Source organism: Lygodium microphyllum, chromosome 26 (assembly GCF_053477565.2).
Source record: "Lygodium microphyllum isolate KBCC chromosome 26, Lygodium_microphyllum_v1.1.10, whole genome shotgun sequence".
In the NCBI taxonomy this organism is placed as follows: domain Eukaryota; kingdom Viridiplantae; phylum Streptophyta; class Polypodiopsida; order Schizaeales; family Lygodiaceae; genus Lygodium; species Lygodium microphyllum.
Window position 1 is genome coordinate 111,748,535 of NC_141160.1, and position 60,948 is coordinate 111,809,482.

The 60,948-nt window shown below is 41.6% G+C and overlaps 1 pseudogene; it reads left to right on the plus strand.

Moving 5' to 3' along the window:
- Positions 1-44,475: 44,475 nt before the first annotated feature.
- LOC148013683 (ras-related protein RABA1f pseudogene) lies at positions 44,476-60,565 on the plus strand (annotated as a pseudogene).
- The last annotated feature ends 383 nt before the right edge of the window (positions 60,566-60,948 follow it).

A 60,948-nucleotide genomic window follows, 5' to 3' on the forward strand; every position in this document is an offset into this window, starting at 1 on the left:
GATGTTTGATTTGTTAAAAAAATTTCAGTAAGTTATATTATGTGTATCATAAATTTATTTATGATTGAGATTTGATTTGCTAGATTTGCCATGTGTTCCGCTTCATAAAAGGAAGTGAATCACCAAAACAATCCTCATATTGTTTAACAAAATCATGTTTGACTTAATCAATTAAAGAAAGGGATTCTTTTAAAGTCTGAGGCTTAGAAGCATTAGTTGGTATTGTGTATTCATTAGAGGCATCAAGTGCCCTTGAATCATTAGCTTCTTTTGACTCTCTCACAAAAATCATGTACGCAGAAATAGCTTTCTTCATTTCTTTAGAAAAGGTAATATAACTAACCATTGGCACATGCCAATCTCCACAATCATCAATGCATACTATGTTCTGACCCTTGTATTGAAATGCAAGGGTCTTCTTAACAAAATCGGGTTGAGGTCTAATCTTGTAATGCCAAGGCATACCTAAGATAATATCACAGTTATCAATGGGTGCAATTAGAAAAGATTCTTGGTCGTAGTAATCCCCAATTCTAAGATTCAACTTTCCCTGGATAGAAGTAGAATTGGTTGTAAGTCCTTCATATGCCGAACCTGATCCAATTGGTATTCCCAATTGATCAGGTGTAATTTGTAGCCTTTCAACAATATCTGCTGACACAAAATTATCTGTGGACCCTGGATCAAAGAGTATCAAAACTCGTTGATTGTTGAGTGTCCCCCAACCCTTTAAGAGTTGTCTCTTCTTCTCATTTAAATAATTGTTAGCTTGCACATCCAGAATAGAATTTGAGGATGGAAGAGGAGGATCTTTAACCACATTTACTTCCTTCCTTTTGTGAGGACAATCAGGCTTCATATGCCCTAACTCACCACAAAGAAAGCACCTTCCTTCCTCTTTGTACTTTTGTATCTCAAAGGGTGAGAGATACTTGTACTTCTTCTTGTTACCCTTTGGCTTTGAATATTGGTCATGGGTAGAGGTAGGTCTTCTTCAATTAGTCTTGTCTCTGGGTTGATCATAGAGCTGCTCTTGTCTACCTTTATAAAAACTCATCTCCAACTTTCGAGATGTACCAAGTATATGCAAACTTTCAACTATGATGGCAGACTCTATCATGCGAGATAAGGTTTCATGTGGATACACCTTCATGGTTCTATGTAAATGAGAGAGTAGGCCAGCTTCAAACTTCCTTTTCTTCTCTTCATCACTCCATGAAAGGAGTAACTTTGAGAAGAGTATACTAAAACTTGTCCACATAACTAGTGACCTTCTCATGCTCTTTCTGGCGCCTAGCCAACCCCACTCCTTCTTGACATCATTCTCAAAATCAGGAGGTAAGAATTGAGCATAAAACTTCTTCTTGAACTTTTCCCAAGTTGTAGATTTTCTTCCCTCCAAAATGAGAGTCAACCACCAATTTTTAGCGGTGTCTTTCAAGTGCATGCCTACATGCCTGAGCTTGGACTTTTCTGAGAAATTACCATCAGAAAAAACAACTTCAAATTTCCTGACAAAGGCTAACGCCTTATAGGATCTCTCTTACCAGAGTAAGAGTCAAAATTTATGTCCTTATCCCCAAACTTGAAAGTCTTAGTCTTCTTAAGCTTGCTCCTCTTATAGTCCCTCTTTATCCATTTGCGAATTGCATGAGACTTAGAACCAAGAGAGTAGGAACTAGAATATGATGAGAAGGAGGAGGAACTTGAGTAATCAAGAGAGTAGTTGGTTGCTAAGGAAGATGACTCCCTCCTTGTCTGCCTCACTTGAGGTGAGGTCTTTTACTCTTCTTGACCTGAAAGTCCTTCTTTCTTCTAGGAAGCTTCTCACCAATTGGACGCTTTGCACCTTCACCATCAACTGGTGCAATGGTGTTTCCTCCAGTATCACCATCTTTTGGAGGATTCAGTCCTTCATAACTAGCTTCTTCCCTTGCCCTTAAGCTATCAATCAATTGACGTGCTTCAGGAATTTCCAACAAGCGACGATACTCTATCAATTGAGCTTGTAATTGCTCACTTGTAGGCACTTCATCAATTTCCATCTTTATCTTCTTCTTGCAAGGATCGCCTTTACTTTGAGAAAAGCAAAGAGACCTGCTTTGATACCATTGTTATTAGATCTAAGATGCACACTCAAATTTCTTATATACTTAAAAGATATATGGTGAATATTATGCTAGCATAGAGAGAGAACATATGAGAGAAAAGAAAGATGTAAAGAGAGAGAGAGAGAGAGAGATTGACAACACACTAAGGACTCGAAGATGGGCTAGTCCCCCTCCTTGTGGAGTTATATTATTGACAAGGAGAAAGCTCCTCTATTACACATTGACCAGTTCTTACTTGTAGATCTTGGGAACAAGATCACTGTTTCTTGCACAGTATACAACCAACTAACACTTGCACAACTTGGAAGTTGGCACCTTTTGATCCTTCTTGAGTCTCTGCTTCTCTCCTACACAATACAAGTAGGGGTCTCCTCTTGGAACTTGATTTCAGCAGAGCTTCCGCAGCACTTGCGCCTTCTCTCCTACACAATATGTGTAGGAATCTCCTCTTGGAACTTGATTTCAGTAGAGCTTCTACAGCACTTGCACCTTCTCTCCTACACAATATGTGTAGGGTTCTCCTCTTGGAACTTGATTTCAACAGAGCTTCTGCAGCACTTTGTGAGATTTGAACTGCCTTCTCTTGCATGCACACAAAATTATGCTTCCTTCACCTCTCCCACACCAAGGAGATCCTCCTCTTTTATAGGCTTCAAGAGCTTCTCTTCCTAGAGAGAGACGTGTGCCAAGATTGGAAAGGTTGATCTTCATGCAAGATGTGCCTATTCTAGGACCTACTCTGTAGCACCAATTTTGAAATATCTCTCTATGCATTGCTTGGATGGAAAAACGTCCAACACAAAAGTTGTAGATCTCATCGTTTTCAATGACCCATGAGGGTCATTTTTAGAGATCAGCTTTCTATCGCGAGATATTTTAAAAATGGATTCACCATGCCTATTTTAAGAAAAGTAGCTTTTTAAACTCTATTCTTAACTTATGGTCCATGCAACCACCTTGAGCCATAGATAAGGAGAGTTCATTAGATTTCCTTGGGCCTCAACCTTAAGATTGACTTCCACACAAAAGCTTGTGTCATTTTAGACCTTAGAAAGGAAAAAATCACTTCTCTCCTCACTTCCAGAGGATCATATCTCTTGTCTTTCTTAGTGAGAGAATTATCTCTCTTGTCTTTCTTAATGAAAGAAAAGACCTTAAACCTTGACTTGTAAGGTAGAGGATGACCCAAATGAATACATTGCTCATTACACACAAGTAAAAATTCCCAGACGTCCTCAGATGCACACATAAATACATATACACAATGATAATGCACTTCCTCTTCTTAGAACTCAATACATCTTCATTTATGTGTAACTCCTTGATTCTTGTGTACACTCTTAAACTTGGCAGACACTTCCTTCCCCCTTCATAACTTGTACTACATGTACTAGATATCTTCGTCACAGTGCTCTAATCACCCCATTAAGTGATGAACTAGGAATACTAGTCTCTAAATGGTCTCATGGCCATGCTAGATCATCATCAACACTTAAAGAAAAGTGAGTCATTAGTTTATTGACATAAATTTACTAAATAGAGAATGCATAATAAGCAATCAATTTAGTGATAGGCTGCCACTCCTTGAGGCTTGATGAATACAAGCATGTTAACGTCAAATGGTCTTATCAATTATTACAAGATGAATAAGAAACATGAACCTTCATTCCTAGAGACAGTATAGGAAAAAAACAAAGAAGTTTAAGGACAAGAGAGATGGAGATGCCTCTAGCCTTGGACAAAATACTAGAAAGTAAATGCAACCAAATTACACTAACAATTGCGTCTATGCAAAGGGAGATTAGAAGTATTGGGATCAAGGTGAAGCTCCTTCTGTATGAAAACATGTTGCACACACACTTCTTTGATTGTCCTCTTGGAGCAACGAAGCCTTAAATCCATTTCCTACCTTTTCAACATGATAACAAAAAGTTTGCTCTATCAAGTATCTCTTTCACTTTTTTGTTGCATGATTATTTGTTATGGTCAAGGGAACCTAGCTATCTTGCTCATCGAGTGTATTATAAGCCACTATGGGCTTAATGGAAGCACTAGGTTTCCAATACCGAGCATAAGCCTCCATGGAGTAGGAAGATGGAGAGTAGAAACATGCAGTGGAGTGGAGAGAAAACAAAGAGGAACTCCAAACGATCTCAAGGGCAGGGAAAAAAGAAGGAAATGAACATTGACAGATTTCAAAAAAGAGGATTTCACCACCTTTTTTGCCCTGATGAGAGAAATGGTTGAAATGTGACATCCAATATTATTATTGGAAAATCATATTCAGGCCAATCCATTTTAATGAAACTCACAAGTAATCCACATTACTGCTAGAAAGTGACAATTACTCGAGCCATTTCAATAAAACTAATAATTTCAAAAATATCAAAATTATTTTTTGAAAATTCCAAAATAATTTTTGAAAAAAATGTTACATAATGGAAGCCCTCTCCTCATTGGTGGAGTGCACTCTCCTTCCTCAGGCCAAAAAGTGACCTCAAACTCCTACTAATTCTAGTATGCTTAGATTGTCCATGGTACACAAATGCATTGCAAAAGGTGATGAAGGACCTTGCTTCGATAGGGCCTCATGCATGAGAGATTAAAAGGATGCATCAAAAGGCAACAATTGGTTGATGAAAGCCTATGTGCTCTCAACAATGTCATCACTAAACATTGAGCAATAGCTAATGTGGAAGTTGGAAATAATAACACCATATATGTGTTGGCTGAAGCAACACAATGGGTGGAAAAAAGACTTGGCAAGGGTAGATCTAAGATAAAGAATAATAAGGATTCCTTAGACTCTAATTTTGATTATTCCTATTCAAAGGGACAATAGTGATGAAGAGGATACCTCATCAAGCTGAGTAGGATACTAAATCAAACAGCTCAGATGATGACAAGAGTAGAAGGAGGCAGAAGCAGCATAAAAAGATATCTAGGAAGGATGAAAAGAAAAAGAGGAAAATACAGCCTTGGAAAAAAGGTCGGAGAAGAAAATAAAGAAACAGTTGTTGGACATGGGAGTTATAAATACTCCCAAGAAGGTGAAGTCATGCAACATATGTCAGAAGGTGGGCCATGAGACTAGAGAATGTTGGTATAACCCAATGAGGTAGAATGCAAGATAGCAAACAACACCGCCAGTGGTACCAATAAACCAAATTGCATCTGAGATGCCACAATAATTAGGAATCAGAGGTTTTGGTAGGAAGGGATAGCCACCTAAGCAATGGAGCAATGACCAACCAAGGCGGTGGAATAATGCCCAATAGAGGCAATGAGAGGCTTGTTACTACTATGGTAGGCAAGGATATATATTAGGATCTAACTGTAAATTATGCCTATGCCATAGGGTTGAAAGGGGAATGCAAACACTAGAGAGCAACAAAAAATGCAACATGTAGGACTGCCCCATGGACAGCAACCATTGACATCCACAGCAGTGGTCTCAATTGAGATACTTGTGAAAGTCACGAAGGACTAGGATATAGGCCAACAGCTGGAGCAAATTATCAAAGAAATTTTTCAGCAAGAGGACAAGGATATAGGACAACTTCTTTGATTGTGCTCTTGGAGCCATGAAGCTTAAAATCCATTACCCTACCTTTTCAACATGATAAGAAAAATTTCGCTCTATCGAGAATTTCTTTCACTTTTTTGTTTCATGATTATTCAACTTCTCTTTATCATGGTCAAGAGAACCTAGCTATCTTGCTCGTCAAGTGTATTATAAGCAACTATGGGCCTAATGGAAGCACTAGGTTTGCAACACTGAGCATACGCATCCATGGAGTAGGAAGATGGAGAGTAGAAATGTGCAATGGAGTGGAGAGAAAACAAAGAGGAACTCCAAACGATTTCAAGGGAAGGGAAAAGAGGAGGAAATGAACACTGAAAGAATTCAAAAAGAGGATTTCACCACCTTTTTTGTCTCGATGAGAGAAATGGTTGAAATGTGACAGCACAACATTACTATTGAAAAATGATATTCACTCCAATCCATTTTAATGAAATTCATAACTAATCCACTTTACTGCTAGAAAGTGACAATTACTTGAGCCATTTCAATAAAACTAATAATTTCACAAATATCAAAATTATTTTTCAAAATTTCCAAAATGATTTTTGGAAAAAAATTTACATAATGGAAGCCCTCTCCTCATTGGTTGGGTGCACTTGTAACTGCTTAGGTCACAACACGTTTTAGTAGTCCATCGGGAGTCTGATCTAAAAGATGTTGCCTAGCACTCCCACGGAATGTCACAGGGTTTTTCGATTAGTGACTCCCGAGTCTACTCTACAATGAAACTTATCAGCCAACCCTATTAGGATTGACTTGAGTCTTCTTGGGTTTCTAATGGTCAAGTCATTCTACAGCCTTCTAGCGTCGATCTTCACACACGATCTACTTTGCACAGAGTATCTAAATCGAGGTGGACTCATATTGCACTTGGTTCAAAGAGAATGGAAAATGAGAGGGATGTATTGCTCAACCTCTCTACCCATAGGGTGAAGTCCCATTCCAGTCCCCTAAAATTATATGAGCTAGGGTTCTACCCTACATTATCTAAGGTCAATACATCATCGCAATTTGAATGTTGAGAAGCCTCCCAATTCTCTGGGACTACCTGGACCCGTCAGGGGTTCCGCCGACCTACCTCCCTTGATAGCTTTAGTTTCCTACTTACCTAAGAGCACATTAGTGTGGTAACACATACAAGTAGCTTCCTTAATTAACCCATTAGTCACATGTTTCTTTACGTAATTTTATGCACTAACACAAAAACAAATCAAACAAATTCCTTAAAAGTAAAATTTATATTAAAATTTCAAGTGAGATACAAATCCTGTCCATGGGATGATTCTCGCAATCCATAAGGATGCGTCTTATTTTCCTACAAGTTTCTGGCCTTGCACTAGTAAGAAGGCCTCGAGATTCCTTGCCAAGTCATGTAGACCATCTTAGTAGGATTCGAGGGCAAAGGATTTACAACTAGAGCCCCCTGGCATCCGAGTACCCTCCTACAAATAGATGTTTCTACGGAGAGACCTCTCATGATGGGTTCAGTCCACATTCCCGACATGGTTATCAAAAAAACCCCCTTGGATAGGGTTGGCGGCTAGTTGGGGGTGCTCAACATGCCTTTCCCAAGTGTTTCAACCTAAATCCAATTTGAAATACTTCTTTCTTATCAATTCCTTTGTTAGATGACTCCTTTTCCAAACAAGTGTTCCTAAGTACAAGCACAAGAAAAAGTGCACAATATGTACTAGACAATTCTTTGTTCTCTCTATCGATTTGATGTGACAGCATCTAGTCTCGGTTTTATCCCCATTATCATCCTAGATTTCCAAAGATAACCTAATTTAATTTCCTCTTTCTTTTGAATGAAGGAGTATCCTTACAATATTGATTGCAATTTGGGACATTGGCTTCCCTACAACAAAACCCTACGTATTCATTTGAACTAGGGTTTGTTGTGTAATTCATATAGTTACTTAAGGACTTTGAATTCCTTTTAGCTTCAAGCAAGATGGGCCTTGAGAATATTCCTTCAACTCTTTAGGGTTTGAAATTATTTCAACTTCCTAGGAATCTGACGTATTCTATCACAAGTTCAATCTATATTTTGTGAGATGTAATAGGATTTCCTATTATTTCAACCAAGCAAAGGGATGCAGATGCATAAAATCTATCTGGCTTAATTGCAGTTTAATGTGTATTCTTGAAATTATTCATATATATTTTTTTAAATATTTATATTTATATATATATATATATCTCTCTCTTTATATATTTATATTAAATTTTCATGTAATTTATGTGCAATTTAACGGCTTCTAAGTGCAATTTTAAATGATCACCCAAGATGAATGCAATGAACAAAATTTTCCTAGTATACTCATTATCTTGAAACATGCTCAATTAAGTTGTGATAATTTTATGTAAATGTTCTTTTCTCCCAATTTCTTTTCCCTAATACAATGGGGTGCACCTCATTCATAAGAGATGTGCTTCCCATAGTTGAGGTCCCTTGGTTCACGGTCCCATTGGTTGTGGTGGGAGTTTCAGCATTTGGAGAGATCTTTCGCTTGGGGGCCATCGTCCACAAGTGTATTCGAAAGATAAAGAAGGAGGAATGGATTTGAGATGGGAGAGTGTAAGAGAAGATGGATTAGTCGAAGACCGAGATAGGGGGAATTGAGCTAAATCTTTCCCTCGCAGCCTCTCGAGGTACCCCTCTCTCTCTCTCTCTCTCTCTCTCTCTCTCTCTCTCTCTCTCTCTCTCTCTCTCTCTCTCTCTCTCTCTCTCTCTCTCTCTCTCTCTCTCTCTCTCTCTCTCTCCTGCAATCTCTTAGAGGGGCATCCTTCTATCTCCCTCTCTCTTATAGCCTCTCGAGGTCTCCTTGTGCTTTTCTAAATACTCCCCATGCCTCATATTTATAGCTAAACAAGAGAAGAATGGTTATGGCTGAGAATAAGAGCTCTTTATGGAGGGGATCTTCAAAAAATCAGCAATCTGATGCTCAAATCATAATTCTGATAGTTCTGTTGGCTCCGAAAGGGGGGTAAAACACCAAGACACATGGTTAGAAATCTTACAGATCACTCCTTCTTTTCTTCATGTTCGAAGTGTTGTTTACTGCCTGTAAACTGCAATCGTGATGTGCGTGATTTCACCAATCCTTCTTTTTTGTATTAAATCTCCAAAACAAGTTGAAAAAACCACTTGCTTTTTTTAATATAACATCCTGTTCTAGAAATCTCCATAGATTTTTAGGATATTTACAATAAGTAATATCTAAAATATGCTAGTTTTTTCTAAAATCTAATATTTTTGGACCATCCATACTATGCACATTAACACTAGTGATTAATATAGCTCATAACCCTTGTTCACATTGTAACTTCCATGAAGGGTGGCTACAGTCCTCTCAATCTGAAAAAAATGTCTACTTTACTTAGTCTTTCGTTAGTAACCTTACTAACTTTTTAATTGACTAACTAACTTTTGAACTAACCAACTAATTTTTAATTGTGTGGAAGTATTATATCCTCCTATCTGAGATGTCCTCATCTCGAGAGAAACCATGAGTATTATTGATGAAGAGCATTCTCATCTATCCATGTAGCATCTTCTTCAGGATAATCCTTCCACTCGACAAGGTATTCAAGGGTTCTACTCCTCAATTGTCTCCCCCTAGTATCTAGGATTTTATTTGGCTGCAACTCAAGGACTCCTTGGCTAGGCATTACAATTTTTTGATCACTCAGTACATGGCTAGGATTAGGCACATATTTCTTTAGTAGAATAACATGAAATACATTGTGAACTTTTATATTTTAAGGGAGTTGAAGTTTGTAAGCATTAGGTCCTAGGCTTTTGAGGATCGTGTAAGGCCTGCAATACCTTGGGCTAAGCTTTTTAAATTCTCCCAAGGATAAGGAACTCTTCTTGGGTCGTACACAAATGAAAACCATATCCCCCTCCTTGAAGAGCTGCTCTTGCCTATTCAAATCTGCATAAGCCTTCTACCTATCCTTGGCGGCTTTAATGTCTTGCCTAATGGCCTTAACCTGTTCATCCATTTCTTCTAGCATCTTCTTGGAAGCCTCTAACCCTAAAGTAGGGTCTGAGAAATTTAATAAAAAATATCAATCATGCCCATACAATGCTTGGAAAGAAGTCATTTGAATGCTTTGCTGGAAGGAAGCATTGTAGGCGAACTCCACTAAGGGTAGATATTGGATCCACTTCTTGGGTTCATGACAGCAATATGCTCTAAGCATATCTTCAATCACTTGATTGACCCTTTCTATTTGGCCAACAATTTGAGGATGATAGGCCATACTAAAACAGAGCTAAGTCCCAATAGCTTCAAATATCCCTCTCCAGAAATGAGATGTGAAAAGGGAGTCTCGATCATTGATGATCCTGGAGTCTGAATATCTCCTTAATGAACAGTTTGGCAATATCTAAAGCTTTATAATTTGTCTTTAAGGATGAGATGTGCATCCGTGAGCATATCTACTACAACCATAATTGAGTTGTACCCACCTGAAACTAGAGGTAACCCAACAACAGAGTCCATACTAATAAATTTCCACTTCATCTAAGGGATGTCGAGGGATTGTAGCTTTCTAGGCATCTTGACATGCTCTGCCTTGATGCATTGGCAAGACAAACATTCCGTGACATATTTGAGTACATCTCCCTTAAGTCTTTCCCAATGATAGCTCTTCCTGACCATGTTGAGGGTCTTGGCATGACCAAAGAAAGGGGAATCATGTGCTTCTTAGAGTATCTGTTGTTTAAGTCTTTGGCTCGAAGGAATACATAGTCTTGTCTTGAAGTAGACTAGGCCTTCATAGACAAAGTACTCTTGGTATTTAACTTTTACTTTAGGACTTTGGTCCTTTTCTAGGATCTCCTTTATCATTTTCTAATATTGTGGGTCATGTTTAGAGTCCTCCCTAGTGAATTCAAGGATGGGGTTGCCTAGCATTGACACCATGGTGGCTAGTGATGATGTCGAAGGTTCCTCCATAATGAGAGAGTTGAGGAACACTTTACAACTTAAGGCATCAGCAACCACATTTTCCTTGCCAATTCTATATCTGATTTCAAAGTCATACTCTTGTAGCACCTTGATCCAACGGCATTGCCTCATGTTGAGGTGAGCCTGGGAGAAGATCCATTTGAGGTTCTTGTGGTCCGTGACCAAGGAGAATTTGTTGCTGAGCAAGTAGTGCCTCCAGAGTTTGAGGCCATGAATGATAGCCAATAGTTCCAACTCATGATTAGCATAATTTTTCTCATGGGTTTTTAACTTCCTTGAGGAATATGCCATGGGATGGCCTTCTTGCATTAGTACACAGCCTAGTGCAAGTGAGTTGGCCTCTTTAACAACTTTGAACTCCTTGCTCAAGTCTAAAAGCTTCAAAATTGGTGATGTCACTAAGATATGCTTGAGTTGGTCGAAGCTTGCTTGTTCAGTGGATGCCCACACTATGGCAACCTAATTCTTTAGTATATCTGTGAGGGGTGCCGCAATTAACACTACAAGATACAGGCCTCATACCGATGTTCAAAGCAATGAAAATATTCATTAAAAAATTTGCCCCCATCATCGCTAAAAACATCGGTATTAGTGACACCATAAAAGCTTCACTATAAGTGTCGCTATGGGCATCGCTATTTGCGTCACTATCAGCGTTGCATTTTTTATAGCAACGCAAATAGTAACAGTTTGCGACGCAAACTACAATGCTAATAGCGACGCGTGCAGTAAATTTGCGGCGCTAATAATGATGGTTACAGAGAAAAAAAATTGGGCCATACAAAAGAGTTACAGTAAGTGTACAATGCTCGTCAAAATGAAGGCAAAGTGTACTTGAATCTATAACACTGATACATAAAATAAATACAAGATCGTGTAATGAAAGCAACAGTAGAATCATGGCAAGATACAAAAAATGATAATAACATAGTGCATAGAAAATGCCTACATAAATCACATGACCAAAAAGAAGAGGATGTGCGCTCCATGGATCCAAGGGCGAGCTACAGATCATCGCCATCTGAAAGCTCGTCCCGCAGCAAAGGATCATCGAACAAACTCTACAAAAAAAGAAACAACTACACATCAGTCCGCCATACAATAAAGCTCGTCCCATGATTGGCACACGATATGTCAGGTTTATCCTAGCCTTGATAGCAAGTACAATCATTATTTCACTATTTTGTGTCGATTCGATGTTTGTAATGCTTTAAATTTCTAGCACTCACACTACTTATTGCGATTGCGGGGTGTCTCACTCTAGAAATACATTTAGAAATGATGGGACCTCAAATGGGCCGGCACTGGCTATGGCACTAGCCAGACCTCATACTCATAACAAACAAACACACCCTCATGGCCTCGCGGGCCAGGAGCGTCTATCTGCTCTGCTAAAGGATGAGCTGTCCTAAAGCTTAATCTATGCGTTTATAGTTTTGTAGTCCAATGTTTCCCTTTCTATAAACTCCACAGAGGGAGAACCCTTACACATTGGCAATAAATGCCACAATAATCACATACATGGGAGGCAACCTCTCGGTGGAATCACCGTGGCCTCACTGCAGCTCTCTTACATCGCAGGGATTAGCCCCTTGATGCGCTGCTCAACATATAGAACAAAACGAACAAACTCCACTCTTTCATTTTGAACGTGTTCCAGGAGATACCATGTGTCCTTACCAAATAATTCCCCAAGAAACGAACGTCTATCCTACGGCTTAGGATGCCTTTCCACACTCAAGCGTGGGTCATTGTCATTGAAAACAGGTGCTATGCATCCATTCTTTGTATTTTGATACCATGGTCGACATCCACATGCAAAAGTAGATGATCCTAAAGTGCTCAAATATAATTTTAAATCAGAAACACGTGTTATGTACAACCAGGCTTTCCAATGCTCATTCACTAACTCGTTGCGGCGATGTAAGGATAGTATCGAGACAACACCCGTGCTACTATCCTCTTGATTAAAATCCAAAAACCTCTATGTCATGATATGCATCAGAAAATCAACAACAATCAGCACGCAAATCACACCATTCAAACATCCCAACCCCCTACATTTAGGTATTGCTTTCATTGCATAGGTGTAGAGGTTCATCTTGTCATGTTTTGATGTATAAAAAGCGATAAATCACAAACTTTGACAAGGAGGTAGGGCAAACTGAGGCTAAACCTCATGCTTTGCCACTACCATACATCCACAAACAATCATTATATTTTTTCTTATTTTTTTGAGCCATATTTTTATGTTTCCTATTTTCTTGATTTATTTGGCAATAAAATATGCTATTTTCTGATTTTTCTTGTTCCAATCATTTCAGCATACTAACATTCAATTTATTTTCCATTTTTCCCCCATGGGAACACCTTTCTCTCACCCGAAACGGAAAAACTACCATTTTACCGCTTAAAAACCGCATTTCGGGTTTACGGGAATTAAATAGAGCATGTAAATCATTGCAAAATCAAAACTTTCTCATACACAGCAATTTATCATGATGCAACCAGCACACAAACAAATTTTCATCCAATAAGAACATAATTATCATCATAAACTATCAAAAATCCTTCATTTCCTTCATAAAAATGGTCATACCGTGTTTTTACGTAACCTGAGATGCCTTAAATGACTGCAAAATCAGCAGACAAAGCCTCCATTGCTCTCAATCCAATGCTACACATCAATCTTCAGCGTCTCCTCCATCAATCTCCATCATTATTTCCTTCAACCCCCTTCCCGGTTCCTCCTTCAAGATAGTGCACATGAATAGCCCATAGAGAGGAGAGAGAGGGAGGAGAGAGAAATACTAGATTCTGATCTCTTCATCCAAACGGCCATATCTCACGCAAGGACCGGTGATAGAATTAGGAAAGAGGGAGAAGTTGATGGCCATTGTCGGTTGCATGGGTTCTTTGCAGCCCAGAATCATGATTTGTGAGGGGGGGTGAAATTTGTGCCGCCTTGCTCTTCACGCCATATCCACGCTATCTTCATGCCATTCGTGGGAAAATTTGAGAAGGGGGGGGGGGGGGGGGGGGGGGGGGTGTTAAAGTCCCAAAGGGCACCCCCCTTTGGTCCTAGGTTTTGTCCACCTTTTCAAATCTTGGACAATTTTTGGCTTCTTCCGCGTTCGGACTCTGTTTCAGCCTCTAAAAAATCCTACGCATCCGTCTCGGCATCCCGCACTGATTGGCAGCTCCCGGCAACCTGCATGTCAGTCGAAAAAATTATCAAAAATCCACAAGTGTCGCTCGGGTTCCTTTTAAAACCCGTCTTTCACTTGGGGCTTAAAATCGTCCTAGCTGCAGCCGCCGCCTACGATGTCGAATATTTTTTCCCTAAATTTTGGATTTTTTGGTAAATTTTAGGCACATCCCAGGCTCAAATCTCCGCTCTCATTGGCGACCACAGGATAGGGTGACTCAGCCCGTCGAATCCCACAACAGATCTGCACAAAACAACCAAAGGAAGCATCAAGCTAATACAAAATAGATACATATTAAACCACAGCACAATGCTCACCCTACCCCCTAACAAAACCAAGGCATGAAATCCACAAGGAGTAGGCCTAGCATAATCTGATCAAAAGTCCAAAGCTAGTCACGAACCGACTGCTCCATCACGGCCAAACTAAAAAGAACTATCAAAGAGGTCGCCCTAAGTGGTGGTCTGAACTACCCACCTAACTAAGGACAACACAACCAGGAGTTCCTACTAGGCGAGGACTCCTATAGCCTGATCAAGAAGTATTTTCTTTTAGCACATTTCGTCTTTTAGGTATTTATTTCCCCATAATCGGGCATGTAAAAAGGAGGGAGCTGAGCGTAGTGACCCAAGGAGAACAGAGCATCAGTCTCGGGTCCTGTCTCGATACCCAAGAACCCACCAAGCCCTCACAAGGTGACACTTAATCCTTTTCTGACGCTCACTTTTATTTTCGCTCCAACCTTCCTTACTTTCTTCTTTTCCAGTGAGACGCCACCCCTAGGAAGACAAGGCATCGGCCTCGGGTCTGATTTGTCCCCAGGAACCTACCAGGCCTTCGCAAGGCGATGAGCAACTGCTTATAAATTTTCCTTTCTTTGCTTTTCTATTTTTATAGGGGTAGAATCCCTTTTTACACGCCTTTGTATATATTTATTTTCGTTGAGATATTTAGGGTTTTTTCCTCTCTATCATCATCATTTTTCTTTCGGCAGGCTTCTCTAACTGCCTCACAACTAACAAGAACTCCTAGAATGGCTGCCTAGCAGGCTAGCAGAATAGGGTCACTAGGACTACTTTCTGAAACAGGTCTTTCGATGCCTGGCAATGTCTTTCCAGGAGGCAACGACTACTCAGACCTCCCTCAGACATACCTAACCTAAACCTGGGGCTTCATGCCTTGGGTGCCGGTCCCCAACAAGAAAAGAAAATCCCCTATAAGTACACAGACACATATAGCATAAAAAACACGGTACTTGTAAATGAGAGATATCACCTGGATAGGGCCACAAGAAGTCTCCACCGACATAGGCTCCTTCTAAGCTCTTCTTTAAACCTGTCTAGCACAGGACTAAAACAAGAAACCATTAACCGCACCCGTACTAAACAGACGACTAGCCCTCTTGGCCTAATGAAATAAAGCATTTCACTATAAAAACTAATCGGTCCTCTTGGCCTAATGAAATGAAACATCTAAAACCTCGCAAAACTGGCCCTCTTGGCCTAACGAAATAAAACAGCATAGCACCTACACATCCCTCCCCGAAATAGTACAGATATACAATAATATGCTCCTGTCCAAGGAGGAAAAATAGGGCTCACAGCCCTAAGCTAAATGCATAAGGTTATGACCCATCCCTCCTGCATATATAGCAAGAGGCGTATGTATAACATGTTATCTAATCAGCCTATGGGTCCAGGATAACAACGGTAGATGGGTCTTGGCTACTCTTTGCATCACCCATATCAACCATCGCCTGCCATATATTGCATGCTCTGATAACATTCTCCACAAGCGACTGGGTCCTGTCTCATTATTGATAGCAATATCCAAACTAGGACCACAGTTGAAGAAAATGTCTTCTTCATAAGCAAGATTTGCCAGTGAATCCGCAAACTGATTCCAGTAACGTGGAATCAGCTCTGAAGAGACACTCTCTCAAATTCCTCAAGTAGGGTCATGGCAGTTCGATGATACATACAAAGGATGGGATTCCGCACTGTGTATGTCCCATCTAGCTGATTCAAGATCAACTGGGAATCCCCTTTTACTAACAACCGCCGAATACCACCTTGCTTGGCAATATGCAGTCCCATAATCAAGGCTTTATACTCTGCCATGTTGTTAGTGAATCCTACCCCGAGATAAGCAGCTAACTTCACCGTAACTCTACGTCGGGGATCTCGAATTACGACTCTAACACCCTTTTTTATTAGGGCCCCTGGACGCTCCGTCAAAATATAATGTATACGTCCACAATGGGTTTACACAGGTTGCCATCACGAACTCCTCTATTCATAATTATGATAATCAACTCCCACACAAAGGTTCCATCTTCTTGCTCAATCACTTTGTATCCTTTGCTCCACCAGATAAGCTTCTGCTGATGGTATCTCTACTCCAGATATGGGTGCTCCAAATAAGGAATTAGCTGCCCCATCAACCAGCTTTAAGCTCTTTTGCAGGCCTCTAATCAGCCCCAGCATGGACTTGTAATGCATTTTTTCGTATTAGCATACTTAGAAATAATAAGGTTTAATCTTATTAAGATTAACCTTATTTTTAAATTCTACTCCCTGCAGATCAGCTAGTAGAGCCGTAGACCTATTTTTCCCTATCCTGACAATCTTGTAGAGGCCATCCCATCTAGGTTCCAACTTCCCTGGAAACAGCTTCCTACGCGCATCGTAGTACAGAACTAATTGCCCTTTTTTAAAGGTATACTTCTTTGCTTTAAGGTTGTGCAACTACTTCATCCGACGTTTAGCCACCTCCTGGTGTAACAAGCTCTACAATTTCAGCTCATCCAGGTGGGCTATGGTCGTGAAACGTTCAAAGAGTGCATCCTCATCTCCCAAAGAGTGGTTAATTGCAAACCGTATGGTTGGCAACTCGATTTCGAGGGGTAACACACACTCTTCCCCATACACTAATTTAAATGGAGTATGGCTGGTAGCTCGCTTGAACGTTTTATTGTACGCCCATACTGCCACATACAACTTCCTGTCCCAGTCTCGTTTCTTCTCCGAGACTATTTTAGACAAGATACCCACAAACTGCTTTTTAGCACTTTCGACTTGCCCATTGGCTTGCGGATTATAAGGGGTTGTTTTGTTGTGCTTGATTTGCCAAGCTTCAATCAGGCTTTTGATCACTTTATTCAAAAAGTGGGTTCCATGGTCCGACACTAGTTTCTTCGGTGGACCAAAACGGCAGATAATCTACTCTAAAAGGAAACTTGCAGTCTCTTTTGCATTGTCCTACCTCGTCGCCCGCGCTTCTGACCATTTTGTAAAATAATCAGTTGCTACTATAATGTACCTCTTTTAAGTAGTAGACGACGGGGTGATAGGACCCACAAAGTCAATGCCCCACTTCTCAAATGGAAGGATAGCCATAATAGGCGTAAGTGGGTGTTTCCTATTCTCTCTGCTGCCATGTCTTTGACATGTATCACATCTCTTAACATACTCAAAGGAATCTTGGAAGATGGACGACCACCAATATCCATCTCTTAAATTTTTCTGTGCTATGAACCGTCCAGCGAAGTGCCCTCCACATGTAGAGTCATGGCACTCTTTTAGGATGAAAGGAACCTCGTCAGGCATCACACGTCGGCGATAGATATCATCAACACCCTGCCAATATAGTGTTCCTGCAATCAAGGAAAACTTCAAAGCCTGTTGTCTGATTTTCCTCTTTTCTGATTTTGATAAACCAGCTCCAGTCTCTCCCGTTGATAGATAATGCGTGATAGCAGCATACCAAGATGGGATAGAACCTGTATCAATTTTAAACATTTCTTCGATATCACTTTCTTCAGCCAAAGTCTCTTTCGGCTCCCCAAAATCCACAAGGCATTCCACAATACCCTGCAATCTCGGTGGCTTGCTCTTAATCTCATAATCGAACTCCTGCAAAGTAATTAACCACTTTCCCAAACGATCAGGCGGTTGTAGCTTGTTCATAAGCAATCTAAGCCCTTCCGCCTTCATATAAAAAACTACCTTCTCATAGAGGATGTAGTGCTTGAATTTTTTAGTCGCAAAGACCATCTCAAGGCAAAACTTCTCCATGTAGGTGTAGTTAATTTCTGATATGCCCAATTTTCGACTAGCAAAAGCTATCAGATGATACCACTTTTCCTCCCAAATTTGGGCTAAACAGCAACTGATACTATGCATGGTGGCTGCTGAAAATATGTAAAATACCTTTCCTCTTTTAGGTGCTTTTAAAACTGGTGCTTTTACTATCTCCTATTTCACATCTTCGAAAGCTACCTTACAAGGGTCACTCCATACAAATAAACAGCTGAAGGATAATAAGTTCGTTAATGGCAACGTCCTTTCTGCCAAGGCATTTATAAACCTCCGATAGTACCCTATTGATGATAGAAAGCTATGTACCTCTTTCGGAGTGCGTGGTAGACTCATAGCGACTATAACCTTGATCTTTTCATGGTCAGTTGTGCGATCCCTACTGAGCTGACCACATGGCCTAGCAATAGCCCATAAGGCACTCCAAAGACACACTTCTGTGGGTTAAGAGTGATACAAAATTGTCTGCAGCGCTCAAAGCACTTTCTTAAAATAATCAACATCCTTTCCCTTACAGTGGCTGCCCCCAGGTCATTGATAAATACTTTCAACTTGTCTGGGGAGATGTCACCAAAGGTCTTGTCTGCTGTTCGTTGCCATGATCCAAGTGCATTGCACAATCCAAAGGCATCACATGGTACGCAAAAGTACCAAAGACACTAATGAAAGTTGTTTTCAACTTGTCCTCTTCTGCAATTGCCATCTGGTTGTATCCTACAAAGCAATCCATAAACGAGTATATTTTCCTACCCGCTAATTGATCCAAAATCTGGTCAATAAATGGCAACAGGTAGTAATCCTTAACCGTCTACTTATTCAGCTCTCTAAAATCTACACATAGTCGGATCTAGTTGTTTTTCTTTTTCCTGATGACAACAACTGGTGAACACCATTCTGTGCGCTGTACAGGGAAGATTAAACCAGCTTTCCGTAACTTCTGTAACTCCTCAGACAGCCCGTCCCTCAATTCAAAAGGCAAACGCCTTACTTTCTGACACATAGGACGACTGTCTTCTTTTAAGGAATAGTATGAACAGCCAGGCTGGGAGGAATGCCTCTCAGCTCATCATAACTCCAAGCAAAGATGTCGCGAAATTCTTGAATCAAGGACACATAGTCCTTCCTTTCTGCTGAATTGAGCATGGAACCTAATTTAGTTGGCCGCGAATCATTCGGCGTGCCAAGGTCCAACTCAATCATATCCGCATCTCTTATCCTATCTTGCGGCTCTATTGGCTCATTTAGAGTTATCTGATAAATATCCTCTGTAGTGGACCCCTCTTTAGATTCATCACTGGATGATGTCCCACTACCAGATGAATCATCTGATGTTTCTAATTTAGTAGAGGATAAAGGATCTCATTCACTCTGAGGAGACTCAGGGTAAGTATCGACTATTACTCGATTAGCACCTCGAACTAGAACCACTCGACCGACGGGTATATCGACTTGACAGTCTATTCGTAAAATCCAAGGCCTACCTAGCAAGACTCAATAGCTAGGATGTCCTGCAAATCTTATCACCCTAAAGTCCAATAAGCATTCTACACTTGCGACTGTAACATGGACTTTAGTGACGCAATCTTCTGGTTGTCTTAGACTATCATCAGCCATTCTAAGAAGGGTGGAGCTATCTTTTTGGATGCCTAGACCCAACCTCTCCATCAACTCTGAACTCATGATATTGACAGAGGACCCAGTGTCTACGATAGCATGCTCCACTAATATTCCATCCACGTATGCTAGAACCCTAAGGCAATTCTTTTCAGCATGATCAAACCAATCTTCCCCTACTCGTGCTATGCCCAAAGGTTCTACAATATACCCAATACACAGGATCTTCTTGAATTCTTTGCGTACTCCTGGAGATAATTTAATCAACTGTAAGAGGTTTACATCTGGTTTGACTATGCAAAGAGAACTTGCTAAATCAAAATCATGATAGGTAGCCAAAGCTCTCTTGGTGGGCAGTAACCTTGGTAGTACTTTCACTAGTACTTTCACTAGTACTTGGTGGGCAACAACCTTGGTTACACTTTTCTCACCATCTTCTCTCGATTTTGGTGATTTTTTTGTCATTTTCTGTAGTAAACAGCAAGTAGTTTTAAACTGTCTATAGTCTTCCAGCCTGCATTATGGCGTTTGATGCCTTTGTGCAGTCACAGGGCTACAGCAGGAGTGTTATGGATCTGTGTCTTTACACGAAGAAAGCCCATGATGGTTCTTTATTGATTGTGGTACTCTATGTGGATGATATGCATATAGCAGGGAAAGCTCATGATGAGCTATAAGATGCTCTTAAGGCTCAGCTCAAAAAGAGCTTTGAGATGAAAGATCTAGGATAGGCCTCTCACATACTTAGTATGCGCATTAGACGCGACAGGCATCAAGGACTCCTCTACTTGTCACAGAGGGAGTCCATGCATAAAGTCCTTGAGTGCTTCCACATGCACAACGTAAAGCCTATTGGCTGTCCATTACCTTCTTTTGTGAAGGTATCATAGCCTGATTGTCCATAGATAGATGAGCAGAGGGCCGAGATGGCCAAGATTCCCTATGCATCCGTAGTGGTGGGCAGTCTTATGTATGCCATGATCGCCACTCGTCCAGATATTTCCTTTGCAGTTGGTGTTGTGACACGCTATATGGCTACACCTGGCAAGAAGCATTGGGATGCCGTGAAGGGTATCATGAGGTACCTGAAGGGCACTGTAGATATGTGCATATGCTATGGCAGCCAGGATACACGAGTCGTGGGGTACACTGACTCTGACTACGCAGGACATGCAGATAGTAGGAAGTCCACTTCTAGCTATGTATTCACCTATGTTGCAGGTGCTATTTCTTGGATATCCAGGGTGCAGAAATGCAGACCCTTTCTACTACAGAGGCCGAGTATGTTGTAGCCATTAAGCCTTGCAAGGAGGCCATTTGGTTGGGTCGTTTGGTTGCTGACCTTGGTATTGATGCTATCCCTACACTGCATTCGGATTCAATGAGTGCTATTCAATTAGCACATTCTTCCATCTGAAGACAAAACACATTGAGATGAGGTATCACTTCATACGTGGGGTTGTTGAGGACAAGTCTGTTGACCTTGACAAGATCTCGACTGACCAGAATCCTGCAGATCTGCTCATGAAAAGCCTCTCTATAGAGCGTTGTGCCTTCCTCAGGAGGTTGATGGGCGTGGGATGAGATGACGTCTTTCCTCATCCTGTTGTACATGTATACATGTTGTACTATCTTTTTTCTTTTTTCTTTTCACTTCTCACTAGGGCAGATTCGACTTTAAGTGGGAGGTTGTTGGGGGAAAAGGCACTTCTGCCTAGCCGCCCGTGTATTAGTACACTAACAGTCACCGCCAGTGCACATTGCAGGTGGCGAGCGCCCATCACCGTCAATTTATTCTTTATTCTTTTAGTGACAGTTTGAATAAAGGAAGGCCCAATCACACGTTGTGACTGTTGGAGTTCCCATTTCTTGTCTCTCTTTTTCTTGCTCTTGCTTTACCGCCATAGCTCTTGAGTGCAAGCTTCGATCTTTCTCACCTTTCAAGATGCATTCCAATGATCCCAAAGTGTGGTGTATTCTAAGAGGAAAATTTTTATGGTTTGGTCTTATTTTTTCTAACAAGTTTCTTTTTTTCTCCTAAGGTAATGGGAACTTTTAGTTTCCTTAAAACGGTCAAGAAACCTTTGCTTGCTAGAACAAGGGGATTTCTTAATTAGACACTACAACAGAAACGAGGCATAGACGCGCATGTTAGACGCGCAAAGTCGGGCGCGTCTATCATAGCGTCTATAAGTGCGTGTAAACATGCGTGTAAATAGACGCGAATTTCGCGTCTATATATCTGCGCAAATAGATGCTAATATAGACGCACCAGCAGACGCACAATTATTTAACCACCTAAAATTGCAATTCACATAATTAAAAAACCAAAGTTAATAATTATTTAACCACCTGAAATTGATTCTTGAGCATGCACGTGTGCGCATGATAAAAACCATAGAATTAAGAATACACATTGAATCATTGAATTAAAAAAATAGAGTTAATAATTACTTTTTCATTGCTCTCTAATGAATGGCAGTTCCTCCAGTTGACAAGCCTGATATAAGTAATTAGCGGCAAGCGACAGAAACCTTACAATTAGTAGCAAGCATTGCAATATGTATCTCGTAATTTCTCTACGTACTTGAAGATGATAAAAAATACTTCCTTTTTATTATGGAAAATTCAATTTAGCTTTAAACTTGACTATTGATTCTTGAGTATGCACGTGTGCGCATGATAAAAACCATAGAATTAGGAATACACATTGAATCAATAAGCAAATTAAGTATGTTACATTGAATGATCCATCTCATCTTCAATGAGATCAGCCCTTGCTAAACTATCTACTTCTAGGTCTATGTTACCAAGAGGTAACAAAACAAATAAGTCTATCCCACTATCAGATGTGTTGCTATATTGTTCAATAACTTCATCAATATCATCGACAATCACATTATTGTCTTCTTCTGCGTTTCCTTGAACATCCTCGCGAGGTTCATCTTGTACTATATCACGCATATCATCCATTATGGTGTCATCATGTACATCATCATTAATTGTTGGATTGTCATCTGCTATCTCCATGTCGGTAATATTACCATATATTGGTTTTGAACGATTAGATATAGGGATGACATACCACCATCGGTTATTGTTTACCATTGGATGATACACAACCTGTATTTGAAAAACAAAGCAAAAAACTTAAGTACTTATTATATTGTGTATATGTATCACATGTATACATATAAAAAAATTAGCCTGATACACAACCTGCATTTGAAAAACAAAAGCAAAAAACTTAAGTAGTTATTATATTGTGTATATGTATCACATGTATACATATAAAAAAATTAGCCTTTGCATATATACCTGCTCGCATTGTTGAGGTAGTACTAATGTGTCATTCTTGTTTTGGTGAAATTTTGTAGAGTCAATGATTACAAAACCACTTGGATGACGTCTGATTGTGCAATGCTCACCATTTGTTACCACTTCTTTAAACCACTTCACATCTAGTACATATATAAAGAATCGTCTGAAGTCAAGCTTCAGAATATCTTGGATCAAGCCACGATAACCTTCCGTGGTACCATTGGCATCCTCGAAGTGAGCAAGGACACCACAATCTTGGGTATTTCTCTTTTCATCTATACGTTGAGTTCGAAGATGTTTACCCTCACACCAAAGTGCATTGAATAATGTGCACTAGTAGTAAAAGATAAAAGATCAAACATGTCAATTATTTATATAAAATAAAACTTATAGAAACAAATTAATTGATAGTATGTCTCACCTTTGATAAGCAACCTCGTGCATATTCCCACTCTTCTTGAGATATATTAATTTCCTCCTCTTTTTCCATTCTCTCCATTTCCTCATGTAACCAATCTATATCAATATGATGTGGGAGCGCATTTAGATGATCTGGAAATGAGACATTACATCCATATCTAGTGCGAAATTCTTGTCTTTCGCTTTTTCTTCTTGCCCTTGCTTCATTATATAGTGTCACCCATTTGCTCATTACATCACTATTGAGCACACAAAAACTATTTAACTTACGAAGTTCTTCTTTTGTAAGCACTTTACTCATTCCTTTTCCTTGAGGTACTATAGAGGTCATCCTCAAGTCTTCATCATCTTTCCATAGTCGTCGTTGAGAGGGATCCACTTCAGCAAGATATTCAGAGATATAAACAAGGGATGATTGCACTAACCAACCCTCAGCCATGCTTCCCTCAGGCCGTGCTTTTTGCCTCACCAAATCTTTCAAGGTTTTCATGAAGCGCTCAAGAAAAAACATCCATCTTACATGAACTACCCCACAAAATGCAATCTCATCAATCAAATGTACGAGTAAATGTAATTGAGTAGTTAAAATGGATCGAGGAAAAATTTCCTCCACCAAACAAACCACCTCAACAGATAATACTCGAGCATCTTGCAATGTGTTTGGATCAATTTCCTTCGAGCTCACGTATCTGTCAAGATGTATCATGTGCTTGTTTATTTTTGTGTAGAAATTCAAAGATATATAATGAAAAAATACAATGTATACACACCTCACAAGCTCTCCCATCTTGTAAATGATATCACGTACATCTTTGGATACACAATGGGATATGCTAGTAGGAAGTACGAACTGAATGTAAACAATATTCATAGATCAAATGATTAGTTGAGGAAAAAGTCATCATAACCCAAAGTTTACACATAGTTACTCCACTAATTACTATATTCATGGTTAGAGATACCCTTACTTGAATCATTTTGTGTCAATCGTGGGACTTCAAACCAGATAGTTGCTCCACACCTCTTTTCTTTTTCTTTATGAAGGCTCCCTTGAGACATCTCATACATCCTGTGGGTGTTCGAAAGCTATATATTTGTTTCTTCACTATTTTTTCCTCGTTCTTTGACAGCATCCAAGGTGCATGGGGTAGCTCAATCTTTCCTCTGGGTCCAATGCGTGGCCAGGCTCGTCTCATGCGACCAATGTTACGTAAATCCTCCCTTACATTAAGTGAATCCTCCCTTACGAGGCACATCCATTGACTTCATCTCCACTTCGTATCTTGATTCGCCACAAACAGGGCACTCTCGTGCGAACTCATGAATCCCACGAAATAAGACACAATCATTGACACATGCATGGATCTTGACATAATCAAGGCCTCCCAGAGATGTAAAGTACTCCTTGTCACATTTGAGAGCCGTAACAATTCCCAGTAATTTCCTCTTGATTTGCAGATACCTCCTATGTCTCTCGTTTAGGACTTTTGCCCCAAACTGAATAGCATACCTATTTCCATCTGCATCATCTTGACCCACATCCCAATCTATGCCAATTGGGCTAGTGTCAACTGTCAATACAATAGGCCTTCCGCAATTATAATCTGCTTTCCTGAGAGTAGGAGCAATCTGCAATAACTTCTTCAATTTCCACATGGCTCTAGTGTGGCTCTCATCCCAATAAAATTTCTGCCCCTTTCGAAGCAGCTGATATAAATAATCTTCTATGTGTGCAAAATGGGGAATCCAAATCATATTAAACACACAGGCTCCAATGAATCTCCGTACCTCTGAAGTGGTAGAAGAATACTCTGTAATCTTGCCTATAGCATCCACGTTCTCAGGTGAAGGTTTCCTTCCATAATACCCACACATATGTCCAACAATGACAACCTCATTTACTCCAAAAACAGATTTTTGCCCTGATAGTATCAAGTGCACTTCTTCTAACCTGGTCAAGATCTTTTCACAAGCTGAAATATGATCAACCACAAAGTATCTGCATCCCTGCTCATCTAGACTCTCATTCTTCTCTTCTTCTGCACACCCCTTAATGGGCACATCATCCAAGAAAGGCATAGTAAGCTGAGGTATGTACTCACAAAGGACCTTATGCATGGCATTCATCATATGCACAACAGAATTAGTGGCACCTTGAGGCAAGGTACACATCATGACAAGCCCAATAGGAGTTCTCATAGTGGTTATGTCCCTGCTTTCAAAATTCAGCTGAAACTGATCATATCCCGAATACAAATCACCTAAAGAATAGATGGCATGTCCAACAAATGCTTCTACAAACTCATCCACAATTGGACCTATACCAACATTCCTAATAGTAACTCTATTTACTGGCTGCATGTCCTGTATAAATCGGAGAGTACCATTCTTTTTTGGAACTGCAAACCACCTATTTGAGTATGGTGCAGATGAAGGCTCTAGGATTCCCATCTTGATTTTCTCATTCAACAAGTCAATTAACTTTGGCAGGTGTGCCTTAGGCACTGGAATAGGTCGAAGGTTCCATGGAATATGAGGAATAGTAAAGATCACCATAGGAGCAACAATATCTGGATTCACACATCCAATCTCATGCGAGAAAAAAGCAAACCCCCTTCCATGTCGCTCAAGCATATCCTAAAAGCATTTCTTCTCTAAAGATAGCAAGAAATCACCATTTCCAATTTTTAATTCAGCAAGAGTCTTTGCTGAAAATTTATGGCCTATATGCTCTGGATTCCTCAAAATTGACTGCTTGGCAGCCCTCTCTATTTGTTGATCACTATCAAGTGGAAGCGGTCCAGCTACTACCGGCTTCACCTTCTTATCCACAGTCTTGTATTTCGTGTCAACCCTGGCTTCATTATGATCCTTTGCATTACTCAAATCTTGCTGTAAATTAGCAATTTTGCACTCTGATGGGGCTGAATATCCTCAGCCCTCTGCTCTATGGACTGCATAGAAACAGCCCTAAACTCTGGATGCTAAAATATTTCAGTAGTAAACTCTATTGGCTGAAAGTTTTCAGCCCTCTATGTCTCTGTAGGCTGATCATAATCGGTCGAAAACTCTGTTTGCTGAATTTCTTCAGCACTCAACACTTTTTGCTGAGTCACCTCAGCCTATGACTCTATCTGTGACACAAAATCTGAAATTTCATGAAACATGTCTAGGGACAGCACTGATACATTACTGTGACAACTCTGCATATCAGTTTTCAGCATATTTTCCATCTCTGTCATCATATCTGCACAAACCATACTATCATACATCCCATCTATATGCTCATCATCCTCTAAAATACCTGCATTTTTCAAATTTTTCTCCTTCCTGCATATGTACTGCCTGGCAGCTCTAGGAAACTTAGAAATCTTCTGATAACTCATCGAACTGTTTGCTGAAATTCCAACAAGCTACATATACATAGACATATTCTGCAAAATCTTCTTTAAATCATCTGTAGAAGTACTTGAAGCAGAAGTCGATGATGAAGTTGAAGTAGAAGACAAGGTAGGAATCGTAGAAGAGGCTCAAACTGATGTTGAAGTATCTCCCATTCTGAAATTTAAATGTGATACTTTCACGTCGGGTTCACCAAAGATGTCGAAGGGTTTCGAAAACAAAGTCGCGACCACAGAGGACCTTGACTAATTTCAGGATAGAAGATCAATCAAGTGAGATCACGATTCAATTTGAAAGAAGGTCACCTCAATTTCGGATAATGGCATCACCAGCTTTAGCTTCATACTCATTCACAAAGTGAAATCATGGTCTCAAAGAGAATCAAGCAAGTTCAAACTACATTGTGGCTACTGAAGTCAAAAATCTCTGCAAAGGAATCTGGCTACAGTCACCAGAGCCCTTAAGAAAGTAGTAATTGTATCAAATAGATATTTCAGAGTACTTGTTCATGGCCTCTTTGGCCGCCTAGTAAAGCTCTAGCCTAGACCAAGTAGTAAAAGAGGGAACAAAATTTGATGTGGATAAATCTCTTCACCATCCAAGCAGAGTACTAATGCAGTCAATGCCATCAAACTCCGATGCTAACTTTGGTAGATTAAAAGAACGCTTTGAAATTTTCAGAGCACCTTATGACCTGTCAGTACTGTCCCTTTGTTGACTGTTAGGGTGGACCTGTTCAGATGGCATCAAGTTGTCGCAGAGGAAGAGCAGATGGAGCCCGGAGCTCGAGAGGACGCCGAGAGCTCCTAATGCTAGGCCTGCAAACCCTTCTACTCCTAGTTTGATACCTCGCAATAGTTGGAAAGTACTTTTAATTTTCTGTTTCTTGGATCTCTTGACTGGCTTTCTGCAATGTCTCTATTTATTAGCACTTTTGCTAGAGCTCACCTCACCTGTGGAGTCCAAATAAAATGGAAGTAGCTCCTCTTTGCCATAGCTTGATTCCCAGCCTTGATTTTGCAAAGCTGACCTGAACTCATCATCAGCTTGCGAAGCGGAATTGAACTCGTTCACTTGTGAAACATCCGAAAAGCTGCCCAACAATTCCTTCCAAGATGAACTTGCTGATGTAGCTGCTGCAGTATCAACATCGTCCTCATCTTCTGAAGAGCAATCTGTCACTTACTGATCTCAACAACACAATTGAAGACGGATGGAGCTCCAGGTCCAATCTCTAAATCATGCCAAGGGTGTGCTGCCAAAGGAGCGTCTTGTTAGAGAGGAAAGGATGCGTTTATCCAAAGGAGGATGGGAAACCCGTGAATTCCTCTTCTCAGGTACAATAGACTTAGAAACCCCATTGGCATCAATTACAGCAACCACATCACCGTTTTCCTCATACTTCACTTTGCTCCCCCGATAGAGCTCCAATTGCGAGACTCTGCCATCCTTTGTGGTGTAAGTAATGTTCTCGAGCTGGCAATTCCAGACTTCTAGTTATCCTCGGATTTGATAAGGGATCCCTGATAGAGCTTCCCGCTCTTGAGCTCGATGGAGACGATATGGTCTTCAGCTTCGTGCAGCAGCTTCACGGGTATACAGTCTTGTTCCAGGTACAGAATGCTGCTAAGAGTGCCGATTTTTCCCCAGTCACGTTTTTCTGCTCCTTGCTTTTTTTTCTTCCCCTCTCCTCATACTCTGCATTCCTCCGCCCTTTGCTTTTTCTCCCCCCCCAGATGGACAACACGCCTCCCAGAAAATCGGCCGCCTCCAAACACTGGCCAAATAAGAAGCTCGTTGCGCATAATGCGGAAGTTTGATGCACAATCAATGAAGTTTATCCCCATGGTCAATCCAGTCCCATGTTGTCTTGGCTCTGGTTGCATGCCTCATGTCACCAAGGCTGAGGCATTTCAGGACATAACCATCCTTTTGAAATTGAAAAGCTCCTCCTCCGACAAACTTCTTCAAGTATGCGCTATTCACCGGTTACTAGTCCCTTTTCTCTAGGAGCTAAAATAATTTCGTTGTTCTCTTTCGACTAACTTCTGGATATGGTCTTTCCACTATCATTGCTCTATTGACACTTCCCTTCCGAGTCCCCAGACACATTCTAAGTTTCAGGATTCATAATTTCTCAACAAAGAGTCCCATGTTCCTCCTACTCAATTCTAGCTGATTCTTCAGATATGCAGGTGTGAGGTAGTGGCATCCACCAACAAACTCATCACGTTCAAAAAGCTTGATCTTGATGTATGTCTCATCTATGTATGTGTAAGGATCGATAGATTCCCTGTAATCAAATGCAAGAAACCCTGCCTTTGAGTAGACAACCACTTCATTCCTGCTGACAATGCTCTGCTTGAAAGCCTTCTCCCCTAGTTTTATCCTCCACCATTTTCTAGAGGGCTTTCAGCTCATCCATATAAAGTCTCAAATCCTCAGTGCAATCCAAGAGTGGCAATACGCTAACATAGTCTCTTGTATCTCAATGCTTCTCTGGTAGCAAATCAAGGAATTTTCATCCTGGCCAAGGGCGAGATAAGCACTACCCAAATGCTCTCAAAACATATCATCCATTGGCTGAAGCAGTCCAAATTCCAATGGTACATCCTTCATCTGGTCAAGCATTTGTTGGATAGCTTCAGGATCTCGTAAACCAATAGATAATTGAATCAAAACATCAAGCATTGCAGCCTATTCCAACCCTTTTGAACCTTGCTCTAATTGGGCCATCAAGGCCTCATAATTTGTCTCTACAAGAACCATAGCCTTCTCAATATCTCCTCTCCATGAACTAGAATAATGTTAGGTAGTCTCAACTCATTCAGAATCGTACTCATCTGATAAAAATCTTCATATACAAAGAAACATATTTGAAAGAAAACTGCACTTTTGTGCATCAGCATCTGGAAGTTTTGCATACTTGGCATACATGCCAACTAGAGCATTACAGATAAGTTCCTCTTGCTCCAAACCCCTCTCCACTATACTGCCCACGCAAAACAAAAATGCAAACATAACGACTAAGTATGTACAAAGTAACAAATGTCACACACACAACTTTTTGGTGGATTCCACACCTCGGATGCGCAACGGTACGACAACGTGCAATAAATTTGCAACGCTAATAGTGATGGTAATGGGGGAAAAAAATTTTGTGGAAAGCTGGCCTGCTACAAATAGGGCTATGTGCTTTATTTGGGCCATACAAAATAGTTTCAGTAATGTGTACAATGCTTGTGTAAATGAAGGCAAAGTGTACTTGAATCATAACATTGATACATGAAATAAATACATGATCGCGTAATGAAAGGGACGGTACAATCATGGCAAGATACTACTACAATATAGAAAATGCCTACACAAATCATGTGACCAAAAAAGAAGAATATGTAGGATCCACGGATCCAAGGGTGAGCTATAGATCCTCGCCATTCGAAACCTCGTCCTGCCGCATAGGAGCATCAAACAGAATCTACAAAAAAAGAAACAACTACACATCAGTCCACCATACAATAATACATTTTACTTAAATTTAGTAACTACGGACAAGAAAGATGACTAACTTACAGGGCCGCCGTGTCCATACAATAGGTCGATCAATGCAATGAAACCATGTCTCTCTGCATATCTAGTCTTTAGGCCTATGGGATCGCGGTTTGTAATGGAGTGCTGCAAAGCAAACAAAATACAACTGTTAGAAACACGATTGTTAGTACAAGGAATATTGCAAAAACATAAGCAAGCATAACAAAAGAAAAACTTACAAAGTCCTCCATATATATTATGTGGCCGCCACTCCCAAGATGATGGACCACTCCTATCTCCAGTCGTGCCCTCGCCACCTCGCACTGCTGTCTCCAATGTCCTGGAGAATCTGTAGCTTTCTCCCTGAGTCGGTGCCAATCAACCACGTCTAGCCACTCGAGCTTTGAAGCCCCACTCTTAAGTGCTTTGCATGCATCCGATTGTCTGTGTAACAGGTATGCACACATGCACTCCATCATCTAGCTTATGGAAAACCTATCTTGTTGAGATGGCAAGCTCAACACATGTGGACATGGATGATGGACCGCCTGGTTAGATGGGTCTACACATCTACACTTAGCACGTCGGTGGTCATTATGACTCACACATGGACACTGACTCATTACTTATTATATTCAGGTTGTTACACCTATTTACAGCTAGCATAGTTATAACGCCAGTCGACTAGTGTAGTCGGTTATGCATTGTTTGACTTAGTAGGCCACTTTCCTTTATGTTGCATCTTATCTATACTTTGTGTACATTGTAAAGAGTGTGGAAGAAGAAGAAGAAGAAGTCAGAGGGGGATAATACCTCTCGAATGAGTTCAGTGATTTTCTGAGGTCTCATGGGATAAAGAGACAGTTCACATACAGATATACCCCACAGCAAAATGGGGTTGCAGAAAGGAAAAACAGGCATATTGCAGAAGTTGCACGCGCCTTGATGGCTGAAAAGAATATGCCTAAGCATTTTTGGTCTGAGGCTATTTATACTGCTGTTTATATTATGAACAAAACTCCCACAGTTGCAATTCATGGTATGACTCCCGAAGAATGTTTTACATGTAAGAAGCCTGATTTCTCACACTTGAAGGTGTTTGGCTGCATTGCGTATGTTCATGTGCCAAATGAGTTGCGAAAGAAACTAGATCCAAAGGCTGAAAAGTGTGTCTTTATTGGATACTCTTTAGAGCAGAAAGGGTATCGCTGTTACAACCCTGTCACATGTAAGTTCAGAGTGAGCAGGGATGTCATCTTTGATGAAATGAGCAGTTGGTATGCATCTAGTGGTGATACATTGGATGATGATGATGATCATGACACTCATGTGCAGGCTGAAAAGCAAGAATCATGGACTCTTAGTGGACCAGAGACATCATCTAGTAGTCCTTGGTCTGGGAGAATAAGGAGTACCTCTACATCTTCGGGTGCATCTAGTAGCACTACAGGTAAAGACAAAGGAAAGAATAAAGTGTCAGAAGGCATTGATGCAGTTCTTGATGGAGATTCCAGTGGCTCAGAGAGCTTGGATGATGAGCTTGGCATTCCTTCAGTGAGGACTCCAGATGTGCAGAGAGCACGTGTTAATGCAAAGACTCCATTGAGTGATCCAGTGACACGCAGACCTAGCAGGGTCAAATACCCTATTAAAAGATTTGGTTTTGAAGGTTATGCAGTTCACCATTATGCTTATATGGTGAAACTAGTTGAGGATGTTGAGCCCACATGTTTTGAGGAGGCTGTTGGTCATGCTCATTAGGATGCAGCAATGGATGAGGAGATGGCTGCATTAGAGGCCAATAAGACTTGGGATCTAGTATCATTGCCGAAGGGCAAGAAAGACATTGGATGTAAATGGGTTTATAAGATTAAGCACAATGCAGATGGTTCTATTAGCAGGTACAAAGCTAGGCTGGTTGCAAAAGGCTATGCCCAGACATATGGCATAGATTATGATGAAACCTTCAGTCCAGTTGCTAGGATAGCAACTATCAGATGTGTGATTGCTTTGGCAGCAGCCAAAGGTTGGAGGTTGCAGCAAATGGATGTGAAGAATGCCTTCTTGCATGGTGATTTGCAGGAAGAAGTGTATATGGATCAACCAGCAGGTTATGAAGATTTAGAGCATCCCACGTATGTGTGCAGGTTGAAGAAGGCGCTCTATGGGCTCAAGCAAGCACCTAGAGCATGGTCTGACAAGATCAGAGAGTATCTTGTCAATATTGGCTTTTATGTTTCTGATGCTGATCACCCACTTTATGTGAGAAAGGGAGATGCAGGTTTGGTCATCATAGTCATCTATGTGGATGACTTGATTATTACAGGTGGTAGTGATAGTGGGATTGCAGAAGTCAAGGATTTTTTGAAGAAGTTTGAGATGAAGGATTTAGGTGAGCTAAGATACTTCCGTGGCATTGAGGGGGTGACTCAGCCTGTCGAATCCCACAACAGATCTGCACAAAACAACCAAAGGAAGCATCAAGCTAATACAAAATAGATACATATTAAACCACAGCACAATGCTCACCCTACCCCCTAACAAAACCAAGGCATGAAATCCACAAGCAGTAGGCCTAGCATAATCTGATCGAAAGTCCAAAGCTAGTCACGAACCGACTGCTCCATCACGGCCAAACTAAAAAGAACTATCAAAGAGGTCGCCCTAAGTGGTGGTCTGAACTACCCATCTAACTAAGGACAACACAACCAGGAGTTCCTACTAGGCGAGGACTCCTATAGCCTGATCAAGAAGTATTTTCTTTTAGCACATTTCGTCTTTTAGGTATTTATTTCCCCATAATCGAGCGTGTAAAAAGGAGGGAGCTGAGCGTAGTGACCCAAGGAGAACAGAGCATCGGTCTCAGGTCATGTCTCGGTACCCAAGAACCCACCAAGCCTTCGCAAGGTGACACTTAATCCTTTTCTGATGCTCACTTTTATTTTCGCTCCAACCTTCCTTACTTTCTTCTTTTCCAGTGAGACGCCACCCCTAGGAAGACAAGGCATTGGCCTCGGGTCAGACTCGTCCCCAGGAACCTACCAGGCCTTCGCAAGGCGATGAGCAACTGCTTATAAATTTTCCTTTCTTTGCTTTTCTATTTTTATAGGGGTAGAACCCCTTTTTACACGCCTTTGTATATATTTATTTTCGTTGAGATATTCAGGGTTTTTTCCTCTCTATCATCATCATTTTTCTTTAGGCAGGCTTCTCTAACTGCCTCACAACTAACAAGAACTCCTAGAATGGCTGCCTAGCAGGCTAGTAGAATAGGGTCACTAAGACTACTTTCTGAAACAGGTCTTTCGATGCCTGGCAATGTCTTTCCAGGAGGCAACGACTACTCAGACCTCCCTTAGACATACCTAACCTAAACCTGGGGCTTCATGCCTTGGGTGCCGGTCCCCAACAACAAAAGAAAATCCCCTACAAGTACACAAACACATATAGCATAAAAAACACGGTACTTGTAAATGAGAGATATCACCTGGATAGGGCCACAAGAAGTCTCCACTGACATAGGCTCCTTCCAAGCTCTTCTTTAAACATGTCTAGCACAGGACTAAAACAAGAAACCATTAACCGCGCCCGTACTAAACAGACGACTAGCCCTCTTGGCCTAATGAAATAAAGCATTTCACTACAAAAACTAATCGGTCCTCTTGGCCTAATGAAATGAAACATCTAAAACCTCGCAAAACTGGCCCTCTTTGCCTAACGAAATAAAACAGCATAGCACCTACACATCCCTCCCCGAAATAGTACAGATATACAATAATATGCTCCTGTCCAAGGAGGAAAAATAGGGCTCACAGCCCTAAGCTAAATGCATAAGGTTATGACCCATCCCTCCTGCATATATAGCAAGAGGCGTATGCATAACATGTTGTCTAATCAGCCTATGGGTCCAGGATAACAACGGTAGATGGGTCTTGGCTACTCTTTGCATCACCCATATCAACCATCGCCTGCCATATATTGCATGCTCTGATAACATTCTCCACAAGCGACTGGGTCCTGTCTCATTATTGATAGCAATATCCAAACTAGGACCACAGTTGAAGAAAATGTCTTCTTCATAAGCAAGATTTGCCAGTGAATCCGCAAACTGATTCCAGTAACGTGGAATCAGTTGAAGAGACACTCTCTCAAATTCCTCAAGTAGGGTCATGGCAGTTCGATGATACATACAAAGGATGGGATTCCGCACTGTGTATGTCCCATCTAGCTGATTCAAGATCAACTGGGAATCCCCTTTTACTAACAACCGCCGAATACCACCTTGCTTGGCAATATGCAGTCCCATAATCAAGGCTTTATACTCTGCCATATTGTTAGTGAATCCTACCCCGAGATAAGCAGCTAACTTCACCGTAACTCTACGTATGGGATCTCGAATTACGACTCTAACACTCCCTTTTTTATTAGGGCCCCTGGACGCTCCGTCAAAATATAATGTATACATCCACAATGGGTTTACACAGGTTGCCATCACGAACTCCTCTATTCATAATTATGATAGTCAAAATTTAGCATATTTAGAGGATGAATTAATGGCTCCATCCCACCTTCTTCATTGAACTCAACAGGGATACTTGTCAACATCCGTAAGTAGTGATGGCAGAAGACTTTGATCTCCCACACAAAGGTTCCGTCTTCTTGCTCAATCACTTTGTATCCTTTGCTCCACTAGATAAGCTTCCCCTGATGGTATCTCTACTCCAGATATGGGTGCTCCAAATAAGGAATTAACTGCCCCATCAACCAGCTTTAAGCTCTTTTGCAGGTCTCTAATCAGCCCCAGCATGGACTTGCAATGCATTTTTCCGTATTAGCATACTTAGAAATAATAAGGTTTAATCTTATTAAGATTAACCTTATTTTTAAATTCTACTCCCTGCAGATCAGCTAGTAGAGCCGTAGACCTATTTTTCCCTATCCTGACAATCTTGTAGGGGCCATCCCATCTAGGTTCCAGCTTCCCTGGAAACAGCTTCCTACGCGCATCATAGTACAGAACTAATTGCCCTTTTTTAAAGGTATACTTCTTTGCTTTAAGGTTGTGCAACTGCTTCATCCGACGTTTAGCCACCTCCTGGTGTAACAAGCTCTACAATTTCAGCTCATCCAGGTAGGCTATGGTCGTGAAACATTCAAAGAGTGCATCCTCATCTCCCAAAGAGTGGTTAATTGCAAACCATATGGTTGGCAACTCGATTTCAAGGGGTAACACACACTCTTCCCCATACACTAATTTAAATGGAGTATGGCCGGTAGCTCGCTTGAGCGTTTTATTGTACGCCCATACTGCCACATACAACTTCCTGTCCCAGTCTCGTTTCTTCTCCGAGACTATTTTAGACAAGATACCCACAAACTGCTTTTTAGTACTTTCGACTTGCCCATTGGCTTGCGGATTATAAGGGGTCGTTTTTTTGTGCTTGATTTGCCAAGCTTCAATCAGGCTTTTGATCACTTTATTCAAAAAGTGGGTTCCACGGTCCGACACTAGTTCCTTCGGTGGACCAAAACGGCAGATAATCTACTCTAAAAGGAAACTTGCAGTCTCTTTTGCGTTGTCTTACCTCGTCGACCACGCTTCTGACCATTTTGTAAAATAATCAGTTGCTACTATAATGTACCTCTTCTGAGTAGTAGACGACGGGGTGATAGGACCCACAAAGTCAATGCCCCACTTCTCAAATGGAAGGATAGCCATAATAGGCGTAAGTGGGTGTTTCCTATTCTCTTTGTCGCCATGTCTTTGACATGTATCACATCTCTTAACATACTCAAAGGAATCTTGGAAGATGGACGACCACCAATATCCAGCTCTTAAAGCTTTCTGTACTGTCAACCGTCCAGCGAAGTGCCCTCCACATGTAGAGTCATGGCACTCTTATAGGATGAAAGGAACCTCGTCAGGCATCACACGTCAACGATAGATATCCTGTTGTCTGATTTTCCTCTTTTCTGATTTTGATAAACCAGCTCCAGTCTCTCCCGTTGATAGATAATGCGTGATAGCAGCATACCAAGATGGGATAGAAGCTGTATCAATTTTAAACATTTCTTCAATATCACTTCCTTCAGCCAAAGTCTCTTTCGGCTCCTCGAAATCCACAAGGCATTCCACAATACCCTGCAATCTCGGTGGCTTACTCTTAATCTCATAATCGAACTCCTGCAAAGTGATTAACCATTTTCCCAAACGATCAGGCGGTTGTAGCTTGTTCATAAGCAATCTAAGCCCTTCCGCCTTCGTATAAAAAACTACCTTCTCATAAAGGATGTAGTGCTTGAATTTTTTAGTCGCAAAGACCATCGCAAGGCACAACTTCTCCATGTAGGTGTAGTTAATTTCTGATATGCCCAATTTTCAACTAGCAAAAGCTATCAGATGATACCACTTTTCCTCCCAAATTTGGGCTAAACAGCAAAATTGATACTATGCATGGTGGCTGCTGAAAATATGTAAAATACCTTGCCTCTTTTAGGTGCTTTTAAAACTGGTGCTTTTACTAGCTCCTATTTCACATCCTCGAAAGCTACCTTACAAGGGTCACTCCATACAAATAAACAGCTGAAGGATAATAAGTTCGTTAATGGTAATGTCCTTTCTACCAAGGCATTTATAAACCTCCGATAGTATCCTATCGATGATAGAAAGCTATGTACCTCTTTCAGAGTTCGTGGTGGACTCATAGCGACTATAACCTTGATCTTTTCACGGTCAGTTGCGATCCCTACTGAGCTGACCACATGGCTTAGCAATAGCCCATAACGCACTCCAAAGGTGGGTTAAGAGTGATACAAAATTGTCTGCATCGCTCAAAGCACTTTCTTAAAATAATCAACATCCTTTCCCTTACAATGGCTGCCCCCAGGTCATCGATAAATACTTTCAACTCGTCTGGGGAGATGTCACCAAATGTCTTGTCTGCTATTCGTTGCCATGATCCAAGTGCATTGCACAATCCAAAGGCCATCACATGGTACGCAAAAGTACCAAAGACACTAATGAAAGTTGTTTTCAACTTGTCCTCTTCTGCAATTGCCATCTGGTTGTATCCTACAAAGCAATCCATAAACGAGTATATTTTCCTACCCGCTAATTGATCCAAAATCTGGTCAATAAATGGCAACAGGTAGTGATCCTTAACCGTCTACTTATTCAGCTCTCTAAAATCTACACATAGTCGGATCTAGTTGTTTTTCTTTTTCCTGATGACAACAACTGGTGAACACCATTCTGTGTGCTGTACAGGGAAGATTAAACCAGTTTTCCGTAACTTCTGTAACTCCTCAAACAGCCCGTCCCTCAATTCAAAAGGCAAATGCCTTACTTTCTGACACATAGGACGACTGTCTTCTTTTAAGGAATAGTATGAACAGCCAGGCTAGGAGGAATGCCTCTCAGCTCATCATAACTCCAAGCAAAGATGTCGCGAAATTCTTAAATCAAGGACACATAGTCCTCCCTTTCTACTGAATTGAGCATGGAACCTAATTTAGTTGGCCGGAATCATTCGGCGTGCCAAGGTCCAACTCAATCACATCCGCATCTCTTATCCTATCTTGCAGCTCTATTGGCTCATTTAGAGTTATCTGATAAATATCCTCTGTAGTGGACCCCTCTTTAGATTCATCACTGGATGATGTCCCACTACCAAATGGATCATCTGATGTTTCTAATTTAGTAGAGGATAAAGGAGCTCACTCACTCTGAGGAGACTCAGGGTAAGTATCGACTATTACTCGATTAGCACCTCTAACTAGAACCACTCGACCGGCGGGTATATCGACTTGACAGCCTGTTCGTAAAATCCAAGGCCTACCTAGCAAGACTCGATAGCTAGGATGTCCTGCAAATCTTATCACCCTAAAGTCCAATAAGCATTCTACACTTGCGACTGTAACATGGACTTTAGTGACGCAATCTTCTGGTTGCCTTAGACTATCATCAGCCATTCTAAGAAGGGTGGAGCTATCTTTTTGGATGCCTAGACCCAACCTCTCCATCAACTCTGAACTCATGATATTGACAGAGGACCCAGTGTCTACGATAGCATGCTCCACTAATATTCCATCCACGTATGCTGGAACCCTAAGGCAATTCTTTTCAGCATGATCAAACCAATCTTCCCCTACTCGTGCTATGCCCAAAGGTTCTACAATATGCCCAATACACAGGATCTTCTTGAATTCCTTGCGTACTCCTGGAGATAATTTAATCAACTGTAAGAGGTTTACATTTGGTTTGACTATGCAAAGAGAACTTGCTAAATCAAAATCATGATAGGTAGCCAAAGCTCTCTTTTCTCGCCAAACCATCCTTTCTTTTGGTCTCCGGACCGGCTTTGGTGCTTCTTTTTTAGCTCTTGCCTTCTTTCTCTTGGCACTTCCTCATCCTTCTTAGGATCGATTTTTTTGTCAACAGGCCTTAGAGGTCCACCTTCCATGCCAGGATTCAAGACTTGCGTCCCCTTCTCCCCTTGCTTAGGGTTTTCCTCGACCGGTTTTGCATTATCTTTATCACCGGTGCTCTTTAGCCTTTTGGCCTCTTGTCACGGCTCGTAGGTTAGAGGTTTCAGCGCCATTGACGCGTACAGCCTCAATAAGGCTAACTCCATTGCCTTGTGGCAACTCCTCTATAGTGGTCTTTCCCCTTTGCAGTATTTGTCTTGGTCCATCATTTTGCTGGAGGTTACTACCTTGTGCTCTATGATTAACTGGACATGGCTGTTTACTCCCTTGTTGGAGGGAACTAATCTTACTCCAACAAGTAGCAGCTAAGTGGCCCAACTTCCCACAAATATCACATTTAACATTTGGACAGTTTCTAGGGAAATGTTATCCGCCACACCACTTACAGCTGAATCTTGAGGGACCACCCTCTTCAGGGCGTCGACTCCCTATCAGATTCTGCTGCTTCTTCAAGAAATTGACGTCAACAGCTATTTGCCGATATTTTTCAGAAATCATATCAGTGTAGTGCTTCATCATATCCTTAACTTTCTCAAGGACATTAGAGGCACTCGACTCATAGCCTTGATTATCTATCCCGTCGTTCCATTGGCCTAACAATTTGATTGGGCATTGGTTGTTGACTCACAGGAACAACATTAGGGTTCGAAACTTGGCCTCCAACATTTGGTGGAGCCAACTGACTAGCCATAGGCATAGTCACACTAGGAGGAGCTGGCAGCAAAGGTACATTTTGAACCATGCTTCCTCTCCCATTAGGGTTATTCATAAGCATCCCTTGACTTCCATTTATCAATGGTAAATTGCCTCCAGGTACTAAACCTGCATTAAGATTTATTCGAGAGGAGTAGGCCATTTGTAATCGTGACTCTACTCCTTCTGCCCGCGTGATGGCGATGTCTATATTAGCTAAAGCCACACTGCTCAATTGTACCTGAATATTGAAATCCAATCCATACAAGAAGTATTGCAATTGGGCAGCCGGCAGAATAGGAATGTAAGTTTGTAACTTACGAAATACTTCCTTAAGCTTCTTGACATAGGCTTTCACATTCTCATGGGGGTCTTGGCGTGTTACATTCAAAACATGCAACCAGTATTGGCCACCTCTTTCAGAGGCATATTCTCCTCAGAAAGCTGCATAAAATTGGTCGATTGTGGTTATGGTTCCAGTATCTATGCTATGATACTATACTGCAGCCCTTCCTTTTAATGTCATGTTAAAGAACATCATAAGATGTCCCTCATCTTGGATGCGGTAATTAAACATTAATCTTTGGAATTCACAAATGTGAAACTCCGCATCTTATTCGACTAACCCATTAAAAATGGGCAAAGGCACTCCTAAAGCTGGCAGATCCGGCGTCCCTGCAGGAATTGCAATGGGCTGTGCCATGAGGACAATCGGATTAACAATAGGAGTTTAGACTGATGGAATCACACCCCCACTTGAAGTGGGTTGACTTGGTGGAAGAGCGGTAGAACTTACACTTCCTTCTGCACCTAAAGGACTATGTGCAGCAGTTGGGTTACTGAGACCACTGCCTCTTATGCCTATCGGGCTACTCCTTTGAGGAGAATAGCAACTTACAATCTCCAATCACCGTCTAGCCCTCTCAGCACATTCTACTTTTTGTATTTCGGCTTGACGATCCTTGTCAGAGGACATAAACCAATTTTTCGGTCCCTAAAAACCCTAGATTCGAGAACCACCACTTGTTGGCAGCTCCCGACAGATGCACCACTAATGGGACCTCAAATGGGCTGACACTGGCTATGGCACTAGCCAGACCTCATACTCATAACAGATAAACACACCCTCACGGCCTCGCGGGCCAGGAGCGTCTATCTGCTGCTAAAGGACGAACTGTCCTAAAGCTTAATCTATGCGTTTATAGTTTTGTAGTCCAACATTTCCCTTTCTATAAACTCCACAGAGGGAAAACCCTTACACATTGGCAATAAATGCCATAATAATCACATACATGGGAGGCAACCTCTCGGTGGAATCACTGCGGCCTCACTGTAGCTCTCCTACATTGCAAGGATTAGCCCCTTGATGCGCTGCTCAACATATAGAACAAACGAACAAACTCCACTCTTTCATTTTGAACGTGTTCCAAGAGATACCATGTGTCCTTACCAAATAATTCCCCAAGAAACGAACGTCTATCCTATGGCTTAGGATGCCTTTCCACACTCAAGCGTGGGTCATTGTTATTGAAAACAGGTGCTATGCATCTAGTCTTTGTATTTTGATACCATGGTCGACATGCACATGCAAAAGTGGATGATCCTAAAGTGCTCAAACATAATTTTAAACCAGAAATACATGTTGTGCACAATCATGCTTTCCAATGCTCATTCACTAACTCGTTGCGGCGATGTAAGGATAGCACCGAGACAACACCCGTGCTACTATCCTCTTGATTAAAATCCAAAAACCTCTATGTCATGATATGCATCAGAAAATCAACAATAATCAGCACACAAATCACACCATTCAAACATCCCAACCCCCTATGTTTAGGTATTGCTTTCGTTGCGTAGGTGTAGAGGTTCATTTTGTCATGTTTTGATGTATAAAAAGCGATAAATCACAAACTTTGACAAGGAGGTAGAGCAAACTGAGGCTAAACCTCATGCTTTGCCACTACCATACATCCACAAACAATCATTATATTTTTTCTTTTTTTTTGGGCCGTATTTTTATTTTTTCCCTTATTTTTCTTATTTTCTTGATTTATTTGGCAATAAATATGCTATTTTTTTATTTTTCTTATTCCAATCATTTCAGCATTCTAACATTCAATTTATTTTCCATTTTCCCCCTATGGGAACACCTTTCTCTCACCCGAAACGGAAAAACTACCATTTTACCACTTAAAACCGCATTTCGGGTTTACGGGAATTAAATAGAGCATGTAAATCATTGCAAAATCAAAATTTTCTTATACACAACAGTTAATCATGATGCAATCAGCACACAAAAAAAAAATCATCCAATAAGAACATAATTATCATCATAAACTATCAAAAATCCTTCATTTCCTTCATAAAAATGGTCATACCGTGTTTTTACGTAACCCGAGACGCCTTAAATGACTGCAAAACCAGCAGAGGAGTCCTCCATTGCTCTCAATCCAATGCTGCACATCAATCTTCAGCGTCTCCATCAATCTCCATCACAGTTTCCTTCAACCCCCTTCTCCGTTCCGCCTTCAAAGATAGTGCATATGAGCATCCCATAGAGAGAAGAGAGAGGGAGGAGAGAGAAAGACTAGATTCTGATCTCTTCATCCAGACAGCCATATCTCATGCGAGGACCGGTGATAGAATCAGGAAAGAGAGAGAAGTTGATGGCCATTGTCGATTGCATGGGTTCTTTGTAGCCCAGAATCATGATTTGGGGGAGGGGGGGTTTTAAAGTCCCAAAGGGCACCCCCTTTTGGGGGAGGGGGGGCCATGCTCTTCACACCATATCCACCCCATCTTCACACCATTCGTGGGAAAATTTGAGGGGGGGAGGAGGGGGTTTAAAGTCCCAAAGGGCACCCGCCTTTGGTCCTAGGTTTTGTCCACCTTTTCAAATCTTGGCCAATTTTTGGCTCCTTCCGCGTCCGGGCTCCATTTTAGCCTTTGAAAAACCCTGCGCATCCATCTTGGCATCCTGCACTGACTGGCAGCTCCTGGCATCCTGCATGTCAGTCGAAAAAATTATCAAAAATCCACAAGTGTATCTCGGGCGGCTTTTAAAAGCCGTCTTCCACTTGGTGCTTAAAATCGTCCTAGCTGCAACCGTCGCCTTCGATGTCGAATATTTTTTCCCTAAATTCTAGATTTTCTGGCAAATTTTAGGCACATCCCGAGCTAAAATCTCCGCTCTCAAGCGATTTATCCGTTGTGGAATTTAGTGGAATGGATCTCATAGAAGGAGATTAACTTTGCAAGGCCATCATCTATTAACTTTGCAAGGCCAAGAGAGGTGGAGACGGATTGTCCCTTTGAGAAGTACTTATAGATGCTCTTCTTTTAGCGCTTTATAAAAACCGTGAAGGGCTTTGCGCAATAAGGAGCTCATCCAGAGGGCACCATGGCTTGGCTAGTGTTGAAGGCATTAGTGCATATTTAGAAGTAGCTGTCAACGGTGGATTTAGATAACAATATGTTATGGGTACTAAAGGAAAATGATAGACTGAGAGAAGATGTGGTGGTTGGAAATTTGGTAGAAAAGAGGATGAATGGTTCCACGAAGTAGAAAGAGAATCATTTTTGTATGTTGCATCATGCATCCATGGAGAAGTGGCTTGATAGGTACGAGTAGACGACAAGAGAATGGGAGGGAGTGTGATTAGAATTTCGATATAACACATGTCATTGACCGGTTTGATATCCTAAGGGCATGGAGAGGAGATTTCGAAGTAGCTCCCAATGGTGGATTTAGATAACAATATGCTATGGGTGCTGAAGGACAATGATAGAGTGACAAGAGATGTGGTGGTTGGAAATTGGATAGAAAAGAGGACGGATGGTTCCATGGAGGAGTAAAAGAATCATTTTTATATGTTACATCATGCATCCATGGAGAAGTGGCTCAATATGTACAAGTAAACTACAAGAGAACGGGAGGGAGTGTGATTAGAATTTTGATACAGCACATGTCATCGACCAATTGGATATCGTGATAGCATGGAGGAGATGTCGTGGTTCATTCCTATGAGGTGGTTGCATGAAACTTTGTCTACAGCTTCGCGCGAAGGGGTAGAGGTCTCTAGGGAGGAGTGGGAATTCTCGAGGGGATATAGTCCAAAGGTGACTACAAGATTTCTTTGTTATCATATCTAGATTTTATATACAACAATTCACCTAGCTATTTTGATGTACAATACAAAATCTACAGCATGGCTAGTCATGCAGGCAACATTTTTTAGTTCAGCGCATCAAAAAATAACACTCCACGATGGACTATGATGTCATGGCAAAGTTCTACTAAGAGAGTCAATGGTAGGCCACGGATCCAAATACTGTAGTAGATGAGATGGAGTATTTTGGCAACTTACGAATTGTCATTGCAGTGGATTACCATAGCTGCTCCATGATCATATTCGATGTACAGTGGTTTAAGGCGGTATTGAAAGGATGATAACCAAGAAATATGTGCAAATAAAGGCACCAAAATGTGCTCAATATCGAAACATCCTTTGCAAACTAACACTTTGCTTTTGTACTCTCTTGTAAAAAAATCAAATATGAAGCAATGTAAAATGTGTAGTCCAAAAGGCTCACATTAAAAAATGTTGAAAGGAAAGGGAAGGTCAAACACATTTTGTCTCATTCCAAAAATTGAAGGGTCTTTAGACCTTAGCCTAAATGTATGCAATTCAATTTTATAATATCAAGAAAGGAAAAGGAAGAGGCTTGTCGGGTGATTTGGGGAGGTGGGAGGTTGAGGTGGTTACACCCTCTCTCTTCCTTTATCTTCTCCTCTCACGCTTCATTTCCCTCAGACTCTCTCATTTTGGCACAACTCTCATCTTTCTTGTTCTTGCTTTCCTCTCTTGTGCTTCATGCTCATTTTTAATGGAGAGTGAGGAAGAGGAAGAGAATGAGGATGGAAGCATTGTTCAATTTCTTGTGTGTCTTCCTCTTGTGTGTTTTAGAGCAATGGTTCTTGGTGAGGAAGAAAGATTTCTTGCAGGTTTTTTGTGGCCAGCAATGTATTTGCAACCTCTACCTAGCGGGTTTGTGGTTCTTATGGTGCCACGGCAGGGTGCCCTTCATTTGGTGCACAGGCCAGGAAAAGAGGTGGCTATGGAACTTGCAAGAGGTTCAAAGGTTTGCAGTCATATTCGGGTCATAGAAAGCTTCAATCGGTGGCTGCATTCTCACAAAGAAGAAATGGCTTTGTAATGAGAAGATGGGCTGCTGAGAGCTCCTATTCATGTTGTTCATTCCTCACCATGTTTACCTTTGAAAATAGTTTTGAAAAAAAAAAACCACTTCGTGTTTGCATCTCCCTCTTTTCTTTCTTCCCCTTCATCCTTCACCCACGGTTAGCAGCAACATCTACTGGCCCCTCGACTCCAAGTACCTACATCATCTCCCTTCTTATGCCACCATGACCAACCCAGAGGAGGTGCTCACTGATGAGGCCAAAAGCCATGAAAGAGAGTTCCAAGTAGGCCAACTCTTCTCCTTGTGTAGCCTGTAAGCTCCTACGTGGGAGATGCACCAAAGACTGTGTGTTTGCTCCTTACTTTCCAATAGACGAACCATTAAAGTTTGCAAACGTGCACAAGGTGTTCGGAACCAGCAATGTCAACAAAATGCTGCAAGACCTTCCAGAGCACCAAAGAGGAGACGTCGTGAGCAGAATGGTGTATGAAGCCAGTCAGGTTAGACTGCAACACTAGGTGGAGCCTCAGCCTGCACGCGCTCCAAATGGCATGGCATCTTGCAATGTGGTAGCTTTTGATATTTCTTCAATGTCTCTCCCTAAGAGTGGTGGCCTTTCCTCCACGACGCCATCTGCACGCAACTGTCATCTATTTCTTTCCTTATTTCTTCAACACGACATGCTACCCTTGACATTTTGCGTTTTAATTTTTTCACACAGTAAAGCCAACACTTTAAACCTTTGATCAAAATAACCCTCTCCAAAACCCATTCACATGCATCTTCTTCCTATCTTCTATTGATCCCTTCTCTTCACAAGATTATCATCCTTGATTCACATAGGAATTCCTATAAATCTCTTCTTTTTAAAATTATTTTTTGTGTTTTTATCATAATAAAACCACTTTTTCTTTTTCTTTTTTAAGACTGGGTGGGAGAACTCTAATGCAATATCTTTTATAAGGGTGTGTTTCACTTATACATCTTCTTCGGGTTTTCAATGCACTTCATGATGTGGTTATTGTTTCTTTCCTATATTAAGAGTGATGTTGACCTTGCATTCAATTTTTTGAAAAACCCTATCCTTTGTGTTTCGCTTGTGATTTTTGTTTCGAGTGTTTCTAAACCTAGGCTCCCCGTCCTAGTTGTGTTTTTTTTATTGTGTGCTTTTTCCTTTCCTATCCCATGGAAATTTCAAGATCTAAGAAGAAAATGAAGATCAAAGATGAAGGTTTTTCAAGAGTTGATCGTGGTTCTTCTTCAAGTTTGTTCGTGTGGACGCTTCACACTTAAGCGTGGGAGGAATGATAACCAAGAAATATGTGCAAATAAAGGCACCAAAATGTGCTCAACATGGAAACATCCTTTGCAAACTAACACTTTGCTTTTGTACTCTCTTGTAAAAAAATCAAATATGAAGCAATGTAAAATGTGTAGTCCAAAAGGCTCACATTAAAAAATATTGAAAGGAAAGGGAAGGTCAAAGACCTTTTGTCTCATTCCAAAAATTGAAGGGTCTTTAGACCTTAGCCTAAATGTATGCAATTCAATTTTATAATATCAAGAAAGGAAAAGGAAGAGGCTTGTCGTGTGATTTGGGGAGGTGGGAGGTTGAGGTGGTTACACCCTCTCTCTTCCTTTATCTTCTCCTCTCATGCTTCATTTCCCTCTCTCTCATTTTGGCACAACTCTCATCTTTCTTGTTCTTGCTTTCCTCTCTTGTGTTTCATACTCATTTTTAATTGAGAGTGAGGAAGAGGAAGAGAGTGAGGATGGAAGCATTGTTCAATTTCTTATGTGCCTTCCTCTTGCGTGTTTTGGAGCAATGGTTCTTGGTGAGGAAGAAAGGTTTCTTGCAGGTTTTTTGTGGCCAGCAATGTATTTGCAGCCTCTACCTAGCCGGTTCGTGGTTCTTATGGTGCCATGGTAGGGTGCTCTTCAAAGGAGCTAGGACAACCATTTGACGAGGTCTATCTGGAATTATGGAGGTAGATCCCAAGAAAATATGGAACAATTTGCATGGCATGTTTGTCTTGCCGAGTCATTATGAACAGGTGCATGATCTCTTTGCGAGACACTCACATGTTGTATTGAACATGTAATCTTCTATCCAAATCCTTGGCAACATCATTGGTGGTATATTTTTCCATCGATACCTCGGAGTGCTCGAGTGTATGATAAAAGCAATGTCACCAGCATATAGAAAAGCAAAATATCTAGATAGAGTCAATGTTGCAGGTAGAGGGTGAGGAGAGCTTGGAGTGTACGGAGGTGACAAGCAGGAGTAATATAGACAAAGAGACAAGCTAAGACCAAGAATTTCTCAATAATGAAGTGGACTATCATGCTTTATCTACATCCTTATATTGATTATGCTAACATCATTTTTTGACTATGCCGGTCACATTTGACAATATCGAGAGAGCAAGATGAGTTGAGGGATAACAAATGAGATGCTACAAGAGATCTTCATGCGCATGTCTCTGGATCACATGGTCTACTTTAGAGACATCGCAAACCAAGAGTTATTTAAGTCATCGTGTGGCCTTTTTGCATGGCCTATCTCAATATGCTCTAATGCTTCAATCTCTAGTAGGTGGAGTCGCCATTCTAGATTGGCCATGGAGAGAGACGCAAGGATGCCTCACTCGATCAATGGAGGGGGTGGTTCTACGGGGTGCTACAGAAATTTAAATGTTGTGACACCACAATCAATTGCTAGTTCTTTCTCTCACACCATTTCTAAAAAGGGTGGCTCATGTGGATGTTGTGGAGGCACCAATGCAGTACCTGTAGGGACATTTACTCATGTGACTCTAGGTTTTGCTCAGCCATCCATAGTAGGTAACACCCCTATGGATGCTACTCTGAGAGATACCACCCCCATAGGTACACCACATAAACAAGGGTCTCCTGGTTATGCCCAAGAGCGTGGTCATAGGTGGGAGAGGGCACACATTAGACATACCCCAACAGGATATGAATACCTCATGGAGGAGAAAACAGGTACCATGATCATGAATGATGAGAGAAGGAGGATAATGGCTTGCATAAGAGAGTTGCACCAACAAGTATTTAAGCACAATTTTTTAGACCATTGGAAAAATATACTAGAGCGAAGCAAGGACTATGTGGTAGAGTCCTTGTATGAGGAGTTCTTAGTATGTACAACTGCAAAGAGGTACATAAGGCAATCAAGAGTGGTGCTTCAAGCCCAAGTGGTTGGATGTAGAGGATTGGTGAAGACTCAGGGGAGGAGGCCACAAACTCTCCAAGGTGATGGCGACAACAATAGGAAGCAGAGAGGGAACGATTGGAGGTAGGGATCGTGCATTATATCTAGACAGCGGAGGCCCTACAACTTATTTGGAGAGTGGCAACAATAGAAGACAGTGAGGACACGATCGGAGGTAGGATCATGTATCATTTGGAGAGTGGCAAAATACCACTTGTACTAATAACCTTATTTCTAACAATGCTACTTTATTTTCTTTGCAGTACTCCATCACAAACAACTTATTTGGAGAGTGGCAACAATAGAAGACAGTGACGACATGATCGGAGGTAGGATTGTGTATCATTTGGAGAGTGACAAAATACCATTTGTACTAATAACCTTATTTCTAACAATGCTACTTTATTTTCTTTGGAGTACTCCATCACAAACCACGATCCTATAGGTTTAGAGACTCGGTATGTAGAGAACACAGTCTCACTACACTCATCAATAGATTGTATGCACGTAGTGGCCCAGTGAGTCATGTCTCATTCTTGTTTTCAATCATTACTTTTTTTATGATGTATTATGTAATGTGGATTAATCTTTGGTTTTTTATATTGTAGAGTACATGCGATGCTCCATTATATCAGAACGAGCTCTCAGATGGTGAGGAGTTATAGCAGTCACTTGGATTCGTAAAGTGTACATGCTTTCCTTTTTTGGCCTTGTGATCTATACAGACTCTTTCCATGCAGCATTCCTTGGATATATTTCTCATCCTTTATATGGACTCACATTTTGCAATATTTATATATACATTTCCTTATTTGTTTTGGACTCTCCTCTCTATCATTCCATGTACTTTTATGAGTTGTCATCATCATTCTTGTACTTATTTGAATATTGAATCGAGTACTCTTTTTTTCAGCATCTCATGATGCACCTGTCTTGATGATGAGTGTATACTCAATTTATAATTACTTTATGGAACATTGTTCATCACATGGTATTGGAAGATGGCAAGGAAATATGCTACTCTGCCACCTAAAAAGTTTTTCTATGTAATCGTTCATACTCGCATTACTAATTTACTTCATGCATTGCTATCAACTTCAATATATGTGTCAACAAGCATCACTATTTGTATCGCAAATAGTGGCACTAATAGTGACGGCTCTAAAGAGACGTATATATTGACATTTCTAGTGATGATGGGGGGCAAATTTTTAGATCAATATTTTCATCACTTTGGACGTCGGTATATGGCTTGTATGTTGTAGTGGTACTTGTTGATTTGTGGTTCTACAACCAAACTAAGCACTTCACATTGTATATTAAATATAGAATTGATATCATGAGAGAAATAAATCAATATTCTTGATATGAAGATACAAAGTGAGTTGATGATTTGGATTAAAGTGATGTTATGCAAATGAGAGATAAGTTGGTAATTGAATTAGAGTTCTTGGATGATAACGACTTCCCTGACAAACAACATGCACTGATTGGTGAAGGTCTGCTTCACTGAATATCCGACTGCTTGAGAAAAGACAATGAGAAAGTTTTGTGCTCTAAACTTGATTGAAGCCTCAAAGAGCATTGCAACAAATACCTCAATTCAGGAAGAACACCTTGAAAATTATTGAAGAATCAGAGCATGACAACTGTGTTTCAAACAAAATTCTTGCCACTTATGTGGCGCCAACAAAAGATTCAAACTGTATTATTCCCTCTTATGTAGACTTCTTAGAGACGGTTCACCTCAATGGAATAATTATTCATGGGTTCCAAGGAGGGCTTTTCTTCTAACCAATAGAGGATTATTTTCATCTGACAAGCCTTTAGCTTGATTTCTTAGATCTCTCATGAAGTTTTGAAGAAGGATTTTGAAGCTCCTTTTCACTAGTAGTATTATCAACTTTAGTGTAAATAAGTTATTCCTACCTCATGAACTTACTGCATCTAAACTTCTTCTTCTTTGTGAATTTGCCTTGAGTTAAGAACTCTTTATCATCTTTTCTCCTATCTCTAAGCGTCCCTGCGACGAGTGACATTCACGGACCCCCACGCATATTATTCCATGCAACAATGTATTCTATAGACAATCAACGTTTTCGTCTAATTGCCAGCTTACATTGAGAGCAAGGACATGGGACCCGCTAATTAAGATACGCCTTGCGATCTTGAACATCACGACCTTCATCGTTTTCCATTTGGTCTATGTTACGACAAACAATTTGTTTTTTTATTTTTCTTTTTTTCTTTCTTAAATTGTTTAAGAAGGGATTTCTTCTCTTGTAACTCTACAAAATTAACGTATGTAAAGTCTCCACCCACCTATGGACAGGCCTATAGTATGTAAAGTCTAATATGTTATGCATGGGGGCGAGGGACTAACTACCCTATGTCGGAGTGTTCCCCGTCCCATGGTATTGCTCCGGACCTCGCTACCCTTTTTCCTTTGTGTAGTACGACTCGATATGTAGAGCGTAGGAGGTAGTAGCACAAAGCATGTCAATAAAACCATCCATTCACCTCCAAGTCCAATCTCTCTTTCACTTTAAAAAGCTTGGAAACACAAGCTTTTTGCGCCTTTCCGAAGCGTCAAATGCACCTAAGGTACATCCTTACCAATATATATATATATATATATATATATATATATATATATATATATATATATACATATACTAGTACTCGCATTCCCAAAGCGTCAAACACACCCATGGTGCACCTTTGACAAAACCTCTCTCTCTCTCTCTCTCTCTTCTACTACTACTACTACTACTACTACCACCACCACCACCACCACCACCACCACCACCACCACCACCACCACCACCACTACCACTACCACTACCACTACCACTACTACTACTACTACTACTACTACTACTACGACTACTACTACTACTACTACTACTACTACTACTACTACTACTCGCCTTCCTGAAGCATCAAACACACCCAAGGTGCACCTTTAACAAAACCTCTCTCTCTCTCTCTCTCTACTACTACTACTACTACCACCACCACCACCACCACTACTACTACTACTCACCTTTCCGAAGTGTCGAACACACCCAAGGTGCACCTTTAATAAAACATCTCTCTCTCTCTCTCTCTCTCTCTTCTACTACTAAAAAAAAAAAACAAGAAAAGAAGAAATTAAAGAACAAGATCTTACCCTCCCTTTGTTTTTCATCCATTCCTTCTCCTCTCTCTCTCCCTCTCTCTCTCTCTTTCTCTCTTCCTCTCCCTCTCTCATTTCCTCTCTTTCTCCTTCAATACACATCATTCTTAACAAAAACAAACTTTAAAAAATGAGAAAAAACAAGAACAAGCCAAGAGGGAGCAATGCACTCACCGCAAAGGTCCAAGGATGGATTCAGCAGCTCCTCTTTGCGATGTCGGCTCCTCTTTGCCCTTCGTGCACTTCCTCCTCTTCTTTGCAAATGGTGGGGATGGCGATGAGAAACTCTCCTTCTCCCTCTTTCTCTCTTTCTCACCATCTCCCTCCCAAATGCACGATGTAGTTCGCTCTCTCTTTCACTCTTTCCCACATAATGCCGTGCTCGGATTTCGACCTCGATTTTTTTCGTCTGAGTACTGTCGCTATTTGCATCGCAAATAAATGCGACGCAAATAGCGATGACTATTTGCAATGCAAATAGCGACACCGTTAATTTGCATCACAAATGGCCGTCGCTATTCCCCTATATCCTTGTAGTGTAAGGCATAATCTTTGATAAAGATTCTATACATCTTGATTTTGCATTTGGGGTTGTGTCTGATTTGATTAAAATTTTTGCATTAAGATTATATTTACACATCTCTTCACAACTTGTCTCAATGCACCGATTTTGATTAAATCACACGTACTTCAATACTTTGCAACAAGTCAGGTAATCATAAAATTCTCATTTATTCAAAAGAGGTATAAGCCTCAAGAACAATCATTCAGGGGAGATAGAGATAGGCTCGATAACAGTTCAAAAGATATATCAATTCAAGGGAGAACAATCATTCAGGGGAGACTAATTCCTTATTGGAATCTTTTATAGGGACAGAGTAGTAATATGGTTTTGGGGAATGGATTCTCAGGAAGTGATAAGTCATGGGAAGTTCAGGAAAGCCAGGCTTCTGATAGACATGATGTTCACATCACCCCACTATCTGTCAGCAAGACTTTGACTACTTCTTCATAGATGTAGTGAGTTTATTATGCATGTCCCTGTCCAACGTGTAGGATCGAGTTCACACGTGCCTCATGAAAGATGAATAACTTGATAACCTTCAAGTCCTCCAACCATTTTAGGCTCTTCAGATTGTTTTGAAGATAAGCAAACCGGTTGGCATCTATGTAGCAATAACCTGCACTCCAAGTCCAACGCCTTTCCACAAATAGTGGTAAAGGGTTGTAGAGGTGATCTAGGATCCCCATCATGTCAGTTCTTCAATGATAACTTGAGGAGCTCATAGCAGTCCCGAACATGATATGAAATATGAGGAATTTTCTCAATGCATCGTAGGTCTGGACGCAACAACAATCCTCACGTGAGTAATTAAAAAAATGTCTTCTACTGAAAACATTACTTCACTCTACCTAATTCACTCTTATCTTGCTTATGTTGCTTGTTGGTTTTCTCCAATACCAACTGTAACATGCCTAAGTCGCGACACGTTTAAGTAGTCCATCAGGAGTCTGATCTAAAAGATGTCACTTGGCACTTTCACGGAATGTCACAGGTGTGTCGGTTAGCAACTCCTGAGTCTACTCTGAAATGAAACATATCGATCAAACCTGTTAGGCTCGACCTAAGTCTTCTTGGGTTTCTAATGGTCAAGTCATTCTATAGCCTTCTAGAGTACTTTACACAGAGCATCTAAACCAAGGCAAACTCATATTGCACTTGGTTCAAAGAGAATTGGAAACAAGAGGGATGCATCGCTTGACCTCTCTACCCATAGGGTTAAGTCCCATTCCGGTTCCCTAAAACGATATGAGCCAAGGTTCTACCCTACATTATCTAAGGTCAATATGTCATCGTGATTTGAATGTTGAGAAGCCTCCTAGTTCTCTAGGACCACCCTCCCATAGGACAGACCCGTCGGGGGTTTTGCCCACCCACCTCCCTTCATAGCTTTAGTTTCTATAAAAGAGTGGGGATAGATGCGTAGGACACGGATTACCGTGGGAATACCTAGTTATACTGACAGGGTACATAAGGTGTTGAAAGACCCAATTAGGGGATCAGTTATCAATAATCAAGTCTCTCTTTTCTCCTTCCTCCTAGCTTTCATGGCTTCCTTCCTCTTTCTCTCTCTTTTCCTGCCTTTCTCTCTCTTCTGGTAGTCTTTCTCTCTCTTCTTCTCTCATCTTCTTCCTCTTTCTCTCTCCTCTCTGCAGTCTCTCCCCTTCTCTCCTTCTCTCTCCTAGGTCTCCTTCATTACAGTTGGTATCAAAGCCTAGTTTTAGGTCCTTCCTTTCTCTCTCCTTCCTTTAGATTTAGTTCCTTTTTCAATCTCAGGAAACCCTACTGTGCATAGGTACAGCATTGAAGAATCCCAGCAACCACACCAAACTCTTACCCCTTTCTGTCATATCAAAGTACACCATGGTGCTGTAGACAGTAATACTAGCACACAACAAAGGTGCAGCAGCGTCCATTGGCAGGCTTTTCGGCACACACAAAGCAAATTTCTCATCCACCACCATGAGATCGGAGTAGCCTCCGTAAGTGTTTTTGCCATCAACGTCAACACTATTGTACGTCCACACAGTTTTGGGGCAAAATTGCTCAAGCTTCTTGTTGCAAGCGTCACAATCATTGCATGAGTGCGCCATGCACCCAACACCGACATGATCTCCAATCTTGAACCATGTGACTTTTGAACTGACCTCAGTAACAATTCCAACAACTTCATGCCCTGGAACGATAGGATAAGTGGAGCCTGCTCGAGGAAGCTCAAAGAGCAAGGCTTGCCAGTCTCTTTGCGCATGACCCTACTCTCTTCATCAATGACAAGGTATCAGCACTTACTCTCGAATGTGAGGGGGACGGAGAGGACTGCTATTAGAAGAGCTCCTGGCCTTGATGGTGGGGAGCCATCTGTAGGGAGAGGGATCCCAGGCTCCTAGAGGGGGCTCGGATCCGCACTGTCTAGAAGAGCTCCTGGCCTTGATGGTGGGGAGCCATCTGTAGGGAGAGGGAGGGATCCTAGGCTAGAGGGGGCTCGGATCCGCAGACGACCAGCCTATGGCCCCACTGAGTGTAGTAGGGCAAGGAGAAATGCAGGGAGAGGCGTTTCGAACATGCAGTCCTGTGCAGATGATTGACAAGATTTTGGGAAAATTCTTGTGTTGGAAAGCTTGAGTCCTTTGTGAAAAACTCTATTTGAGCAGAGGGAGGACTCTCAGTTTCATCAAGAGATGCAAGATCCAGAATGCCAGCCCATGGTCCTCCAAAGAAATTTTGCTTGCTCTAATCCTCTGCTGGTGGATGCAGCTCTAGCTCTCTCATGAGCAAACCAGTAGAATCTGCACCTCGAGGTTGGGGCAAATTTTGTATATGATTGCAAAGGGAAGCCTCTACAACTTCAAGAGCAACTGAATACTCCCCATTCGAATAGTGCAAGCGCACAGTTGGTGCAGGTAGTCCATCTTGGCTATCTGTTCAAAGTGGTGCTGATAGACGATTCTGGTGTCGACAAGCCCAACCTCCTCTCGCGCTTCACGAGCAACGAGTTTAGCCTCAAATCCAAGCCCACCATTGGTGTGGAGTTCGCCACTCGCAGCATCCATGTCGACTTGAAGGTGATCAAGGCTCAGAATTGGGACACAGCTGGCCAGGAAAGACTCGAACATGTAAAATATTACACGGCGCAGCGAACAGAATCTGAGAAAGAGATAGAGAGTACACAACAGATAAGAGGAGAATCAGTAAAATTCTTTAACTCCAAACAACTAATACAAAGATGGCTCTGTCCACCCGTGCGCTTCCACTGTGTGAAGCTTAGATGGCGATCTAGACAGAAGATAGGTGAAGAGCTTAAGGCTAGCTGGAACAACAACTCTGACTGGGTGAAAGATAAGTGTAAGATGGCTGCGAAGGGGTTTAGCTTTTATAGCTCGCGAAGGTCGTTAGGTCGGCCTGCTGACCGACCTACCATATGAGCCTCCACTAGTCGGCCAGGGAATATTCCCTTTACCATCGGGCCGGGGGCGCTGCCCCCGGACCCCCGCCAGGGGGGCCGCTGGCCCCCCTGGGACCCCCCAGCCACGGGCCGCTTCCGCGGCCCCCGGACCCCACAATAGGGGCCCCTTTTAACTCCCTTACCACGCAACTCAATGCAATGTGCCTCGAGTTGCTACCAGCTTAACCACTCCGTCTAACCCAAAGATTAGACCCACAATGGTCACCTTTTTGCCATCCGGTCACATAGACCTCATCTGATATACAAGTCAGGACTCCACCAATGTCCGGGCTCACACTTGGCTTCTCCTCATAATGGGGGCCTTACAACTTTGAGCACCATGGATCATTGGTAGTACCTAATGAGGGTGGGGCATTGATCATATCTAACACCCCCCCTCAATGTCCACCCATAGGTGAACTATCTCCTCGGCCCAATGCCGAGTCTCTGAAGATGAACTTGAAGCAGATCCTTCGTAAGTGCTTTGGTGAAGATATCTGCTCCATTCTCCTCTGTTGGACAGTAGACCAATTCCACTATCCCATCCTCCATCAAATCACGCACATAGTGATACTGGATCTCTATATGTTTGGTGCGTGCATGAAACACTGGATTTTTGGCAATGGCGATGCAACTCTGATTGTCACATCTCAGCACAGTTGGTTCTTCATCCTGCACTCCCATATGCCATAGAATCCTTCTCAACCATACGGCCTCACATGCAGCAAAACAAGCTGCCTTGTACTCTGCTTCGGTAGAAGACAATGCCACTGTTGGTTGCTTCTTACTAATCCAAGAGAAAATTCCTGAACCCAAAGAGAAACAATAACCAGAAACTGACTTCCTGGAATCAATGTCTCCTGCCCAATCTGAGTCACAGTTCCCCACAAGAGAAGTTCCGAAACTGTATGTGATACCATAGTCAAGAGTTTTCTTCAAGTATCTGAGCACCCGCATCCCAGCCTTCCAATGACTCTCATGAGGTTTGTTTGAGAACCTGCTCAAAACACCAACAGCAAAACTGATATCTGGTCTGGTGTTACACAAGTAGATTAGACTGCCGACCAACCTCCTATACCTCCCAATGTCTGCTAGTGCTGATGTATCCTCAACGGATAACTTTACATTCACCTCCATAGGTGTAGCTATCTCCTTGCACTCGGTCATACCAAATGCCTTCAAGATCTCCCATGCATACTTCTTCTGAGAGATGAAGATCTTTCCTGGCTCTTGCCAGACTTCAATCCCCAAACAATAGTGCAGCAAGCCCAAGTCTGTCATTTCAAACTCAAAACTCAAAGCCTTTCGAGTTTGGTTGATCATATCTTCATAGTCACCTGTAATAAGAAGGTCGTCCACATATAGGACAATCACTACAGACTTTTTACCATCCCTGTAAACATACAAGTTAGCATCTGAGGCACATCTTTTGAAGTTTAGGTTTAAAAAGAACCTATCTATCCGCTGGTACCATGCTCTGGGGGCTTGTTTCAGCCCATACAATGCCTTCTTCAGTTTACACACTTTGTTCTCAGAATGGGGGGCCTCAAACCCTGGTGGCTGAGCCACGTACACCTCCTCCTTGAGGTCACCATTTAAGAATGCTGACTTAACATCCATTTGGTACACTGGCCACTTCTTGTGGGCAGCCACTGCAAGTACCGTGCGAATAGTGGTCATTCTGGCAGTTGGGGCAAATGACTCTTGAAAATCAAACCCTTCAACTTGTGAAAATCCTTGGGCAACCAGTCTAGCTTTGTACTTTTCTAAGGTACCATCAGCCTTGTACTTTACCTTCCAGATCCACTTGGTGCCAATAATCTTCCGCTTTGCTGGCCGATCCACTAGCTCCCAAGTGTCATTCTTCATTATGCTGTCATACTCCGCCTGCATAGCAGCCTTCCATGATGGATCTGCAAGTGCTTCTTCTAAGTCAGTTGGCTCCTTTACTTCTCTCATAATCTCAACCATCAAGGCCATGTTGACTATGTGAGCAGAAGCCCTCCTTTGCTCCTCTATTCTCTGAGACCTCCTTGGTCCGTCTGCCTTCTCCTCAACAGATGCAGGCATAGGATTATTGTGGTCATAGAGCTGCTTCACCCAGCGCGGCAATGGCTTTTCCGGTGGGGTGATGTCAGGTTGGTGAACTTTTTCCTCATCATCTGAAGATGATGCTTCCTCCTCCTTAAGGATAGGGATAGCTCTCGGGACAGGTTCATAGTGGACTACTTCTTCGCTTGATGATAAAGTGGAAGACCTTGCCTTCTCCTCCTCCACTGTATGCGGCTCCTCCTTGAACACCACATCATGGCTCGCGATGATCTTCTTTGCCTCTTGGTCATATAACTTGTAAGCCTTTTGCTCATCACTATAACCCAAGAAGATACATTTTCTGCTTTTTGGTTGTAACTTGTTTCTCTTCTCATCTGGAACATGTGCATAACATTCACATCCAAAAATTCTGAAATGTGAAACAGATGGTTTCTTACCAGTGTAAGCCTCATGAGGTGTTTTTCCCTTGAGAGCCTTTGTGTAGCTCCGATTTAGAATGTAGACTGCAGTATTAACAGCTTCAACCCAAAAATGGTTAGGCAATCCCTTGCCCTTTAGCATGCATCTTGCCATCTCCACAATGGTACGATTCCTGCGTTCCACAACACCATTCTGCTGAGGTGTGTGAGGCGTCGTCAATTGACGCTTGATCCCTTTGCTCTTGCAAAAGCCTTCAAACTCCTTTGAGTTGAACTCACCACCACCATCTGTTCTAAATTTCTTCACACTTTTCCCTGTTTCATTCTCAACAAGTATTAGCCATTCTTTAAACTTACCAAAAGCTTGAGCCTTATCACGAAGGAAGTACACCCACATCTTCCTACTGTAGTCGTCGACAATCAACATAAAATAAGAAGATCCCCCCAAGGCCTGTGTAGGCATCTTACCACACAAGTCAGCATGCACCAACTCTAGAGGAGCATGTGCTCTATTCTTGCTTTCTTGTGGAAATGCCTTTCTCTGTTGCTTGCCCATCATACAAGCTTCACATGGTTCCTTCAATTCAGTTATTGTAGGTAGGTGAGCAACCATACCTTGCTTTTGCATCTCCTTCAATACTGCAAATCCGATGTGTCCAAACCTTTCATGCCAAAGCTTACTTGTGCCCACTCCAGCGGTGGCTGTAAGAGCACTTAGCTCATACAGGTTGTTCCTCCTTTCTCCTTTGCCAACAATTGTGCCAGCACTATCAATAATTTCTGCACCTGTCTTCTTGAACCTTACTTCATGACCAAGATCAGTTATGGCAGCAACTGATAAGAGATTTCTTCTGATTTCGGGAACATACAACACATTTGAAAGCTTTTTGACTTCACCATTTGCAGCAACAAAAGAAATAGTACCTGTGCCCGCAGCAGGGCATTTAGCATCATTTCCAACCGTCACAGTGATGGATTCTTGTAGAGGCTGCATAGAACTGTATAGACCTTTCTTGTTGGTCATGTGACGGGAGGCCCCACTATCCAACACCCAAGAGTCAGTGGTAGATTCTTCTTGCGCCGAGGAGCACACTTCCTCAATGGTCGCCATGAATAATTCCAACTCTGCTTCAGCCGTATTGGCTGTCTCTTTCCCTTTAGTTTTAAGGGTACCATTCTTTTCATCTGCCTTCTTGACACGACAATCTGCAATTGCATGTCCTTTCTTCTTACAGTAGAAGCACTCTCCTTGAAACTTCTTCTTGCCGCCCTTTTTCTTTTTGTCACCATCATTTTTGGTGGAGGAAACACCTTTGCCTTTTGCATTGGCAGAGAATGCAGCATCTCCATTGTTGCTTCCTTCTCGGGCTTTCAGCCTCAACTCCTCCTCCATTAATAATGCACAAAACTCCTCAAAAGTCAAAGCTTGAGGTCTCACCTGAGTATTAAGGGCAGTTACTAGTCCATCAAACTTTTGTGGACAAATCCGAAGACACCTCCGAGCTAGCTCTTCGCTAGTCTTTTGTATCCCAGCGCCAGCCATCTGGTCGCGCAGATTCTTAATCCGAGTGATGAATGCTTCAACCGTCTCTCCTTCAGCAAACTTCTCCGCTGCTAGTTGATTCTCCAAGTTTTGAATCCTTGTTTGGTTTCGTGTTTCATACTGACTCCTTAGTACATTCCAAGCCTCTGACGCTTTGGTTGTATGCTGAATCAGAGTCAAAACACTGTCAGAACAGCTTGTAACTAAGGCACACAATGCATCTGCATTCCTTCGTTTCCAAGCTCGTAGGAGATCTGCATTCGGAGGAATCATCACACTAGGATTTGATGGGTCGGGGGTAGGCTGTGGTTCTGCGTCAGTCCCCAGCACAGTCTCCAGAAGCTCATAAGAATCAAGGATAGTAGTAATTTTGAACTTCCACAAGGTGTAGTTTGTACCATCTAACTTGCCTTCGCTGAAGGTTGGTGGACGAATCCTCAGTGTTTGAATAGCCGGTACAGCAGCACCACCTCCTGCACCGCTTCCTGATGCGCCAGAACTGCTTCCCGGAGTCGACATCGTTTCTCTTTGCTGTTGAAGCCTTTGCCTCTTGCACTCTCTCCGATCTCTAGAGCCCCCTGGGCTCTGATACCATGTAAAATATTACACGGCGCAGCGAACAGAATCTGAGAAAGAGATAGAGAGTACACAACAGATAAGAGGAGAATCAGTAAAATTCTTTAACTCCAAACAACTAATACAAAGATGGCTCTGTCCACCCGTGCGCTTCCACTGTGTGAAGCTTAGATGGCGATCTAGACAGAAGATAGGTGAAGAGCTTAAGGCTAGCTGGAACAACAACTCTGACTGGGTGAAAGATAAGTGTAAGATGGCTGCGAAGGGGTTTAGCTTTTATAGCTCGCGAAGGTCGTTAGGTCGGCCTGCTGACCGACCTACCATATGAGCCTCCACTAGTCGGCCAGGGAATATGTGCTGACCGACCTACCATATGTGCCTCGAGTTGCTACCAGCTTAACCACTCCGTCTAACCCAAAGATTAGACCCACAATGGTCACCTTTTTGCCATCCGGTCACATAGACCTCATCTGATATACAAGTCAGGACTCCACCAATGTCCGGGCTCACACTTGGCTTCTCCTCATAATGGGGGCCTTACAACTTTGAGCACCATGGATCATTGGTAGTACCTAATGAGGGTGGGGCATTGATCATATCTGACAGAACATAGTGGTTATGCTTGTTGGAAACAAGCCAGATCTTCGCCACCTGAGAGCTGTGTCTACAGATGATGGCCAGGCATTCTCAAAAAGAGAGAATTTTTACTTCATGGAAACATCTACTTTGGAGTCAACAAATGTAGAGAATGCTTTTACTCAAATACTTACAAAAATCCATAGGGTTGTGAAGGCTATTGATGTTGGAGAGGATCCTGCTCCTGGTCCTAGTCAAGATGAACCTATTAGTGTTCACAGTAATGATGCCACGGCAACAAAGAAAGTTGGGTGTTGTTCAACGTAGGAAGTTTATCACCTGTATTATTGGCCATCATTTTTGTTTTCTGACTAGAGCGGGACATATGGCAAAGAAATTTTACGCCTTACCCTTATTGATAGTTTACAAAGGAGGATCAGTGCTTCTGTATCACGCTTTGCTGGCTTGGCCGAGCATATGTTTGAGGTTGAAATGCCTAGAGGATTGGTTTTAGCTTTTCCAGTTATACATTCTAGAGCCTGCTACAGCATTGGAAAGAGCTTTAACTTCACAGAAGCAATATGAAGACATTATCCCACAACTTTTTCTGGAAATGTCAAGAGGGCTGCATAGTTCAAGTTTCTGGTATGTGGTGAATAATTGCACAACAGCACTGGCTGCAATGTTCAGCTATACATTATTTTGTTAGG